This window comes from Pseudophryne corroboree, chromosome 8, assembly GCF_028390025.1.
Source record: "Pseudophryne corroboree isolate aPseCor3 chromosome 8, aPseCor3.hap2, whole genome shotgun sequence".
Classification (NCBI taxonomy): domain Eukaryota; kingdom Metazoa; phylum Chordata; class Amphibia; order Anura; family Myobatrachidae; genus Pseudophryne; species Pseudophryne corroboree.
Window position 1 is genome coordinate 89,147,977 of NC_086451.1, and position 60,948 is coordinate 89,208,924.

General features: G+C 45.4%; 1 protein-coding gene and 2 pseudogenes across 2 annotated transcripts; all 3 read right to left on the reverse strand.

Annotated features, from left to right (window-relative positions):
- Positions 1–21,907: 21,907 nt before the first annotated feature.
- Positions 21,908–37,670, reverse strand: LOC134948663 (uncharacterized). Of its 2 annotated transcripts, none has more exons than XM_063936781.1 (2): positions 37,089–37,670; positions 21,908–24,656 (listed from the first exon to the last, which is right to left on the reverse strand). In XM_063936781.1, the coding sequence occupies exon 2, from the start codon at positions 24,449–24,451 to the stop codon at positions 22,418–22,420; it is 2,034 nt and encodes a 677-aa protein (XP_063792851.1). In that variant the 5' UTR covers positions 24,452–24,656; positions 37,089–37,670; the 3' UTR covers positions 21,908–22,417. The 2 variants fall into 2 exon arrangements, with proteins under 2 accessions (XP_063792851.1, XP_063792850.1); XM_063936780.1 differs by lacking the exon at positions 37,089–37,670 and adding an exon at positions 31,665–31,853.
- Positions 32,292–37,178, reverse strand: LOC134948007 (anoctamin-5-like; annotated as a pseudogene).
- A 2,124-nt stretch (positions 37,671–39,794) lies between the features above and the next one.
- Positions 39,795–41,197, reverse strand: LOC134948008 (anoctamin-5-like; annotated as a pseudogene).
- Positions 41,198–60,948: the final 19,751 nt, after the last annotated feature.

Genomic DNA, 60,948 nt, shown 5'->3' on the forward strand with positions numbered 1-60,948 from the left:
TGTCTTGTGATCTCTGTAAAATGTAATTGTGTAAATTCTGCAATAACCTGCAAATGTCACCTACCACTGATCTAGCTAAGTAGTTTAGATTTTAAATGAAGGTAGTATAGCCCAAAGAGTGAGAATAAAAGGAACACGGTGGATGTGTTCAAGGGTGAGCTGGGTGGCACCCGGGAAAACCACTGGTTGGAGACCTGGGACTTCGACGTGGGTCATTTCTGTTCACACGCAGCAAAAACACAAGTTTCTCTAACGTCCTAGAGGATGCTGGGACTCCGTAAGGACCATGGGGAATAGACGGGTTCCGCAGGAGACATGGGCACCCTAAGAAAGAACTGAACTCTGGGTGTGCACTGGCTCCTCCCTCTATGCCCCTCCCCCAGACCTCAGTTTTTGACTGTGCCCAGGGGAAGATGGGTGCACTGCAGGGAGCTCTCATGAGTTTCCTGCTAAGAAAGCATTTTGTTAGGTTTTTTTCTTATTTTCATGGAGCTCTGCTGGCAACAGACTCCCTGCATCGAGGGACTGAGGAGAGAGGAGCAGACCTACTTAAATGATAGGCTCTGCTTCTCGGCTACTGGACACCATTAGCTCCAGAGCTAGTGGAACACAGGTTCGTCCTGGGCGTTCATACCAGAGCAGCGCCGCCGTTCTCCTCACAGTGCTGGAAGAAACGAAGAAAGAAGACTACTGAGGTGGCAGAAGCCTTCGGGTGCTTCACTGAGGTAACGCACAGCACCGCAGCTGTGCGTCATTGCTCCCATACACCTCCCATACTCCGGTCACTGTAAGGGTGCAAGGAGCAGGGGGGGCGCCCTGGGTAGCAATAGAATCTCTCTCCTATGGCAAATTACTATATACATGTACAGGTGGGCACTGTACATGTATGTAAAAGAGCCCCCACCATATTTTATTAAGTTTGAGCAGGACAGAAGCCCGCCACCGAGGGGTCGGGGATTCTCCCTCAGCACTCACCAGCGCCATTTTCTCTCCACAGCACCGCTGAGAGGAAGCTCCCCGGACTCTCCCCTGCTTGACACACGGTGAAACAGGGTTTTAAAGTAGAGGGGGGGGGGGCACATATTTAGCGATTATACATTACAGCAGCGCTACTGGGTAAACATACTGTGTTTTTTCCTGGGTCATATAGCGCTGGGGTGTGTGCTGGCATACTCTCTCACTGTCTCTCCAAAGGGCCTAGGGGGGAACCTGTCTTCAAATAAGAGATTATGTGTGTGGAGTGTGTCAGTACGCGTGTGTCGACATGTTTGACGATGAAGGCTCACCTAAGGATGAGGGGGAGCGCATGGTTGTCAGGTCGCCGTCGGCAATGCTGACACTGGACTGGGTGGATTTGTGGAATGTCTTGAATGCAAATGTAAATTTATTGCATAAGAGGTTAGACAAGGCTGAGGCTAGGGAGCAGTCAGGTAGTCAGACCATGCCTGCCCCAGTGACATCGGGACCTTCTGGGTCTCAAAAACGCACTCCCAGATTACTGACACAGATACCGACACGGACTCAGATTCTAGTGTCGACTATGAGGATGCAAAATTACAGACAAAGGTGGCAAAAGGTATTCGTTACATGATTATTGCCATTAAAGAGGTTTTGCATATCACTGAAGAACCCCCTGTCCCTGACACGAGTGTACACATGTATAAAGGGAAAAGGCCTGAGGTCGCTTTTTCGTCCTCATTTGAGCTCAGCGAATTGTGCGAAAAGGCTTGGGAATCTCCAGATAGGAGACTACAAGTTCCCAAAAGGATTCTTATGGCGTATCCCTTTCCACAAAAGGACAGGATACGATGGGAATCTTCGCCTAAAGTAGACAAGGCGCTGACATGCTTATCCAAGAAGGTAACACTGCCTTCCCAGGATACAGCTACCCTCAAGGATCCTGCTGATCGTAAGCAGGAGGTTACCATGAAGTACATTTACACACATTCCGGTACTATCGTTAGACCGGCTATGGCATCGGCCTGGGTGTGTAGTGCTGTCGCAGCATGGACAGATTCCTTATCTACGGAGATTGACACCCTAGGTAAGGATACCATTCTAATGACCCTAGAGCATATCAAAGATGCTGCTTTATATATGCGGGATGCTCAAAGAGACATTTGTTTACTAAGCTCCAGAATAAATGCTATGTCTATTTCTGCTGGGCGACTCTTGTGGACCCGACAGTGGACAGGGGATGCCGACTCAAAGCGGCATATGGAGTCGATGCCTTAAAAGGGGGAGAAGTTGTTTGGAGTAGGCCTCTCGGACCTTGTCTCTACTGCTACGGCCGGTAAATCGAATTTCTTACCTTATGTTCCCCCGCAGCAGAGCCGGCCCTAGGTATAGGCAAACTAGGCAATTGCCTAGGGCATCTGGTATGCCTAGGGGCACAAGCAGCTTCTGCTGATTAAAATTATATGTGGCATGCCTATATTCTGTGTGTAGCATTTCGTATGCAGATACAGCCACAGTCGCACACAGAATATAGGCATGCCACATATCATTTTAATCAGCAGAAGCTGCTTGTGCATCCAAGCCACATAGCAATGCAAATAAGATGTATTTTTATAAAAAATAGGCACCCGACATTAGCAGAGCTGCCAGTTGACTCATGCCAGGAACTACATGCGTCATTATGTGTATAAGGACATTAATAATGTGTAACATATATGTAAGGGGCACTATGTGTGTCATTATGTGTAGAAGGGAGCTAATAATGTGCGGCATATGTGATAGCCGGGCAGCGGCAGATCCGTCAGTCATATTAAAAAGCATTGCACACCAGGCCGTCTCATCACATAAGAAAGCAGTTTATTCACAGTTCAGACAGGGTTATCACGACAGTAACATTTAACTCCTTGTTCTCCTCTCCAGCGCAATATTCATATGGGTTACATCAAGTTACATCTCCTTTCATTTGCTTCACGGGCAATAACAGCATTTACAGTGATATGGCAGCATTACAGTGTAGTACATACCAGCGCAGTCTCTGGGAATCAGTAGTGCGGCTTCCGCAAACTGAGATTCATTTCAGTGTGTTCTCCCCCATTCGCTAGGGGCTCTATCTAAACGGGATCTCATGTACACGTTACTGGGGGCCTTCCGCCAAACGTGGTTCCTACCACTCACCCAGCTCGTCTTATCCCGCAGACTCACACCTCCCGTCCTGCTTCTTGGGTACCCCTGAAGGTCCTTCGTTCCTGGTTCCTTCCACTGTACTCTGCATACTGTGGCTCTCACACTGCACTCTCCATCTCTCGCTGAAGCCCAGATCCTTAAAGTTATCGTTTAGGGCTGTTGTTTCCCCCCATAACCCACAGGTTTGTTTTTTACTTTGGTTTTGTTTCTCCTCCACCCCCAGCAGAGGGCAGCGCACAGCTCCTGTAAATATCCACATTCTGTTTTGGAGGGAGGCAGTAGTAATGTTATATGTATTATTATATATATTATTTTTTTCTTTTATGCTGTTGCATGATAAGTATACAGAGACTGATTGTGTAATGTATATAGAGGAGAAATTACATGCCAGATCCAGAATCTGTGCAAGTGACATACCATGGGAGCAGTGTCTCACAATAGGTCAAATAAATGTTTTAAGCAGTTCTGTGCAGTCCTGCCTGGCTTCAGGAAGAAAACGGTTCATCTGTGGCGATACATGTGACCTGTGCGCTCTGCAACCAAACATTTTCCTACCTCTGCCTTAGACAGAAGTGGGTCACAATGAGGACCTCTGGGTGAGAAGTTGTTTCACTCTCTGGTCCCAGTGACGGAGCTGGGACAGTGGATTTCTACCATCAGGTTAGTCTGTGGATAGTGATGTCACACGCTTACATTGTCTCACCAGCTTGATCAGGAAAACATGATGGTTTGTTCATTGCACACAGCCCATTAGGGACATGTATTGCTTCTCCAGCAGGTCTTATTACCTGGCCGGCTCACTGCACCCTACTCCATCAGCCAGCTTTCCCTGGCAGGGATTTAATTATGGTTTTGCCAAATATGGGTTTGTTTTATATGCTGCTGCCTTATTCATTGCGTTAGGGCAGTGTCCTCAAGGTGTGGCACAGTTTGGGCTTCCGCAACTAACAGCAGCGACAGTGGTTTGGGGATAGGAGCTCTGGAGTGACTTGGCATTGGGCCGCGCAAATGATGCCATTGCTGGTGTTTAAACACAACAGCAAATCACACATGTAGCCCAGAATTTAACTGGCCCCTCCCCCCCTAAGACTTTCCAAGGAATCGATCCCTGCCTTACATGCCTAAATGACCAGGTCACCCAGTCCTGGATCCGCTACCTCATTCTCTAGCTAGAAGTTTATGCAGTTTACAACTTTCCTCATACAAGGGTATTTTGTCCTTTGACCAGGCAGCCTTATGGGAACCTTAAAGTGTTTCCAGACCAGGGCCTCCTTTTATGTAAGATCATTTGACTTCACACATTTGTGAAAAATGTGGAGAAAATAGGCTGAGAATGGCGCAACTATTTAGCAGCTGTTAAGGAGTGTGTGAAGCGCCTATATGGACAAGCAAATAAATTAACGGAAGAACGGCGCTTGGGGTTTCTGGATAGAAATATATATATCTATATATAAAATAAATCCATATATTGCCGGCACTCACTTGTAAGTCAGCATGCCCTGGTGCAGCAAAATCCAATTCGTAATTCCATGTAAGAAATGGCACTCAGAGTCGGCATTAGTAAACAAGCAAACGAATCTGTATTGAAGTTGAGTACTTTCGGGGACAGCACCCCGTCCTCAGAACTATACAGCAGATAAGACAGATAATGAAATAACAAACTTACCCGCAATTTAAACCCCCTATCACCAATCACCTCCAATACAGTCTCCCGCGGTCAAGCCGGCGTCCACAGCTGTGCACTGACGAGCGTGACGTACACCCGGCGGAAGTAGTCACGTCGCCATGGTAACCACCTGCCTGCGCTCCAACAAGAGCGGAAGCCTGCGTTCCAAGACGCGTCACACTACCCAGGGCTGTCACTGCATGGCCGGTCACGTGACTGTGATACTGAGCCGATCGCAGGGGATCCGAACACAGGGCTGGGACCTGCACCCAAATCCATGTGTACAATATAGACCACAGTGCACATTAATATACATAAAAAAGTACATACACAAAAATACAAAAAAGTGCAAAAAGGTACGTTAAAAAACATATGTTAAAAAACATATATGTTCAGGGGTAAAAGACCAGTGGCTGCTTTTAGGCGTGGGAGTAACCTTAAAGATCTGTTGGTACATACCGATATTACAGGTCGTAATATCCCACAGACCCCGAATGTATATAGGAAACCCTTTGGATGTTATTCATGTCACGACTGTACTACTTGTCGTTTTATGATTCAATGTACTAAATTTAAACATCCACATGTTGACAAAACGTATTATATGAGATTTGTCCTAACCTGCAATATGTCCTTTGTGGTATACGTGGTGGTCTGTCCGTGTGGGTTATTCTACGTGGGGCAGACCACACGTAAATTCAAGGAACGTATGAACGCACATAGGTCAGCGATACGTTTATCATTAGCGGGTAAAGATATCAACCAACCTGTTCCCCGTCATTTTAAGCTGCTTAATCATAAATTAGAGGACATCAGATATTTTTTGATCGATCATGTCCCAGAATCACCTCGGGGGGGGTGATAGAGCTAAGGTTCTTAAAGAATCTCGATGGATAGTGAAGCTTGGTACCATTAAGCCAGGCGGTCTCAATGACAAGATAAATTGGAACAGTTTAAACTAGTCCTGTCTGGGTTCCTGCCTCTTATTGTACGATTGGCCCCCTTATATATTGGTGATTTCCTGTTTATGAGCATTATGGGTATAATGGTTTATTGGTTGTTTGTGTTATCCTATGGTGGGTGTATAGATCACCCTCTCTTTTTGCTCTATAGTGGATATGTACTTTTTAGTCTTATCCTGTCTCCTTCTGTGCACATGTTCTCTCTGTATATCGAGGGAGCATACTGCTCGGTTTGAGATAGTCTCCACAACATTGTTGCTAGTATATATGTTTTTTAACATATGTTTTTTAATGTACCTTTTTGCACTTTTTGTATTTTTGTGTATGGACTTTTTTATGTATATTAATGTGCACTGTGGTCTATATTGTACACATGGATTTGGGTGCAGGTCCCAGCCCTGTGTTCGGATCCCCTGCGACCGGCTCAGTATCACAGTCACGTGACCGGCCATGCAGTGACAGCCCTGGGTAGTGTGACGCGTCTTGGAACGCAGGCTTCAGCTCTTGTTGGAGCGCAGGCAGGTGGTTACCATGGCGACGTGACTACTTCCGCCGGGTGTACGTCACGCTCGTCAGTGCACAGCTGTGGACGCCGGCTTGACCGCGGGAGACTGTATTGGAGGTGATTGGTGATAGGGGGTTTAAATTGCGGGTAAGTTTGTTATTTCATTATCTGTCTTATCTGCTGTATAGTTCTGAGGACGGGGTGCTGTCCCCGAAAGTACTCAACTTCAATACAGATTAGTTTGCTTGTTTACTAATGCCGACTCTGGGTGCCATTTCTTACATGGAATTATCTATATATAAAGATAGAGAGAGAGAGAGAGAGAGAGAGAGAGAGAGAGAGAGAGAGAGAGAGAGAGAGAGGGAGAGGGAGAGAGAGAGACAGACTGCGTTTGGAATATAAACATTTATTAAATCAAAATTGAATAAAAACAATTAAATATCAGTTATTATGATACTATTGGACTATAACAATATGTTCTGATATTTTTATATATATTGTAACACTGTAGGGGTGCAAGGCGCCTTTTCCTGGGGAATATGGCCGCACGCAGCAGCTGAGGAACAACACAAGTCCAGTTTCTGGTACAACTGACCCCGGCCAGTTTTATTGAAACAGAAAATAAAACAAACCCCAAAATAAAAATACCTTGCCTGTCCGGCACTAACTAAACATAAGATGTTCCTAACTGTCACTAAACAAAACACAGAGTTCTTCAGTACATACTGTATAGCTTACTTGCATCAGAAAGCGTGTCTCTCACACACAGATCCCTCAGCCTTCCCAGGCAGTCTGCCCATACTAATCAGGTTAGAAGCACTATATCACTCTTACACAGCTGAAACCCTGATTAGCCCTCTGTGAGGCCAAAGACCCGAACTGGGCCCAATGTCTAGAACTCGCCTTATCTCTCTCTCAGAGCCTTTACCCAGCTTTTACAGCAAACTGAAAAGGTTCAGACAAAACAAAAAGCATTTTTCCTAGAAGTTAACATTTTCTAAAACATGTAAGACAAGAACCTGGGACAAATATACCTGCCCTCAAACACTGTCCCAGTGTTCTTGTCACATATCCCCCTCCCCTGTTTCGACCTAGGGGCCGGAACACTTGTAGCCCTCAAACAGAAGATGCGAGACAATGCATCTGCGTTGGCCAATTGTGTTCCCGGTCTATGTTCGACAGTAAACTTAAAGTCCTGCAACGCTAGAAACCATCTAGTTACACGAGCATTCTTGCCTCTATTTACATACATCCATTTTAAAGGGGCATGGTCTGTCACTAGTCTGAATTGTCTACCCAAGAGGTAATATCTCAAGGTATCTAGTGCCCACTTAATGGCCAAAGCCTCCTTTTCCACAATGGCATACCTTTTTTCATGCTCATTGAGTTTCCTACTCAAATAAATGATAGGGTGTTCGTCCCCATCTCTGGTTTGGGACAGCACAGCACCTATCCCTACCTCTGAGGCATCTGTCTGTACCACAAATTCTTTTGAAAAATCTGGTGTTATCAACACCGGTTGTGAACACAAAGCCACTTTTAACGCTTGGAACGCCTTTTCTGCATCAGGGTTCCATTTCACCACATTTGACTGCTTCCCTTTGGTAAGGTCTGACAACGGCACCGCTGTGGTCGCAAAATTAGGAATAAACCGTCTATAGTACCCAGTAATTCCCAAAAAAGCCCTTACCTGTTTTTTATTCACTGGACGAGGCCAGTTTTGAATAGCATCAACTTTATTCAATTGGGGCCTAATCAGACCTCTGCCTATGGTGAAGCCCAAGTATTTGACCTCCTCCATTGCGAGGCAGCACTTCTTTGGGTTAGCAGTTAACCCTGCCTCTCTGATTGAGTCCAGTACTGCTTGTACTTTAACCAAATGTGACCCCCAGTCTGTACTGTGAATTACCACATCATCCAAATAGGCAGCTGCATATTTTCTATGGGGCCTCAAAATTTTATCCATCGCCCGTTGAAAGGTTGCTGGAGCCCCATGCAACCCAAAGGGTAACATCTTATACTGGTACAGCCCCTCCGGAACCGAAAAGGCTGTTTTTTCTTTGGCGCTATCAGATAAAGGTATTTGCCAGTAACCTTTGGTCAGGTCCAATGTGGTGAGAAACCTGGCTGTTCCCAGCCTTTCTACAAGCTCATCCACACGGGGCATGGGGTATGCGTCAAACTTGGACACCTCATTTAACTTACGAAAGTCATTACAGAAGCGTATGCTACCGTCGGGCTTCGGGATGAGCACTATGGGACTGGACCACTCACTGTTAGACTCCTCTATGACTCCAAGTTCTAACATGGTTTTAACTTCCTTAGAAATAGCTTCTCGCTGAGCTTCAGGAATCCTATATGGCTTTAAATGAACCCTGACCCCTGGTTCTGTGACAATGTCATGTTTTATTATGGTCGTTCGGCCAAGCAGCTCTGAAAATACCTCCCTATTTTGGATGAGAAATTCTTTAACTTGATTGTTCTGATCAGCTGATAATGTCTCTGACACCTTCACTGCGGGAAGCAACCGGGGTGAAGACACCGAAGGGCAAGGCTCCGCTGACAGAGACAACCTATCTTTCCAGGGTTTGATTAAGTTAACATGGTAGATCTGTTCGGGTTTTCTCTTTCCCGGCTGGTATACTTTGTAATTAACCTCATTCACTTTTTCCCTAATCTCAAATGGACCCTGCCATTTAGCTAGGAATTTGCTTTCCACAGTGGGTACCAAAACAAGAACTCTATCTCCAGGAGCAAATTCCCGTATCTTGGCACTCCGGTTATAGACCCTCTGTTGAGCACTTTGGGCCTGTTCCATGTGCTCTCTGACAACAGGTACCACGGCTGCAATCCTATCCTGCATTTGTGTTACATGCTCAATAACGCTTCTATAAGGAGTGGGCTGTCCTTCCCACGTCTCTTTGGCAACATCCAACAGCCCTCTGGGGTGTCTACCATACAACAAATCAAATGGAGAAAACCCCGTAGAGGACTGAGGAACTTCTCTGATGGCCATTAACAAGTAGGGCAACAAACAATCCCAGTTTTTCCCATCTCTCTCAACAACCTTTTTTAACATACTTTTTAATGTTTTATTAAACCTTTCCACCAACCCGTCAGTTTGGGGATGGTAGATGGACGTCCTGAGGTGAGTGACCTTAAATAACTTGCACAATTCTTTCATGATCCTTGACATAAATGGAGTACCTTGGTCAGTCAAAATTTCTTTTGGTATTCCCACTCTACTAAATACCTGCACCAGCTCCCTAGCTATCGCCTTGGTTGTGATAGTGCGTAAAGGGACAGCCTCAGGATATCGAGTGGCATAGTCCATAATTACCAGGATATACTGATGGCCCCGAGCAGACTTTAACAAGGGCCCCACGAGATCCATGGCTATTCTGTCAAACGGGACCTCTATAATAGGCATGGGAACTAGTGGGCTCCTGAAATGGGGTCTAGGGGCATGATACTGGCATTCAGGACAGGAAGAACAATATTCAGACACTTCTTTATAAACCCCTGGCCAAAAGAACCTTTGTAAAACTCTTTCAGTGGTTTTTTCTGCCCCTAAATGTCCTGCGGTAACGTGACTATGAGCTAAATCTAGTACCGTTCTCCGATAAGGCTGGGGAACTACCAGCTGTTCCACCACATCCTCACCCCTTTTGACAATGTGGTACAAGAGCTCATTACAGATGGCCATGTGGGGATACGTAACCCTGTCACCTGGTACCACAGGTTCCCCATTAACAACCTTAACATTCTCTCTAGCCTTTATTAAGGTAGGATCCTTTAACTGTTCAGACGCAAACAGATCCTTCTTTACCTCCAGGTCAGGCACGCTTTCAGTTCTAACTACTATGTCTCTGTTCCCGGCAAGAGGGTCCTCACTGGACTCCCCATCTGTCACTTCCCCAGCCAAACTAGCAAAAGGCAAAGGGCCAGAAAGTTCCGAAGACCCACGTACATCCAAAAAATCACCGGTATTATCAACTGGCTTTTTACTTCTCACATCTGTTGATAACCGTGATTCCCACAGTTTCCAAAAATGAGGAAAATCCCTCCCTATTATGGCCTCATGCACCAAGGTAGGGACCAGTCCCACTTTAACCATTGCTGACCCACAACAAGTTTCTATATTCACCTCAGCAGTGGCATAATATTGGGTATCCCCATGTATGCAAGTTACCCCAATAGGTATTTGCTGGACCTTTAAGGGGTTCACTAACCCAGCTTTCACGAGGGTAACTAAACTTCCTGAATCTAGCAAGGCCTCTACCCGGTTACCTTCTAAGAACACATCACACATTTGTTTTTCCAGCTCAGGTGAAGGTACCACAGTACAGGCTAACCTAGCAAAGAAAGACATTCTGCGACATTCAAAGGCAGCATCACATTGCATGGGTTCTTGCGTGACTGGGCAATTGGCAATAACATGACCTGGCATACCACACCTAAAACATTTAACCACACGATTACCAACCCATTTGGGCAGCATAGACCGTTCTAGCCCCATTGGCCTGTTTCCAGGGCCAGTGTTTACAGTCTCTCCAGCCTTGCGTTCTCTTAACCGCCCAGCAACGTTTTCCCACGGAACAGTCTTACCAGTCTTTACTGAAGGGCGCTGTCGAGGATCTATGGGTTGCTGGGTGGTCATCAGTAGTTCTTCTGCTGCCAAATACCTCTCTACCATGTCCACTAATTGGTCAGCAGTACCCGGGTTTCCATGGCTCACCCACTTGCGCAGGACCATGGGCAAAGATCTCAAGTAGCGGTCCATGACGACTCTTTCCACCATCTGGGGACCAGTTAATGTCTCTGGCTGCAGCCATTTTTTTGTTAGCTGAATAAGGTCGTGCATCTGGGAGCGCGGAGGCTTCTCCATGGCGTACAGCCAACGGTGCACCCGTTGCGCTCGTACTGACAGCGTGACTCCCAGGCGGGTCAGGATCTCAGTCTTTAGCTTATCATAGTCCCGAGCCTCAGCAGGGCTTAAATCAAAGTAAGCTTTTTGGGGCTCACCTGACAGGAAAGGTGCCAGCAGACTGGCCCACTGTGCTTTCGGCCAGTTCTCACGCTCGGCAGTCCTTTCAAACGTGGTCAGATAGGCCTCCACATCATCAGCCTCTGTCATTTTCTGCAGGAAGTGACTGGCCCGTATAGAACTAGAGCTGGTTGGAGCACTGACGGCCACATCTCCAACCCGAGCTGCAAGTCTCTGCACCACTTCTGCTAAGGCCTCTCTATCCTGACGCTGTAGTCTCCAATTTTCCTCCATTGCCACCTGCTGCTGTCGGTTGGCCTCCTGCTGAGCCGCTGTAGCTTGCAGCAAGGCTTTAAGCAGATCCTCCATGTCAACAGATTTTTCAGGCGGCTTTGCAGCTGCTTTCACCCAGGACATATATCAAACCCTCAGGGGTGAGTCTCAGTAACTTCACACTGGGCTGTATCTGCATAAACCACCGTTTTCTGCAGGCCTCACAAAGCTGCTGCTTTCACTTATGCGCAGAACGGCCTGCTCGCATTCTCCACCAAGTTGTAACACTGTAGGGGTGCAAGGCGCCTTTTCCTGGGGAATATGGCCGCACGCAGCAGCTGAGGAACAACACAAGTCCAGTTTCTGGTACAACTGACCCCGGCCAGTTTTATTGAAACAGAAAATAAAACAAACCCCAAAATAAAAATACCTTGCCTGTCCGGCACTAACTAAACATAAGATGTTCCTAACTGTCACTAAACAAAACACAGAGTTCTTCAGTACATACTGTATAGCTTACTTGCATCAGAAAGCGTGTCTCTCACACACAGATCCCTCAGCCTTCCCAGGCAGTCTGCCCATACTAATCAGGTTAGAAGCACTATATCACTCTTACACAGCTGAAACCCTGATTAGCCCTCTGTGAGGCCAAAGACCCGAACTGGGCCCAATGTCTAGAACTCGCCTTATCTCTCTCTCAGAGCCTTTACCCAGCTTTTACAGCAAACTGAAAAGGTTCAGACAAAACAAAAAGCATTTTTCCTAGAAGTTAACATTTTCTAAAACATGTAAGACAAGAACCTGGGACAAATATACCTGCCCTCAAACACTGTCCCAGTGTTCTTGTCACAATATATATATATATATATATATATATGCAATTTAAATTCCTCACATCAGTTGGAGGGTAAATAGATCAGTCTCTCTGTGATACAATGCCAATCTGTTTCTACATATATGTATACGAGTATTAAAAATCTCCAACTGAACTACCTTTTCATGGCTTGCTGGGTAATATACTGGAGATTTGTAATACTCGTATACATATGTGTGGAAAACATGACCTGTTGGGGGTAGCTATGTATTGGAGTGGACACCCCCTGTACTAGGCATTGAGGGGCAGGGGTATGCTACACACCCTAAATTGTAACACATATCATGAATAGAGAAACCCTTTATTGCTTCACATGTCTTCTGTTTATTATTATATCCACTTTATAATAAGAATAGCAAGCAACTGTAATTGGGCTGAACATAACATGAGCCAAGTGGTGTAGTATGCTTCGCTGGTGCTTGGGATCCTGACGGCCAGCATACTGGCGTGGGATCCCGGACGCAGGAATGCTGGGAGCGGGGCGAGTGCAAAAGAGCCCCTTGCTGGCATAGTTGTGCACTATGCATGCCACGCTATTTATTTTCCCTCCAGGGGGGTCGTGGACACCCCAAGAGGGAGAATAGTTGTCGGTATCTTGGTGGTCGGAATTCCGGCACCAGTATGGTGCGCGTCATGATCCCGACAGCCGGTATATCCAGTGCCACCCGAGCCGGGTGTACAGTGTTGTAATATAAGGAATTGCTGTATAACTTCTGAACCAGAAGGTGGCGCTACTACAACAGATTGTATAGATGCAGGATATTTGTGTCCGTTCTTTCTGTGCGGCACAATTTAAGTAATAGCTGTGTATATTAATGCCAGCCTGTCTCACTAGGATAGTGTGCCCATCTCTGCAGATAGGACAGAAAGCTATTGTATATTTACATAAATTGGAAAAAAAAGTGTGAAGACTTTTTTTTAAAAAGTATATTTTATTTCAATGTTTTCTGTCTCCATCACATGATGATGATGGTCACCACTATGTAAACATATAAACTGTAGTACACCAAGACTCCGATGACGAAACTGTAGAATATAAGGGAGCGCGCTTTACGTGAGAACTCCTTAGCTTGCAGCACGTCGCCCCTCCTCAGAGCGGTCCGGGTCTGTAGGAGACAGAGGTGCATTTGTGGTTACTCCTAGTGTTCTGCTATCACTGCTGGGGCTTCCGATAAAGCGCATGAATAAATGTAATCTCATCTATTTAATGCACAGTCTACTTCTAAAGACATGCTCATTTCCTTCTGTCTTGTGATCTCTGTAAAATGTAATTATGTAAATTCTGCAATAACCTGCAAATGTCACCTACCACTGATCTAGCTAAGTAGTTTAGATTTTAAATGAAGGTAGTATAGCCCAAAGAGTGAGAATAAAAGGAACACGGTGGATGTGTTCAAGGGTGAGCTGGGTGGCACCCGGGAAAACCACTGGTTGGGGACCTGGGACTTCGACGTGGGTCATTTCTGTTCACACGCAGCAAAAACACAAGTTTCTCTAACGTCCTAGAGGATGCTGGGACTCCGTAAGGACCATGGGGAATAGACGGGTTCCGCAGGAGACATGGGCACCCCAAGAAAGAACTGAACTCTGGGTGTGCACTGGCTCCTCCCTCTATGCCCCTCCCCCAGACCTCAGTTTTAGACTGTGCCCAGAGGAAGATGGGTGCACTGCAGGGAGCTCTCATGAGTTTCCTGCTAAGAAAGCATTTTGTTAGGTTTTTTTCTTATTTTCAGGGAGTTCTGCTGGCAACAGACTCCCTGCATCGAGGGACTGAGGAGAGAGGAGCAGACCTACTTAAATGATAGGCTCTGCTTCTCGGCTACTGGACACCATTAGCTCCAGAGGGAGTGGAACACAGGTTCGTCCTGGGCGTTCATACCAGAGCAGCGCCGCCGTTCTCCTCACAGTGCTGGAAGAAACGAAGAAAGAAGACTACTGAGGCGGCAGAAGCCTTCGGGTGCTTCACTGAGGTAACGCACAGCACCGCAGCTGTGCGTCATTGCTCCCATACACCTCCCATACTCCGGTCACTGTAAGGGTGCAGGGAGCAGGGGGGGCGCCCTGGGTAGCAATAGAATCTCTCTCCTATGGCAAATGACTATATACATGTACAGGTGGGCACTGTACATGTATATAAAAGAGCCCCCACCATATTTTATTAAGTTTGAGCAGGACAGAAGCCCGCCACCGAGGGGTCGGGGATTCTCCCTCAGCACTCACCAGCGCCATTTTCTCTCCACAGCACCGCTGAGAGGAAGCTCCCCGGACTCTCCCCTGCTTGACACACGGTGAAACAGGGTTTTAAAGTAGAGGGGGGGGGGCACATATTTGGCGATTATACATTACAGCAGCGCTACTGGGTAAACATACTGTGTTTTTTCCTGGGTCATATAGCGCTGGGGTGTGTGCTGGCATACTCTCTCACTGTCTCTCCAAAGGGCCTAGGGGGGAACCTGTCTTCAGATAAGAGATTATGTGTGTGGAGTGTGTCAGTACGCGTGTGTCGACATGTTTGACGATGAAGGCTCACCTAAGGATGAGGGGGAGCGCATGGTTGTCAGGTCGCCGTCGGCAATGCTGACACTGGACTGGGTGGATTTGTGGAATGTCTTGAATGCAAATGTAAATTTATTGCATAAGAGGTTAGACAAGGCTGAGGCTAGGGAGCAGTCAGGTAGTCAGACCATGCCTGCCCCAGTGACATCGGGACCTTCTGGGTCTCAAAAACGCACTCCCAGATTACTGACACAGATACCGACACGGACTCAGATTCTAGTGTAGACTATGAGGATGCAAAATTACAGACAAAGGTGGCAAAAGGTATTCGTTACATGATTATTGCCATTAAAGAGGTTTTGCATATCACTGAAGAACCCCCTGTCCCTGACACGAGTGTACACATGTATAAAGGGAAAAGGCCTGAGGTCGCTTTTTCGTCCTCATTTGAGCTCAGCGAATTGTGCGAAAAGGCTTGGGAATCTCCAGATAGGAGACTACAAGTTCCCAAAAGGATTCTTATGGCGTATCCCTTTCCACAAAAGGACAGGATACGATGGGAATCTTCGCCTAAAGTAGACAAGGCGCTGACATGCTTATCCAAGAAGGTAACACTGCCTTCCCAGGATACAGCTACCCTCAAGGATCCTGCTGATCGTAAGCAGGAGGTTACCATGAAGTACATTTACACACATTCCGGTACTATCGTTAGACCGGCTATGGCATCGGCCTGGGTGTGTAGTGCTGTCGCAGCATGGACAGATTCCTTATCTACGGAGATTGACACCCTAGATAAGGATACCATTCTAATGACCCTAGAGCATATCAAAGATGCTGCTTTATATATGCGGGATGCTCAAAGAGACATTTGTTTACTAAGCTCCAGAATAAATGCTATGTCTATTTCTGCTGGGCGACTCTTGTGGACCCGACAGCGGACAGGGGATGCCGACTCAAAACGGCATATGGAGTCGATGCCTTAAAAGGGGGAGAAGTTGTTTGTAGTAGGCCTCTCGGACCTTGTCTCTACTGCTACGGCCGGTAAATCGAATTTCTTACCTTATGTTCCCCCGCAGCAGAGCCGGCCCTAGGTATAGGCAAACTAGGCAATTGCCTAGGGCATCTGGTATGCCTAGGGGCACAAGCAGCTTCTGCTGATTAAAATTATATGTGGCATGCCTATATTCTGTGTGTAGCATTTCGTATGCAGATACAGCCACAGTCGCACACAGAATATAGGCATGCCACATATCATTTTAATCAGCAGAAGCTGCTTGTGCATCCAAGCCACATAGCAATGCAAATAAGATGTATTTTTATAAAAAATAGGCACCCGACATTAGCAGAGCTGCCAGTTGACTCATGCCAGGAACTACATGCGTCATTATGTGTATAAGGACATTAATAATGTGTAACATATATGTAAGGGGCACTGTGTGTGTCATTATGTGTAGAAGGGAGCTAATAATGTGCGGCATATGTGATAGCCGGGCAGCGGCAGATCCGTCAGTCATATTAAAAAGCATTGCACACCAGGCCGTCTCATCACATAAGAAAGCAGTTTATTCACAGTTCAGACAGGGTTATCACGACAGTAACATTTAACTCCTTGTTCTCCTCTCCAGCGCAATATTCATATGGGTTACATCAAGTTACATCTCCTTTCATTTGCTTCACGGGCAATAACAGCATTTACAGTGATATGGCAGCATTACAGTATAGTACATACCAGCGCAGTCTCTGGGAATCAGTAGTGCGGCTTCCGCAAACTGAGATTCATTTCAGTGTGTTCTCCCCCATTCGCTAGGGGCTCTATCTAAACGGGATCTCATGTTCACGTTACTGGGGGCCTTCCGCCAAACGTGGTTCCTACCACTCCCCAGCTCGTCTTATCCCGCAGACTCACACCTCCCGTCCTGCTTCTTGGGTACCCCTGAAGGTCCTTCGTTCCTGGTTCCTTCCACTGTACTCTGCATACTGTGGCTCTCACACTGCACTCTCCATCTCTCGCTGAAGCCCAGATCCTTAAAGTTATCGTTTAGGGCTGTTGTTTCCCCCCATAACCCACAGGTTTGTTTTTTACTTTGGTTTTGTTTCTCCTCCACCCCCAGCAGAGGGCAGCGCACAGCTCCTGTAAATATCCACATTCTGTTTCGGAGGGAGGCAGAAGTAATGTTATATGTATTATTATATATATTATTTTTTTTCTTTTATGCTGTTGCATGATAAGTATACAGAGACTGATTGTGTAATGTATATAGAGGAGAAATGACATGCCAGATCCAGAATCTGTGCAAGTGACATACCATGGGAGCAGTGTCTCACAACAGGTCAAATAAATGTTTTAAGCAGTTCTGTGCAGTCCTGCCTGGCTTCAGGAAGAAAACGGTTCATCTGTGGCGATACATGTGACCTGTGCGCTCTGCAACCAAACATTTTCCTACCTCTGCCTTAGACAGAAGTGGGTCAAAATGAGGACCTCTGGGTGAGAAGTTGTTTCACTCTCTGGTCCCAGTGACGGAGCTGGGACAGTGGATTTCTACCATCAGGTTAGTCTGTGGATAGTGATGTCACACGCTTACATTGTCTCACCAGCTTGATCAGGAAAACATGATGGTTTGTTCATTGCACACAGCCCATTAGGGACATGTATTGCTTCTCCAGCAGGTCTTATTACCTGGCCGGCTCACTGCACCCTACTCCATCAGCCAGCTTTCCCTGGCAGGGATTTAATTATGGTTTTGCCAAATATGGGTTTGTTTTATATGCTGCTGCCTTATTCATTGCGTTAGGGCAGTGTCCTCAAGGTGTGGCACAGTTTGGACTTCCGCAACTAACAGCAGCGACAGTGGTTTGGGGATAGGAGCCCTGGAGTGACTTGGCATTGGGCCGCGCAAATGATGCCATTGCTGGTGTTTAAACACAACAGCAAATCACACATGTAGCCCAGAATTTAACTGGCCCCTCCCCCCTAAGACTTTCCAAGGAATCGATCCCTGCCTTACATGCCTAAATGACCAGGTCACCCAGTCCTGGATCCGCTACCTCATTCTCTAGCTAGAAGTTTATGCAGTTTACAACTTTCCTCATACAAGGGTATTTTGTCCTTTGACCAGGCAGCCTTATGGGAACCTTAAAGTGTTTCCAGACCAGGGCCTCCTTTTATGTAAGATCATTTGACTTCACACATTTGTGAAAAATGTGGAGAAAATAGGCTGAGAATGGCGCAACTATTTAGCAGCTGTTAAGGAGTGTGTGAAGCGCCTATATGGACAAGCAAATAAATTAACGGAAGAACGGCGCTTGGGGTTTCTGGATAGAAATATATATATCTATATATAAAATAAATCCATATATTGCCGGCACTCACTTGTAAGTCAGCATGCCCTGGTGCAGCAAAATCCAATTCGTAATTCCATGTAAGAAATGGCACTCAGAGTCGGCATTAGTAAACAAGCAAACAAATCTGTATTGAAGTTGAGTACTTTCGGGGACAGCACCCCGTCCTCAGAACTATACAGCAGATAAGACAGATAATGAAATAACAAACTTACCCGCAATTTAAACCCCCTATCACCAATCACCTCCAATACAGTCTCCCGCGGTCAAGCCGGCATCCACAGCTGTGCACTGACGAGCGTGACGTACACCCGGCGGAAGTAGTCACGTCGCCATGGTAACCACCTGCCTGCGCTCCAACAAGAGCGGAAGCCTGCGTTCCAAGACGCGTCACACTACCCAGGGCTGTCACTGCATGGCCGGTCACGTGACTGTGATACTGAGCCGATCGCAGGGGATCCGAACACAGGGCTGGGACCTGCACCCAAATCCATGTGTACAATATAGACCACAGTGCACATTAATATACATAAAAAAGTCCATACACAAAAATACAAAAAAGTGCAAAAAGGTACATTAAAAAACATATGTTAAAAAACATATATGTTCAGGGGTAAAAGACCAGTGGCTGCTTTTAGGCGTGGGAGTAACCTTAAAGATCTGTTGGTACATACCGATATTACAGGTCGTAATATCCCACAGACCCCGTATGTATATAGGAAACCCTTTGGATGTTATTCATGTCACGACTGTACTACTTGTCGTTTTATGATTCAATGTACTAAATTTAAACATCCACATGTCGACAAAACGTATTATATGAGATTTGTCCTAACCTGCAATATGTCCTTTGTGGTATACGTGGTGGTCTGTCCGTGTGGGTTATTCTACGTGGGGCAGACCACACGTAAATTCAAGGAACGTATGAACGCACATAGGTCAGCGATACGTTTATCATTAGCGGGTAAAGATATCAACCAACCTGTTCCCCGTCATTTTAAGCTGCTTAATCATAAATTAGAGGACATCAGATATTTTTTGATCGATCATGTCCCAGAATCACCTCGGGGGGGGGGGTGATAGAGCTAAGGTTCTTTTATTTAAAGAATCTCGATGGATAGTGAGGCTTGGTACCATTAAGCCAGGCGGTCTCAATGACAAGATAAATTGGAACAGTTTAAACTAGTCCTGTCTGGGTTCCTGCCTCTTATTGTACGATTGGCCCCCTTATATATTGGTGATTTCCTGTTTATGAGCATTATGGATATAATGGTTTATTGGTTGTTTGTGTTATCCTATGGTGGGTGTATAGATCACCCTCTCTTTTTGCTCTATAGTGGATATGTACTTTTTAGTCTTATCCTGTCTCCTTCTGTGCACTTGTTCTCTCTGTATATCGAGGGAGCATACTGCTCGGTTTGAGATAGTCTCCACAACATTGTTGCTAGTATATATGTTTTTTAACATATGTTTTTTAATGTACCTTTTTGCACTTTTTTGTATTTTTGTGTATGGACTTTTTTATGTATATTAATGTGCACTGTGGTCTATATTGTACACATGGATTTGGGTGCAGGTCCCAGCCCTGTGTTCGGATCCCCTGCGATCGGCTCAGTATCACAGTCACGTGACCGGCCATGCAGTGACAGCCCTGGGTAGTGTGACGCGTCTTGGAACGCAGGCTTCCGCTCTTGTTGGAGCGCAGGCAGGTGGTTACCATGGCGACGTGACTACTTCCGCCGGGTGTACGTCACGCTCGTCAGTGCACAGCTGTGGACGCCGGCTTGACCGCGGGAGACTGTATTGGAGGTGATTGGTGATAGGGGGTTTAAATTGCGGGTAAGTTTGTTATTTCATTATCTGTCTTATCTGCTGTATAGTTCTGAGGACGGGGTGCTGTCCCCGAAAGTACTCAACTTCAATACAGATTCGTTTGCTTGTTTACTAATGCCGACTCTGAGTGCCATTTCTTACATGGAATTATCTATATATAAAGATAGAGAGAGAGAGAGAGAGAGAGAGAGAGAGAGAGAGAGAGGGAGAGAGACAGACTGCGTTTGGAATATAAACATTTATTAACTCAAAATTGAATAAAAACAATTAAATATCAGTTATTATGATACTATTGGACTATAACAATATGTTCTGATGTTTTTATATATATATACACATATATATATATATATATATATATATATATGCAATTTAAATTCCTCACATCAGTTGGAGGGTAAATAGATCAGTCTCTCTGTGATACAATGCCAATCTGTTTCTACATATATGTATACGAGTATTAAAAATCTCCAACTGAACTACCTTTTCATGGCTTGCTGGGTAATATACTGGAGATTTTTAATACTTGTATACATATGTGTGGAAAACATGACCTGTTGGGGGTAGCTATGTATTGGAGTGGACACCCCCTGTACTAGGCATTGAGGGGCAGGGGTATGCTACACACCCTAAATTGTAACACATATCATGAATAGAGAAACCCTTTATTGCTTCACATGTCTTCAGTTTATTATTATATCCACTTTATAATAAGAATAGCAAGCAACTGTAATTGGGCTGAACATAACATGAGCCAAGTGGTGTAGTATGCTTCGCTGGTGCTTGGGATCCTGACGGCCAGCATACTGGCGTGGGATCCCGGACGCAGGAATGCTGGGAGCGGGGCGAGTGCAAAAGAGCCCCTTGCTGGCATAGTTGTGCGCTATGCATGCCACGCTATTTATTTTCCCTCCAGGGGGGTCGTGGACACCCCAAGAGGGAGAATAGTTGTCGGTATCTTGGTGGTCGGAATTCCGGCACCAGTATGGTGCGCGTCGTGATCCTGACAGCCGGTATATCCAGTGCCACCCGAGCCGGGTGTACAGTGTTGTAATATAAGGAATTGCTGTATAACTTCTGAACCAGAAGGTAGCGCTACTACAACAGATTGTATAGATGCAGGATATTTGTGTCCGTTCTTTCTGTGCGGCACAATTTAAGTAATAGCTGTGTTTATTAATGCCAGCCTGTCTCACTAGGATAGTGTGCCCATCTCTGCAGATAGGACAGAAAGCTATTGTATATTTACATAAATTGGAAAAAAAAGTGTGAAGACTTTTTTTTTTAAAGTATTATTTATTTCAATGTTTTCTGTCTCCATCACATTATGATGATGGTCACCACTATGTAAACATATAAACTGTAGTACACCAAGACTCCGATGACGAAACTGTAGAATATAAGGGAGCGCGCTTTACGGGAGAACTCCTTAGCTTGCAGCACGTCGCCCCTCCTCAGAGCGGTCCGGGTCTGTAGGAGACAGAGGTGCATTTGTGGTTACTCCTAGTGTTCTGCTATCACTGCTGGGGCTTCCGATAAAGCGCATGAATAAATGTAATCTCATCTATTTAATGCACAGTCTACTTCTAAAGACATGCTCATTTCCTTCTGTCTTGTGATCTCTATAAAATGTAATTGTGTAAATTCTCCAATAACCTGCAAATGTCACCTACCACTGATCTAGCTAAGTAGTGTAGATTTTAAATGAAGGTAGTGATAGGGTATGTTAACCTATTCAGGTCTGGTCTATAAACTCTCTGCAGTCATCAGTCAGAATTCTGTTTCCCTTAGCAACCGGTTGGAGATCAGTGAATGAAAAGGTGACACAGGATCATTGTGTAACCTAAGCAGTTCATAGTTGATCTGTCTTAGGGGCCATATAAGGTTTATTTTATAGTAAAAGAACAAAGGATTCATGTGTGCCAATACATTTAGCCAATCAGAATACACCATGTATGTCTTGAAAACTGAAACACATCAATTGTCACACAAGATTATAATTAGCAATTAAAATATATTTATTGCTTTGCGATTATTGGTTTTCCCGGAACATCCTCTCTGGAGGTCAGGACAGGTCAAAATCCTCCTCGATGTTCAGAACTTTTGGCGATATGCTTGACTGGCCTTGGATACATCTGGCGCTATGACATTGAACAATTCATGCTTTGAATATAATTTTGAAAATATCTGTGAAGCTTTTAAGGAAACACGAACCTAATTGTGAGCAAGAGTAAATATCTTAGTTAATACGAAAAAGCTTGAATCAATATATATTTGCTATACTAAGAAAACCCCTACACCATCATTTCCCCTCTTTTTGATTCCACTTTTTCTCCCTATGTTACAGAAGAATCTCTTGGGCATTTCTGATCGCGTCCATTTTGTTCACATGTTTCCGGAATTTACAGGAAAAATAACAATTCCAAGCAACCAGCCCTATTAATATTATGACTATTGCTAGTAGTGGGTGTAGGACAGTTTTCATTAATCCTGTAACCGATGGGGATTTTCCTGTGAATATATCCCACCAGTGATGCTGTAGATTGTTTTTTAGCTGTGTGGCCATGTGTTTTAATTCCCCAGCCTCTACTATTGTTTGCATCTGTGCATGCCTTGTAGAGTAATTAACTTTCCTTAGGTGCTCTTCCAATTTTTCTGTATTGTTGATTATGTTAATGATATCCTGTATGCTTACAGTTATGTTATGGGGGGACAGAGTTAATGGCTTAAAAGCCTGATCTAGGTAGTCAGTTTGGTCCTTATAGAAAACAATGGTCTGATTTTTCCATATTAAATGAGTTACATTGAACAGGCATCCTGAAAAAGGGTTTGGTAGCTGATATAGCTGACTGATCTGTTTGTCATATGTAATCATACAAACTATTTGTGGTGCCACTTCTATGAAGATGTCATCTTTTGGATCATGCAACTCCCAATTACAAACACTGGTAGGGTTCTTAAGCTGACATGATTCTGGTATGTATGTAGTATGAGGACATGCCAGCCCATTATCAGTGCTAGTGCATAGGGATAGGTCATGAGTTTTGTTGTTTGGATCAATATACTGCCCTCTGAACTGAGGTGTCCATAAATCTGAGTTACCTGCTTTTGTGGTGAAGAGTACTGCTAAAATGAAGTATTTACACATGATCTTAGGCTTTGTTATGTTGTAGGTTTCTATTTGGCCCCAACACCACCTGTCTGTGCAATAAACCTCATGTCCATATAGCCTAACCCATAATTCAGATGCTATATTAAACATTTTTCTATAAACCTGTATGTTCCCAGTCATTAACTGGGTCTGGGCTAGATTTTTCTGTTGCTCCTGATACACAGTTCTTATGGAGCACTCTGTCCACTTGAACATACTAGAGATGTTTTTGGTCAGTTTTAACGTGTTCATAAAAGAACTGTTGACCAAGGTTAGAAAAGAATGATCCCAATTGATGACCTTTAAAATCGGATTAAAGACAGTGGGCATCCATTTTGCCTGCATGTGAACCACTCCTTCCATATCACTGCCTGCGTCACTCATTTTGTTAGTCAGTGTTTCTATATCTATAGAATTTAGTGCTCCCATGGTTGTTCCTGCCCCTCCCAACAGGATATCATACCATTCTCTTTTTATCCGGTTACACTTAGGGCCTTTGGGGAATGAAATATTAAATTGATGTAGTATCCTAAATTGCTTTATACCCACTTTCTGACAGGTTGCTGGTATTTTAATCAAAGTTTCATTTCTTATTTCTGGCTTATTCTGCAAAATATAAAATTTTGATCTATGTCCTGTAGCATTACCAGGAAAACTGGATGTGTTAGTACACACAATCACTGTGCTTGAGTAGTCCTGCGCGGACAATTCAGCATTAAAAGGTAGTTCCTTAGAGCCATTTATACATCTCGATATAGCTTGAACTACCCCCTTATTTCTTATTGGGTTAGTGAATGGCTCTTCACAGCATTTCATTTTCATTCTGGTACCACGGGACAGTGTAAATGTGGTGCGGTTACTGGGCAATAGAAAAAGATGTATTTCTGCACCAATTCTTTTTTTATACATTTTTCCCTCATTTATAATAATCTTAAGAGCTTTACATGCTCTCCACCTCTTTACAGCTTTTTCTGACATGTTTTTTGGTGTCTTGTAGTTGAGAACTCCACCTTTTTTATAAAAGTAAAAACAGACAGAGGGTTGTACAGTTAGATTATAGTAATTCCACCGCTGGTCATCAAAGTTCCAGCAGCAGGAATCTGGTTCTCCCTTATTGACAGTTCCATCATTATGGCACTCCCTTTCAGTAAACCAGTCCCCTGGACTTATAGCACAAACCATGGGGATTACCCCTAACAACAACCAAAGGATAAGCGACTTCATTCTTCTGGTTGGAGAGTCACTGTCAGCTTCTTCGAGTGCGAGGCGTGTATCCAAATGTCACGACCTTTCACCTTGATCAAAGTAGGCGTGGTTAGCAGCACTTGATATGGACCATCATATCTTGGTTCAAAGGTCTTTCTCACATGTCTCTTTAAATAGACCCAATCTCCTGGATGTAGCTTATGCGTAGCTGATCCCTCTGGGTCTGGAATGGAAGACAACACTTGGCAATGGAGGTTAGTCAACGTTTTACAGACCTCCTGTACATAACCTGTTAAATCACCATGATTATGTTGTAACTGTTGTGGATAATAACAACCTGTTCTTGGAGCTGATCCAAACAATATCTCATATGGAGTCAGCTTACTAGGTCTCATAGGTGTGGTCCTAATATTGAACAAGACTATAGGTAGGCATTCTGGCCAAGTTCTTTTGGTTTCTGTCATCATTTTCTGTAGTTTTAGTTTAAGGTCAAAGTTCAAACGTTCCACCCTCCCACTCGCCTGGGGGCGGTAAGGCACGTGGAAGGCCTGCTGTATCCCCAAATCTTTCATTATGTGCTGCATGACTTCTCCCGTGAAATGTGTACCTCTATCTGATTCTATAACCTCAGGTACCCCAAATCTACATACTACTTCAGCTATCAGTTTCTTTGCAGTGGTTTTTGCTGTGGCTTTGCTCACTGGCCAGGCTTCGGCCCAGCGACTAAACATGTCCGTTGCTACTAGTACATATTCATATGGACTGCTTCGTGGCCAGTGTATATAGTCAATTTGTAGTCTTTCAAATGGGTAAGAGGCTTTGGGTATAGTTCCTAGAGGTGTCTTCCAGGAGCCATGGCTTCCTTTGAATGATGTACTTGTCCATGAGCTACTTGTAACATAGGTGGAAATAGAGCTGCTGGTAGACAGTACTTTAATTCTCTTGACTTCCAAAGTCCATGTTCATCTTCTTCTGCCCCCAATCATCTCCATTTCTCCTTTTCTCCTTGTGATGTTTGTTGTTGAATTTTGATCAACTCCTCTCACTGGGCATTTGCTTCACATATTGAGCTACTAAGACTTGCTCAAGTTCTTTTGATTGTAAGGCAATTCTCTTGGCTTCTGCATCTGCAAATGCATTTCCTTTAGCTTCCATGGTTCGGCTCTTAGTATGTGCTTGTACCTTGATTATGCCAATCCTTTTAGGTAGTTCCAATGCTCTGAAGAGTTCCATAATCAAACTGGCATGTTTGATAGGTTTTCCATTTGCACCTTTGAAGTCCCTACTTTTCCAAATAACAGCGTAATCCTGGGACTAGATGTTAGCTGTCATGTTTTCAGCATGTATGCAGGCTCTGGTCATTGCTATGAGTTCTGCTTCTTGTGCTGTCATTCTTGGTAGCAATGGTCCAGAGTCTATGACTTAAGTTTCAGTTGTTACTGCATATCCTGTCCTTGGGGATCCATTATCATAATATCTTGATCCATCGACGAACAGGTTCATGTCTGGATTGTCCAGTGGTGTATCTTGGACATTAGGAAGAGGTAAAGTCTCTAATTCCATGAGGGCTAGGCAATCACTTCATATTTGGTAAGTCTGGCTGCAGAAAGATGCTTGCTTTTTTCTTGACTTAGTATTTCTGTTACAGCGTGCGGTACTTGTATACACAGTGGATGATCAAACACAATGATGTCTGTCACCTTTTCCTTCATTATTGCTGCTGCTGCCACTGCTCGGACACAGGATGGTGCTCCTCTGATAATCGGATCCAGCTGGGCTGAATAGTATGCCACTGGTCTTTGTTTTGGTCCGTATTTCTGGGTGAGCACCCCTAAAGAATGCCCTCTGTTTTCATGGCAGAATAGGTTAAAAGGCTTTTTGTAATCAGGCAATCCCAATGCTGGGGCTGTTATTATGGCTTGCTTTAGTTTTTTTTAGTTTTTTTTACTGCTTCTTCAATGGTGTCCCTGTTATCTGCTGACGCCTCCTTTTTTGTTAATTCATATAGAGGTTGCATCAGTAATGAAGCTGAGGGTATCCATTCTCTGCAATAACCAATAAGGCTCAGAAAAGCTCTGATTTAATTTAATGTTCTTGGGGTTTTTGCTTGAGTTATTGCTTTTGTTCTTTCATCAGTAAGATGCCTTGTTCCTTGAGATATGCAGTGTCCTAAGAAGACAACTTTTTTCTGTACTAGCTGAAGCTTGTCTTTTGACACTCTGCAATCTTCTTCTGCCAAAAAGATGAGCAGTGATGCTGTTGTCCTTTTTTTTTTACTTCTCTTCTGTCTGTGCAGCAATAAGCAGATCATCGACATATTGAACTAACTGGATGTCTGTAAAGTGCGGTCTCCATTTCTGCAGGATTAATGCCATTGCCTCTGAGAAATCTGATGGACTGGTTGCTCCCCCTTGGGGTAATCGTGTCCAACAATATTGTTTACCTTCGTGAGTGAATGTTAGAAACTCCTGGCTTTCCCATTCATCAGTAGATAATCTGTTTTTCCCTCCTTTTGAATCTTGAGATTCAACACCTTTATTGATTAATGTTGGAAAAGGGTTGCTGCGTTGAGGGTAATACATCTTCTGATGGTTACTTGTTGCACTTTGGCAGTGCTACTTCATACATGGTTAGCCTTGCCACTGACAGGTGTTTGGTTCTTGCTTGTTGAAGCTTATATGTACCTGCATGTGGACCCTGGATGATAAGTTCATGATTCAGCACTATGCCTGTGCTCTTGTCCTCTTCTAGGACTTCTGATTCATCACTGTCTCTGTGCTCTTATACTCTTCTAGGACTGTTGCTGCTATTACTGCTCTGATGCCGGTAGGTGCTCTTTGATTACCGCTGTCAAGTTTGCTTAAGTTGTAGGCCACTGGTCTTCACCTCAGTCCATGATTTTGCATAAGGACTTCTATGTATGGCCTCCTTCTTTAATAGTCAGGTAGTTCTAGGGCTTGAGATGAGGCAACTGCTGTTTCCAATTGTTCAATAGCTGAATTCATCTGTTGCTGTATGTAGGATGCGGACCCTCCTCCCTTTCAGTGTTGTCATACAATGCTTGCATGTAGACTGGTGCTAGAGGTATCCGTGTTCTGTAGTGTCCTACTAGGCCCAGGAATGATCATCTGACTTGCTTGACACTAGTTGGCATCTTAGCTTGCAGTCTGAATCTTTTCCTTCTCACTTTTGTTAGATGTCGGGTACCTTGGGTGTCCTAGGAAGATTAACTCTTGCTTGACTAGCTGCAATTTCTCCTTCTGAGGCTCTGCAGTCTTGTTCTTCCAGAAACTTCACTAAGGACACTGCCCCTTCTTGGTACTTCTTTTAGTGGTGGTGGCAATCAACAGTTCATTCACATCCTGTATTTAGCTGTGTGTTTTGTGGATAAATCACTTGGTGATATAGCCCCTCCACAAAGCTATCCTGGTCCAGTAGTATTGCTTCCTTTCTTCTACAACTGGTACTGCGGGAATGAGCCAATACTGAACTTCTGTTTTAACTTGCTTCTAAATGGCTTTTAGTTCTTTCCTTTGATAAGTTGCTGGAAAGTTAAACTTCTGCTGGTGTGTACTGTATTCTCCTTGGATAAGCTTTAGTACATTGTGCTTCAGCAAAGTCACTGGACATGTACTCCGAGGTCAAGAACTGGGCTGGTATTGGTGACTGCATTTCTCTCATCTCCTGTCCCTTTAAGAATTTCTGATATCACCAGTTCTTGTGGTATCTCCCTCTGCTGTCTTCTGCGTGTGCCGGCTCCAGCATTCAGTAGGCACAAACGTATTTATCCAGTGGGCAAGGTGACTGTAATCATACCTTCTGCTGTTTCCTCTGGAGACATTATGTTCACTGGGGAGTACCCGAAGAAGCCCGTACCTCATATTGGCAGAAGAAGCATCATTCATTTGTCTTCTGGAACTTTTTCTGTCTTGTATCTTATTATTTGCTTTAAACTCCGGAGCTTCTGTTGCTTTAAATCATGGCATTATCTCTGTAATCTTGCCAGGTAGTACTGACCACTTGTCAGATGTCTTTCTTTGTCCTTCTTAAAGCAGACTTCCTTTAGTCTCCAAACTTTCATGCAACCTTCATATTGTTTCTCAACTTTTCTTTTTCCAAGTCCACCCAGGCTGGTGTTTAACATAATGATGTTTATGCTGGGAGTTGTTGTTCCTCTTTGTCTTACTTTTCCTGTGAGAGATAGTCTTGTATAGCAGCTTGTATTTCAGGTTACATCTTTGCTTTCTTGCAGGGGTAGGGCTTAACCTCCCAATCCAGTCGTTGCAATGGCTTGATCTGTAAGTAAACGTAGAGGAATCTGGTTGTGCATAAAAACAGCTCTTGAAACCCTTGGGTCTCCTGTGGGTAAAGTCACTTTTATCGAACTGCCAGTGGTGACTGAGTACACTGTTGCCGACACAGGAGTTGCACACCTTCATATTCTATCATCTTGTGTGTCGTATAGTGACTTTATCATAGTAAGTTCTGATGGACTCAGTCTTTTCCTGTTTCAAATCTGGGGCTGCTGGTGCCCTGAGTGTCTGTGCATGACACCATCTCTTAAGTCTTGTCATGTACATCTTTCCACTTTCAAACGTTGTTCTATTTTTCTCTGTCGGAACGTCCGTTATGGCTGGGCAATCATCTACTGCATCTTCTTTTAACATGGTGCTTACTGTTTAAGCAGTTGCAGGCCCTAGTATAGCCTCACACAACTAGTGGTAGTCGACCCATGCCGGTGTCCATATGGTTTGAATTCTTTCCATACAGGCATAAAATGCTATTGGGTTTTTTCTAGGATCTGGGGACTCTGCAACTATATTTGCGAGGCCATTGCCATACCATGGTTTGTGGTGTTGGCTCTGTACGATGTATGGTTCGTTCGTCCTGGCTGCATTATCTGGGTTGCGTATTCTCTGTACTTGTGCTGGATACAGAGAAATAGGCAATGATGACCGTCTTTCAGTATTTCTAGTCGCATAGATATCTTGGCATGGTGGTTCATGGTGTGAAATCCAGTTTCCACAATTTGGGCAATGTTCATATCCTTCTGGAACGCAAAACTGACATACCGGACACAATCTTTCTGGAAAATATGTCAGTTTATTCTGTACATTATGCACCTGGGCATAAAAAGCTGTAGAGGCTGTGTCTTGACCCCTTGCTTCTCCTCTTCACCTGATTTGCACCCTTTCGCCTATAGTTCCTGATTGTGGACAATTGTTTACTGGACTCATAGCTTGATTCCAGGTGTCCACCACTCGTTTAAACATGAGGGGAACTTTAGCTGCCCAGTTTCTTTGGTTGGACTTGTTGGGGTTTCTTGTGATAAAGTATCAGGACACTGGGGCATACTCTGTACACATAGCTCAGGTAAATCATTCGGATTTTCAACCACAGATCCTTCTAAGATAGGGCTGATTATTCGTCACTCTTTTCCTGGCTCATCTTTTTTTCAATTTTACTGTTAGTGAGCTTGCAGATGATTTCATTCTGTTCATACTATGGGTACCTTGGTGTGCATGCATGTCTGGGTATAGGGGTGGGGTATAGTGTGCAGGTGCTGTTGCTGCAATTACAGGCAGTGAGTTTAACGCTGGTTGTGGTGCTATTGAGTACTCTGGTACAATGGGGAAATCATTTTCCTCATCTCTTCTTCTATTCTCTGCTCCTAATTCTTTTGCTACAGTGATCCAGATGGATGCTTGATCTCTACTATTATGCTTAATTATCCAATTCTTGTTACAGGAGGCACATTTTTCCCATTTCTCTAAGTCTAGTGTCCCTTCTGACGGAAAACCTGCTCTTTTGAAAATTTTACTTATACCTTTCAGAGATTTCCTGTTACTAACAATATCCACGGGTTTGTCGGGCCCTGACATCTTTACAGACCGCGCTCCCATGCCTGGGTGAACGTGCGCGGAACCCCTCCTGATGTGGTATTTTAGTAACTCCTTATGAGGGACTTAAAATCTCCTTTTAAAGCTTTTCTTACCCTCCCTGTTACTAACAATATCCACGGGTTTGAACCCATCCTGATGTGGTATTTTAGTAACTCCTTATGAGGGACTTAAAATCTCCTTTTAAAGCTTTTCTTACCCTCCCTGTTACTAACAATATCCACGGGTTTGAACCCATCCTGATGTGGTATTTTAGTAACTCCTTATGAGGGAATTAAAATCTCCTTGTGAGACGCTGACTCTGAAGAATCTCTTCTATCCTTGTACCTAAAAAGCTCCTTAAATCCGTCTGTGGACAAATGACTGGGGTTGTAGTGTTGCCCCTTCCTCCCTGCTTTTGTGGAAAATCTGTTAGTACTGCTCCCCAAGTGAGACCTGCATAATAGATTATTTCTTCTGGATCACTGAGATGCGTCCCTAATATTTATTGTTAAGTCACTCCAAGGGTCTATCCCTCTGCCTATATAGACTCCTGCTTGTACCTTGTGTTCTTGGTAAACTCCCCACTATTCTTGGAATACGTTCACCTTGTGTCTCTTTCAGACAGTAGCTGTTCTTTATTACTGACCCAATCCTACCCCTTTAACTGTCTTGCATAGGGACATACAATATATACAGTACAATGTGTGCAGCAGAATCTAGTTACACTGGTTTCATTATTCAGCAGACAACCCGACTCCCCCCCACCTTTTCAAAAGCATATTGACAGAGTACATATAACAGTGCAAGGATACAAAAACAAGGATGACAAATGCTATATCTGTTATCTGTGTGCACGGCAGCTGTTTGAGGCTGCACGGGCACATGGGTCTTAGACCTGGGATTATGTGGTTCCTAGGCCAATAGGTTATGATGTTAAATCAATCATTCTCAATGTAATGTTCCAACAATTCCCTTTTTAAAATGACAACCTTTTGTACAATAAAATTCATCATAATTTTCCACATAACCAAATGAGACTTCAGTGCTTGTAATTGCCACCAATCTCGGTGCTACAGACCCTTTGTATTTTCTTAACACAACAACACAGGTACAAGATTTGCATACACCTCTTTGGTTATTTATCAATTCAAACTGGTTATCAGCATTAGAACATATCTTGGCCATGCGCCACCTTTATAAAACGGCTCTATTTTCTTAATAAACATGTATTAGTACTTTCACAATTTAAAAGTTTTCTGCATATTTGATTAATTCCCCCTGTGCACTTGTGACAAATTATCTGAAATTATTTACCCACAATTCAACAATATAACATAAATGTATGGTACCTTTAAAGAATTTCTTCTGACTGACACTGGGCTCTTTAAGATATTCTCTGACCTTCCCGACTGGACTTCCCCAGATTTCAAGAAACGCTGAGTTCAAGTGAGCAGGTAGAAATCTACACAATAAATCTCACTTACCGGTTTTTTTTATCAGCGGTTCCTGAAAGATCAGAGGATTTATTGCCAGTGGAGGAGATGCTGGAAGATCTCCGGACGAGGTCCCAAAATGACCATGGCCATATAAGGTTTATTTTATAGTAAAAGAACAAAGGATTCATGTGTGCCAATACATTTAGCCAATCAGAATACACCATGTATGTCTTGAAAACTGAAACACATCAATTGTCACACAAGATTATAATTAGCAATTAGAATATATTTATTGCTATGCGATTATCAGTTTTCCCGGAACATCCTCTCTGGAGGTCAGGACAAGTCAAAATCCTCCTCGATGTTCAGAACTTTTGGTGATATGCTTGACTGGCCTTGGATACATCTGGCGCTATGACATTGAACAATTCATGCTTTGAATATAATGTTGAGCTTATGAAATATCTGTGAAGCTTTTAAGGAAACACGAACCTATATTTGTGAGCAAGAGTAAATATCTTTAGTTAATGCGAAAAAGCTTGAATCAATATATATTTGCTATACTAAGAAAGCCCCTACACCATCACTTCCTTGGGGTGTGAAAAGTGTAGCCAGAGAGAGATGAGAGACTCAGATATACAAGCATGAAGATGGTGTTTTTACCTCCATAATTATTATAAATGCCATTTTTGCAGCCAGTATATGCCAGAACTGCATGGTGTGTAAGTATCTCTTCTCGTGGTCGGGAGGATAACGATAGTCTCTGTACCTGCAAAATGTAACATTCATTATATTCTCCAGCGGCATGCTGATGTTATTGAAATCATTGATGTCAAACACGGACAGACTGCTGCTGATATAACCCGAATCGCCGCTTTCCGAGTAGGCGTAATAGTACACCAGGCGGGGGATCATGTCGGAAGTAAAGGCGACAATAAAAGCATTCGTCACCACGGACAGAATGGCCACTGCGTTCAGGATCTCCTGCCACACCCCGATGCTGTGGGCTTTGGCCGCAAACGGGCACCTGAACTGCGTGGTCAGTTTCCAGGAATCAACGCAGATTTTCAGGATGATGTTGAGCAGAGCGAGAAGCGGTGCCAGTGGGAAAGACGCCACGAACAACATGATGAACCCAAACTGAATTACCATTTCAAGGTATTCATAGAAGAGGCCCAGAGGACCAAACACCTGCAGCTCGTAGTCCTGCTCCCAGCGGCTGCATAAATTCTCTGGGCTGTGAGTGGTTTTCCGTCTCCTCCACCAGTTCATCATCCACGGAACAAGGGCCTCTTGAATATTCCCCCAGATCTGCTTTCCATCCATGACGATAGTGAGCTGAGTGGTGAGTTCTATTAGACAGCCGGCCGAATCGCACTCCTCATTGCGTCAGCGGCTGAACATATAGGTGTATTCTCCGGAGAAACCCACAAACTTGCCCTTGAAGAACGCCACGTAGAAACAAGACGAATAGTAATTGACGAACTGGAAGAGGAACATTTTCATGGTGAGGCGGTTCTCGTACTCCAGGTGCGTCCTCGGGATTTCCATGTCGGTAATCCAGATCGCCACGCGTTCATACAGGAAGTTCAGGATCATGATCATGATAAAGTTCAGACAGGACGCGGTCACTGAGGTGGCCAGCTGCGGGGTCAGCAATCCGCTGATGGGTTCCAGCGTGTCGTTGTTCTCCATGACACTGGCGAACGCAGCATAGACGGCCAGCCGATACACTATAACCGCGATCGTGCTGGCTTTGATCAGGGTGATCCAGAAGAGCACCATGGTTCCAGAGAAGCAGAACCGTGCTACCTTGCTAGTTACGGGCAGGTAAGGCTCCAGCTCCTGAGTGACTGGATTTTTTTTCTTCTGAGTACATTTGGCTTCATATTCCGGTCTTAGCTGAAGTTGTTGCTGTTCTTCTTCAAAATCCACCAAGTCCCATTCGTACTCCAGCCTGGCCTGTCTCCGCTTCCAAAACTCCAGGAACAAAGTTACCCATATTCCCATGTATATTGCAAAGAAAAGCGTTGCCACATTATCAAACAAATGAGAATACTGCGAGGGTTCACAGGTGGAGTTTAGCCTCCAGAACTCACATCTCTGATCGCATAAAGGATACATGATAATCTGACCGCCAATGTCCTTATCACAGATTTCTTTACTACTGTTGCTGTCATCCATGGTTACCAAGCCATAAAGGAAGCATAAAAATCCCACAACCGCAGCATAAAATAACATTTCCGTGTAGAAACCCAACCAGGCAAAATAGATTCTGATCTTCTCTCCGTAATATTTCCTAATGAGGTCCAGAGGCTGCTCTTTGTAAAACTTGCCAAACCTAGCCCAATGACTGTACAGGGTGTAGCGCTCATTGTCGCACTTCTCCTCCGGAGACTTCTTCCAGTACTGACAATCATGGAGTGGAAAGGTGGCGTTGTAAGTCCCGTTGCTCAGTAGCCTCTTCAGTCCAAACTTTCTCTTATCTTCTGATGTTCCGTACGGGCAGCGGGAGAGGATGTAATACACTATCCTGTTCCTGGTGGCCGGGGAGAAGAACGTGTTCTCATCATGGATGAGGAACAGCTCCTGTCGCTGCTTGCTGAATGGGGCGGTGAAATAGTCCGGCTCCGGGTTCATGACTTTGTCCGGCAGTCTGAAGAGCTTCAACACGTAATTCAAAGGGTTGCCAGCTTTGTCGTCCAGGTCATTCTCCTTAATGGGCACCTTAATGTTCAGCACCTCCGCGTAGGTGGAGAGGACCTCCCAGGGTGCGTGGATTTTAACAAAATAGATTTTTCCATTTTCAGATTCCTTCTTGTCTTCAGTCTCTAGCTCCAGCCCTAGGCAATACTAGGCAAATGATGCCCCAAACTCACCCAGTTGCTGCCAGCAGATGTAACTTACCCCCCTCACACACACAGATGCCGTCCCTGTCCCCACTGATCCCTATTACTAACACATAGCACATATATGTCTGACTTTCATCACTGTTAGTTACCTGTGTCTATAGGAACATAAGGGTCTTCTGTCCCCTGGACACCGGCATAGTCAGCGGACCCAGCCTGGAGGGACGACAGCTAGGGGAAAAGAGACATTGTCACCGTGTGCCCACTCCTTCCACGACGGGGAAAGTTGGCACACCGGGGTGGCCGCGACGTTCACCGGTTAGGTGAATGTCATCACTGGCCCGCGGGCCTCAGCCACCCAAATGTCACCTACTCGGCACTTGCGCACCTAGGTGAAAGCGAGCCCGCTAGGCCTAGCCGGGTTTCGCCAACCGACGCTCAATGCGAACCAAGACACACACACACAGAGTATACTCACACTGGAACTCTTGTCAGCTTGCCTGCTGTGAGTCGCTGTTCCTGGAAAGAGAATGACAGCAGCCTCCCTACAAACTAATAAACCGCAAACAACGGAACTGAGCCAATTTACTTTAAATTCTAAACAGTACAACCTGGTTAGCTACTTTATCTAACTCCAGCAAACAGTACAAGCAAATACAGGGTGACAGAATGACAATAGCACGAAATGTGAATTACCTCTCTAGTCCGGTTTGGTGAAGATTCAGCTGCTTCGCGCCTGGAGGATAAGTGCTGGTGCAACCCAATCCCCTATGGGGGGGTGCCGCACACTCTAGAGTCTCGGAAATGACCGTGGGAGGCCGGACAGTCTCTCCACAGTTCCTCCAGACCCCAAAGTGGTGACGATGTGCCAACCCCAGACTAGAGCTCCCTACAGTAGAGATCACAACCCAATCCTATCCTTACCGTGGCCAAATGTCAGTATTACCCCTCGGGCCTAATGCCCGCCTCCCTAGGGCCGCAGGCCTAGCGCCTGCCCTTCAGGTGAGAGGTAGCCTTGGCCTAATGCCAAGGCTACTTGTACCAGTTGTGGCCTCCTTACTCCTAACTGTGCCACAGGCCTAGTGCCTGACTGCAGCCTCAGGCCTAGTGCCTGCCTGTCAAGTGGGGTGTAGACTTGGCCTAATACCAAGTCTACTTATGCTGGTTGTGGACGCCTTCCTCCTAACTGACACAGGCCTAGCACCTGACTGTAGCCTCAGGCCTAGTGCCTGCCTGCCAAATGGAGGTGGGGTGTAGACTTGGCCTAATACCAAGTCTACTTATGCTGGTTGTGGACACCTTCCTCCTAACTGCCACAGGCATAGCACCTGACTGTAGCCTCAGGCCTAGTGCCTGCCTGCCAAATGGAGGTGGGGTGTAGACTTGGCCTAATACCAAGTCTACTTATGATGGTTGTGAACTCCCTCCTTACTGCATCACAGGCCTAGTGCCTGCCTACTGGGGGGAAATTAGTAATCCCGACCTAATGCCAGGATTACTTAATTGTGCGGGGCCCCTCTTTTCCTACCTGCTGCTCGGATCTATTGCCCGTCTGTGGCCACAGGCCTACTGCCTGACACCCTGGTGTTCTACGGGGAGTCCACGCTTGGCACGAGGCTGCTTACCCTGGCCGTAGGGAGAGGCTGCAGTGGGGAGCTTCGTCAGCTCTTTTGCTACCCACACACTGCAGCACTCTCCGCCGGACCTCCGCGCTGGATCCCGGGCTCCACCTCCTCTTCTTTCCGCCGCCGCTTCTTCTCCTTCTCCGGCCACCACTTCCTCTTCTTCCCGCCGCCGCTTTTTCCGTCATTGCCAGGCCTTCTTCCGTCTTCTTCTCTTCTGGAGCTCTTCACCACTCCGTCTCCGGCGCCCAACTGACTGCTCCCGCTCCGCAGCGTCTGTTATATGACACTGGGAGGGGCCGGAGCTATGATGCGACGAGCCCTGGTTGGCTTGTCGCAGCCCGTTCTTATTGGCTGACCGGGCGTGAGCCGCGATTGGCTCACGCCCGGTGCCAAATTCAAATGGCCACGACGCGATTGGAGGGGCTTGAATCCCAGCGGATGCAAGCCCCTCCGTGACGGAAGCGCGCCGCGATGCCACTTCCCGCCGCGTACCGCCGCTGCCTGCCCGGGGAAAACGGAGGTAAGAGACCTCCCTCGTTCCCCCAGCCTGGTGCCCGCTCACACCTACACCTGCTATAGGCACAGGTGAGTAGGCCTGTGTAAGTCACACATGTCACCCCAGTACTATTCTCACACAGTATATTTAGTATAACACTCAGTATGTAACTAGCGCTATATAGGGTGTGATATAGACAGTATAGTTGTATGTATGTCATGCTTGTAGAGGTCTGTATGTTGTGTATTATGTACTGTGCGCCCTTATAAATGCCGAGGTATACTTGGGTCTATGGCTCTATTTGGCCAAATAATATCATTTATTTGTACTTAGTAACAACTCTTACAATAAGGAAGATGGCGCTTACCTTCAGTTGCCACAATAGGTGCTCCCTGACCAGCCGTAATAATGAGAAATATCCACAAAAATGTCTGTAAGCACGAGAACATCTCTGCATGTCTTTCTCTGCCAAAAACTACCTATCAAAATGCTAACACTCTAACAGTCTGTGACATCACCCTGGCCTCAGCTGCATTGTGATGCGGCTGTGATGTCATAATGACAGGAAGGGGCTGGGGCCTTATTAGGCATTTCACAGTGCAGTGTATAGAGGCACATTATATAACACGGTAGCATAATGTATTACAGTACAGCACAGGAACACAGGGCAGCCTATGATATCACAGTATAGCACAGCAATGCAGGACTGGTTGTGTTCTACTTTCCACTATATATCCTGCTAAGTGCAAACAAGAGTTCTGATAAAAGGGACAGGTCTGCAAGTTATTGTCACTCTATTGGCTGTGCTAATATAGCATATTACTGTATATTAGTGTGTCAGTAAAATCATATTCTCATACGCTGACAGCAGAGTGCCTGTATTAACCCTTTCTATTATACTGGTAATAACTAATACTCCTGTTGTCTACTGTAGGTAAATAAACTGTAACATTGAATGTTATTCAGGTTTATTAGCAAACCAAAAAAGCCCACTAATGGGTAAAATCATGTTGCACTGTGGGTAGGGCAGATGTAACATGTCCGGAGAGAGTTAGAATTGGGTGGGTTATATTGTTTCTGTGCAGGGTAAATACTGGCTGCTTTATTTTTACACTGCAATGTAGATTTCCGTTTGAACACACCCCACCCAAATCCAACTCTCTCTGCACATGTTACACCTGCCCCACCTGCAGTGCACATGGTTTTGCCCATTAGTGGGCTTTTTCGGTTTGCTATCAACTTTGAATAGGGCCCTTTATCTGTAAATGATATCACTGAGTTACCAGATGTAAATGCAGAAGGCCAGCATTACCGCCAATGAGAAGAAACAGAAACATGTAGCGGCAATCAGGAATCCTGCAAGAAAGAAACAGGTTCTGTGAATAAGCGTCATGTCATTTACAGCCGTGTTACACGTGGATCAATTCCTTATATGAAACAATTCTGAAAACAGCTTTGTTGTCACTAGTAAGTGCAGAATATGCTGAAGCTCAGCGTATATCATTTCCTAGAAATCCTGCGTTTGCCCCTGATGGTGTGTAACCGTCACATGTATTTTGGGGAGTAACCTGCGCCCTAACCTGGGAATGCCTCACTGAGTACTCTGCACCTGCTGATATATTATATTCTGCAGCACAAAGCTGATTTATGGGCATAAGCGCAATAGAATCAGAATCAGCTTTATTGGCCAGGTGTACTCACGTACACTAGGAATTCTTTGTGGTACAATGCATCGCCAAGCAGCAACATGAAGGGGGAGTACATAGCATAAGAAGGGGGAAGAACATAGCATACATTACACACATCACACGTATGAGTTGATACTGCACATTGCAACTGTACAATAGACTCAACATATTAGACATATTATACATGTAAGACTAAACACAAAGGCTGCTTGGCAGAGCAGCACCGAGGCAGCCATCCGCGGCGCCAACTAGAACTCAAACAATGCACATAATACAGAAGATTTAAGTATTACATCAAAAGATAAACCACACAGACAATAAAGACAGAAAGCATAATGCAGGGTTGGTGTAAGCATTTCTGGTAATAACCTCCAGGGGTTGTGTATTCCACCCTCACAAGGTACCAGGTGCGGCAGCCATCTTAGGCGCACTGCGTAGGATTACCCAGGGTGGAATAGTCCACCCCTAGAAGAGAACACAAAACGGGGAGATTGCAGAGTCCTTAGGTTCAGAGTAGGGTTCCAATAAAACCATCAGGTCCATGTATTTTTCATCCCATCCACAAGTTTACCAGATAAGGCTGCCATGTTGGGCGCACTAGGAAGGTTACACAGTGGGAGATGAGCCATACAAGGGCCAAATGCATTTATGGGAAAACTGACACGTGTGTAGGAGTATGCTATACCCTGCATGGAAAGATCCAAATGAAGCACACCCTGCCCATGGAGGAACCATCCGAGGCAGCCATGTGAGGCGCACTGTGTAGGTTACTGCTGGCAGGGTGTGCAACCAATGGAGGTACACATTACAGGAATAGCACACAGTGGGGGGAAAGTACCCTGTAAGAAGAAAGAAGAGAAAGACACATTTGCAGGAAAACATTAATTTGTGAAAATGATAAATGTCCTGGTCTCAAGAGAGCAGTGCGGGTGGGTGTGAGAGTGTGGGGAGCAGTGCAAGTGGGTGTGAGAGTGTGGGGAGCACACTAATGTCCAATGGAACTGACCCAGCAAAATCTGGTCCTGATGCGCACGCCCCTCAGTTCCCTGCTCAGCTTGAGGGGTAGTCTTGGGGGCAGTCATGATGTTCTTGGACAGAGAAGTAGTAGGCATTGGTCCTGGTGTTCTCAAGGCAGAGGTGAGGAGAGGCCACATGATGGTCCTGAGTTGCAGTGTTTGGGGAAATTGTTTTATTCGAGATTTTAGCGTAGTCCAAATCCAGTTCAAACTCCGGTTCTAACTCCATTCTTAAAACACATTCTTGACAAATGCATTCTTCACAATTGCAAGCAGGCCAAGTCCTGACTGCAGGCCTTGATAATATTGCTCTTAAATGCTCCAACTATATCAGCTCGCAAAGGGGGAGTTATGCAATCAGAAGTTCAGCTAATTAACAGAGGTTATTTTGCATTGAAGAAGGGTCACAGACATTTGCAGACAAACTTCCTTGGAGTGTGAAAAGTGTAGCCAGAGAGAGATGAGAGACTCAGATATAGATGGTGTTTTTACCTCCATAATTATTATAAATGCCATTTTTGCAGCCAGTATATGCCAGAACTGCATGGTGTGTAAGTATCTCTTCTCGTGGTCGGGAGGATAATGATAGTCTCTGTACCTGCAAAATGTAACATTCATTATATTCTCCAGCGGCATGCTGATGTTATTGAAATCATTGATGTCAAACACGGACAGACTGCTGCTGATATAACCCGAATCACCGCTTTCCTAGTAGGCGTAATAGTACACCAGGCGGGGGATCATGTCGGAAGTAAAGGCGACAATAAAAGCATTCGTCACCACGGACAGAATGGCCACTGCGTTCAGGATCTCCTGCCACACCCCGATGCTGTGGGCTTTGGCCGCAAACGGGCGCCTGAACTGCGTGGTCAGTTTCCAGGAGTCAACGCTGATTTCCAGGATGTTGTTGAGCAGAGCGAGAAGCGGCGCCAGTGGGAAAGACGCCACGAACAACATGATGAACCCAAACTGAATTACTATTTCAAGTTATTCATAGAAGAGGCCCAGAGGACCAAACACCTGCAGCTCGTAGTCCTGCTCCCAGCGGCTGTATAAATTCTCTGGGCTGTGAGTGGTTTTCCGTCTCCTCCACCAGTTCATCATCCACGGAACAAGGGCCTCTTGAATATTCAACCAGATCTGCTTTCCAGCCATGACGATAGTGAGCTGAGTGGTGAGTTCTATCAGACAGCCGGCCGGATCGCACTACTCATTGCGCCAGCGGCTGAACATATAGGTGTATTCTCCGGGGAAACCCACAAACTTGCCCATGAAGAACGCCACGTAGAAACAAGACGAATAGTAATTGACGAACTGGAAGAGGAACATTTTCATGGTGAGGCGGTTCTCGTACTCCAGGTGCGTCCTCGGGATTTCCATGTCGGTAATCCAGATCGCCACGCGTTCATACAGGAAGTTCAGGATCATGATCATGATAAAGTTCAGACAGGACGCGGTCACTGAGGTGGCCAGCTGCGGGGTCAGCAATCCGCTGATGGGTTCCAGCGTGTCGTTGTTCTCCATGACGCTGGCGAACGCAGCATAGACGGCCAGCCGATACACTATAACCGCGATCATGCTGGCTATGATCAGGGTGATCCAGAAGAGCAGCATGGTTCCAGAGAAGCAGAACCGTGCTACCTTGCTAGTTACGGGCAGGTAAGGCTCCAGCTCCTGAGTGACTGGATTTTTTTTCTTCTGAGTACATTTGGCTTCATATTCCGGTCTTAGCTGAAGTTGTTGCTGTTCTTCATCAAAATCCACGTGTTCTCATCATGGATGAGGAACAGCTCCTGTCACTGCTTGCTGAATGGGGCGGTGAAATAGTCTTTCTCCGGGTTCATGACTTTGTCCGGCAGTCTGAAGAGCTTTAACACGTAATTCAAAGGGTTACCAGCTTTGTCGTCCAGGTCATTCTCCTTAATGGGCACCTTAATGTTCAGCACCTCCGCGTAGGTGGAGAGGACCTCCCAGGGTGCGTGGATTTTAACAAAATAGATTTTTCCATTTTCAGATTCCTTCTTGTCTTCAGTCTCTAGCTCCAGCCTTAGGCAATACTAGGCAAATGATGCCCCAAACTCACCCAGTTGCTGCCAGCAGATGTAACTTACTCCCCTCACACACACAGATGCCGTCCCTGTCCCCACTGATCCCTATTACTAACTGTCAAAGTCAGAAAAATATCTCTATGCACACTGCCATATTTGCACCTCATACAGGTCCGTGCTGCGCATGCGTACGCTCTCCCGTGTGTGCGCATACTCACAGTCGCGGGCACCCGCAGGCGCACGGTATGCGCATTTACGGTAGAGTTTATGTGATCGTAGCGTGCGACTCAATCGTTACATATTTTCACTATATAATGTATTTTGTAGATAATGGTCCCTTTGATAGATTCTGAAAGTTTAGTTAATATAGCATGTTCCTGGACAGAGAGATCCCTCTTTGTATTGTACGAAGGGTCCCACAGGGGTCATACAGTGGTGTTTAGTACCCATCGGAAGAGTATTTAATCAGCAATATTCCGGTGTTGGTTTGGAGCGAATTAATCGCTCATGCGAATAGTTATGGACATAAGAAGTTTATGTCCATTTACTATTATTTGTTCTTATTTAGTCATGCGGCGGGAAACCCAGTATCCCACCCACCTGAACAGTTGGAAGTAGCCACAGCCCACCTGTATGAATCAACCTATGACCTTTTGTTATAATGCAAAGCCGAATTCCTGTGTCCAATGAACAATGGGATTGTAGGGACCATTGAATTGTATTGTGTGTGGGGCATAAATAGACAAGCCGACCATATCCAGTTCACTCTCTTCAACGGTTCTCATTGCTGATAATCGGGAGCTGGATATCGAGGCGCATGCGATCGTTTCCCCTTGTGCGTAAGTGTTTCTCCGCAATCATATTGATCTTCTTGTTATTGTGAGCCATTTCTTTCTCTCTCTCTCTCTTCTCCTCTTTCTCTCTTATTTTCCCTTAAACGTAATTGTATTGTATTGTATTTTCTGTGTAGTTATCTGGTTAGGTAGTCTATGTTATATTGTAGTGTATGACTTGTATTGTGTTAAATTCTTTTGCAAGTATATCATTCATAATATATATATTAGGCGTTGGACCCTGAGCACGGTATCTGTGTATTTCTTATAGTGTTAAGTATTCTCAGAGCGTCGGTGACGCTCGAACAGCTTTAAAGGTAATAAGGTTATACTGTGTTGCATTTACACTCTATCGTTACAATAAGGTTTTACTGCACAATACACTGTTTATGGTTTAGATACAAAGGTTTAACATTGTGAGCGTCTGCGCCGCTGGTGATCTCCTCGTGGTCCCTAGCGTCCGCTACGCTATAGCGAATCATTACGTTAGTCGTCAGCCAATAGCGTGCCTGCCTGTGATCTCTTGGCCGTGAGCGAACGTGACGCTTGAGCGTCTCGACTACGGCTAAGCGATTGTTACGCAACTAGCGTACCCTTACGGTACTCCATACGTAAATAGCGTACATTGTTCTTAGACCTCATAAAGGGTTTTATATAAGATAAATATTTAGCTTTATCAATTGGCGGCTCGTCCGTCCTTCACATATCTGCACTAGGTAGATACAGCAGACATTATCCATCAGCAAAGGGCGGGAGGTTATATTCCTCGTAGTGCTGTCTGGATAAGCGTCTGCTTCGCTTAAGTAAAGAGTGCTGAAGGAATCCGGGAACCGGAGGTAAGAACAAAAACACGTGTCTTTTAAAACTGTTTATTCTTCTGTCTTGTGTACGCACACACGCATATCTGCATTTCTTTTCATTTGTGTATTTTCGTATATCACTCTCCTGTTTGCCAGTTTTATAGTTGATAAACGTGCTAAAAGAGATTTGCCGCTATTTCAGAGTTTAAGAGTAAAGGTAATATAGTTAAAGTATAGACAAACGCACAGCTTTGCCTGGGAGACAAGGCGAAGTCAGTGTGGAGCGCGGTAGATGATAAAGGATCATCTGCATTGATAAACGTATAAATTGTGTTACGTTGGACATTTGCTTTGCGTCCACGTGTCTCTAACAAAGGGAGACTCGCGTACGCAACCCAAAGGCCGACGCACGCAGCGTATATTATGCAACGGAGCGTCCGTGTACGCCCACGTAACTCAAATCACACAAGTGTTGTTTTTACAGGCGATAAGTAGCGCAACGCGATAAATAACGCAACAGGCGATAAATAGCGAAAAAAAAAAAAATTCAAAATTTAAATTAATAGATCCTTCTCCTAACTTGTAACACATCTGGTCTAAAGAGAAATTTCTGCGCAGAAATAGAAATAGAAACAAAAGTGTACATGTGGTGAGTGAGTGTTTTCATACTTTTATACAATTTTGAGGTTGAACCAAAAGAAATCATCGAGTTCTCGTGAGGTACATACGTGTAAGTGACATGCACGGTGGCTAGGGAGGCATCCTTGGTTAAACATAATATATGAGCATTAGAGTATAGCGGACCAGGAGGTCATACGGTAACAGACCAGGAGGTCATACTGCAACAGACCAGGAGGTCATAACAGACCAGGGGGTCATAGCAGACCAGCAGGTTCAGGTACAGTAGACAAGGAAGTCCGCTATACAGTCCACAGGCACAACACCGAAAAGGGTTGGTGCAACACCCATATAGGCCATACAAGCTCTTGCTGAAGGAATTCGCAGCCGCAATTTTCGATTCCATTGGTCGCTCCGTACATAAGATTAGTTGCTTATGTACTGAACGATTGTACCGCACGTAATTGTGTGCATTAGTAAACCTGACCAGTACCATTTACGTACCCAAGGTCATAAACGCTATTTGTACATTCTGACGTGATTTGTGTAATTTTTTATTTTTACAAAGGGAAGTTCGCTGGTCACTCAGGAATTATCCAACAACCTCACCTTTACTGGAAAGAGTAAGTGTTCTGCGGATATCCCTCGCATGTTCCAGTAAACAAAGGTTAATAGGTGCCCTGGGTCGAGTACGCCAGCACCATATCGGTGTGATCAGGTCGTATTGGTCGGCGTGGGCAGAGTGAGTAAGGTGCTCGGTAAACCTTACCGTCAACCTATCGTGAATTTCTTGTTTTTTTGTAAGGGTCCGTAACACCTGCAAATTATGGGGGCCAGTTGTTCAGGAAGGGGGCGATCAACCTCGGTTCGGGTTGATTCCATAAACCGACCAGTCGGGTCGGCAAGATACGTAATGTGTGAAAAGTACGGGAGTCACACAGAAGCTTTATGTGATGAATGGGAGAGAATGACAGTACATGACGGGGAGAAATTCCCAAGAGTAGGTAGCTTCAGCTCAGAAGTGTTAGCGAATTTAAGGAGAAGGATATGTCTCATTAAATCAGCAAAGAGACGAATCAAGCATTATGATCATTTGCAGTTGTGGCAACAGGAAGGTGACATACAGAGAGGATTGGCTCAGGCGGCGGGATCTGGCTCTATCAGGAAACTGATCGCCACGGCCCCACCGCCACCATATATATCGGGAGAAAAATTGGTTGCGGAGAATGACGCACTAAGGTGTAACAAACAAACACTTAGCAACTGTGTAAATGTTAAAGATAATGTTAACCAATTAACCAATGCAAGTATTAACCCGTGCAAGTTGTATCCTGTTTTGAACTTTCCCCAAGAGTGTGATCAAGAAGACGAATCGACAACAATATCAGCTCTCTCTCTCGCAGCCACCATAGCAGAGACAACAGTAGGAACAGCTCAACCCCCGAGATTAGTAACAAAGGCCCCTAGCGGAGGGATAGGTGAGGTCGTATCAACGGGTAAGTACGGCACCATACACTATGCTGAAACTATTTCACCACAGGCTGTAGAATCTACACCAAATGATGTTGTTAGAATTACTCCTGTTAGGGTAATAGCAGTGCCAAATGGGAAAACGGACATCTCAGGAGCCACTCCCATTAGGAACATAGCCATGTACAGCCCATTTTCCCGAATGGAATTAAGGACCATAGTGTCTGAATTCCCTGACCCTAGAAAAGACTTAGTTGCCAGCCAAAAATACATCAGAGACCTAGGTAACACTGTAGAGCCCAACAATAAAGACTGGCAGATATTGCTGAGAGCATGTTTACCCTCCAATGTCGATGCAGCTCAATTTTTAGCTGACTGTGGATTAGATCAGGATGTACCTCTTACAGATGTGTACAACAAAGATAATGTAAAAAGAATAAGCTTACAGTTAAAGGAATATTTCCCAGCGGTAGTTAAATGGAACAAGATATTCTCCATTAAACAAAAGGAGTCAGAAACAGCTACAGAGTATTTTCACAGAGCATTATTAAGAGATGGCAAAATACACAGGCATAGAGGACATTAAAACAAACATAAACCATCGAGAAGTAGCAGTATCGGTACTGATGGATGGTTTAAAAGAGTCATTGAAGACTAGGGTACAGACCACACAACCATGTTGGCGAGGTCTGTCTGTGGCTACTTTGAGAGAGGCTGCTATTGATCACGACCGGAACATCACCAAACACAGGGAATCGCAAGGTGATAAGTTAATGGCAGTAAGTATACAGGCCCTGACCACAAAACAGCCTGTGTTTATATCACCGAACCCTGTGGGTAAGTCAAATGTGGTAACATGTTATTCTTGTCACAAACAGGGACACTTTGCACGAGACTGTAGATCGAGAAATATACACAAATCTTATCAACCCCCTAGACAACGACACGACACACGACATTGGGACCAGGGTCCACAGAAACGGAGTTATGAGCCACATACAGGGGAAACAAAAAGATACCCCCCGAACAGAGACTGGCACGCCTCTGATAGTTCCCAGCTAACTCCCGCACAAGTAGTTGCTGCCAGCGGGATTCAGGGAGGTCACCATACCCGATAGGGGTGTGGCCACACCTGTAATCTGCAGCCAGTAAAATTGATTGCAAGCCTTGGAAATGAACCCGAAATTGCAATTAATGTAGCTGGTAAATCATTAAACTTTCTTGTAGATACGGGGGCGGCCAAATCAGTGATAAATTCGACAGTGGGCATGAGAACCACTGGTAGGACAATTCCAGCCATGGGAGTAACAGGAGTAGTCCAGCATTACCCTGTTAGCAAACCAGCCGAGATTACAATAGGGCCTTTACATACCAAGCATTCCTTTTTGCTGGCTGCATCGGCACCGACCAATCTTCTGGGTAGAGACTTACTGTGTAAAATGGGGTGCGTCATTTATTGTACTCCTGAAGGTGTATTCTTGGACATACCTGAGAATCACGCTCAGGAAGTGCGAGACATGTTAGACTCCCCATCAAAATTAATGTCACATACCATTATGACAAATAGAACTCCATCCCAAGTAGAAGAAATGACATCTCAGATACCAGAGTCACTTTGGACTAAAGACGGACAGGACACTGGATTAATGGCAAACGTAGCTCCGGTAGTTGTACAAGTAAAAGATGGTAGGATAGCTCCAAAAATCCCACAGTACCCTCTGAAGCCAGAGGTGGAGTTAGGAGTTTACCCAGTAATAGAGCGCTTGCTACAACAGGGCATTCTGGTAAGAACGTCCAGCACTGCTAATAGTCCCATCTTCCCTGTGAAAAAGAGTGGGGGGAGGGGTTACAGGCTAGTGCAGGATCTAAGGGGGATTAACAAAATAGTTGAGAGTCAGTTCCCCGTAGTGCCAAATCCAGCTGTCATCCTTATGCAAATCCCTCCCACTGCGAAATTTTTCACTGTTATTGACCTCTGCTCCGCTTTCTTTTCGGTACCTCTGCACCCTGACAGCCAATATTTGTTCGCATTTACATACAGAGGAGTCCAATACACATGGACTCGATTACCACAAGGTTTCATAGACAGTCCAAGTATATTTTCCCAGGCTTTGCATGATTGTTTACAGTCTTTCCAACCAGAGAGTGGATCAGTATTGATACAGTATGTGGATGATTTACTGCTGTGTTCAGATTCATTGGAAGCATCCCTGAAGGATACGAAACAGCTCCTGTTTCATCTTTCAGACACAGGACACAAGGTTTCCAAAGACAAGTTGCAATTATGCCAAACTAAGGTAAAATATTTGGGACACTGTCTAACACAAGGACTGAGACACCTGACCGCTGATAGAATTCAGGCAATTAGAGACATGACTCTGCCACAAACCCAGCAACAGATCAGAACATTTTTAGGAATGTGTGGGTATTGCCGTAATTGGATTCCAGGATTTTCCATTCTAGCGTTACCTTTGCAGGAGATGGTCTCCTCAAACAAACCTGATCGGATTTCGCATACAGACGAGTCTGAGACAGCATTTGAGAGACTTAAACAGTGCCTAACGCAGGCACCAGCATTAGGTATGCCAGACTATGGGAAACCCTTTGAGCTATACGGAACAGAAAGTGCTGGTTGCGCGGCAGGCGTACTAACCCAAAAGCACGGTGATGCCAGCAGGCCAGTAGCATACTACAGCGCTCAGCTAGACACGGTAGCGCGATCCCTCCCCACATGCTTGCGAAGCGTTGCAGCGATAGCATTGCTAGTAACGAAATGCGAAGATGTAGTGCTAGGTCACAACCTCACAATTCATACGCCACATGCAGTGTCAGCCTTGTTAAATTCTGCCCAAACCAGGCACGTCTCATCAGCGCGGTTTACAATATGGGAATTGGCACTAATGGCCCCCGTAAACATCACCATAAGGAGATGCAGTGCATTAAATCCTGCAACATATCTCCCAGGTGTGCCTGGACAGGCACAAAGGGTGGAGGATGAGAGTGGTGGGGAAGGAGGATTTAATACAAAGGAGGACACTCATGATTGTATGGAATATTTGACCCAAAATTTTACCGCAAGGCCTGACATCAGTGACAACCCACTGGAAGATGTAGAACTTACGTTCTACACGGACGGTAGTTGTCACAGACAGTCAGACTCGGGAGACTTGTGTACTGGATACGCAGTCGTAGATGACCAAGGCACCATAGAAGCGGAACCGCTAGGCCCACCTCACTCAGCCCAGGTTGCTGAACTGGTCGCCCTAACCAGAGCATGTGAATTGGCTAAGGGTAAGTCAGCCAATATCTACACCGATTCTAGATACGCATTCGGGGTAGTCCATGATTTCGGAGCCCTATGGCGCCTCAGAAATTTCATGACGGCAGCTGGTACACCGGTAGCGCATGCAGCTCACATAAAAAGACTTCTAACAGCGATACAGGAACCCGACAGAGTGGCTGTTATCAAGTGTAAAGCACACACATATAGCCAAGACCCAGTATCACTTGGTAACAGCCGAGCAGACGAAGCTGCTAAGTTAGCAGCTGCTACCCCCAGACATACAGACACCACACAACTGATGGTATTTAATACCATCAACACACAGAAGTTGTGTGAAATGCAAAATTTGTGTTCCACACAGGAAAAGGCAGTCTGGAAGGCAAAGGGATATGGCCAGGAGTCCTCAGGACTCTGGACGGATGGACATGGTAAACCAGTGGCCCCCAGAGCATACCTTCCATGTTTAGCTGAGGCAGCTCACGGGCTGACTCATCTGGGCAAGGAAGGGATGTGCAAGTTGGTAAGAGCATATTGGTGCGCCCCAGGATTTTCATCTCATGCGAGTAAAAGAGCAATGTCATGCCTTACCTGTTTGAGAAAGAACATCGGAAAGGCAATACCAACAGAACCATCTCATATCCCACCTGCAGGTGGTCCTTTCCAGGTAATACAGATTGACTTCATACAATTACCCCCTTGTCGGAATTTGAAATATGTACTTGTTTGTATAGATGTTTTCTCAAATTGGGTCGAAGCATTTCCTGCGGCCACAAATACCGCTATGTTTACTGCTAAGAAAATTGTGCAGGAATTTGTATGTAGATATGGTATCCCTAGAATAATCGAAAGTGATAGGGGTACCCATTTTACAGGTGATGTCTTTCAAGGAATGTGTAACTTGATGGGAATTGATAGCAAGCTGCACACTCCGTACCGTCCACAGGCGAGTGCGAAAGTGGAAAGAGTGAACAGCACTATTAAAAATAAACTGAGCAAAGTTATGGCAGAGACAGGATTGACATGGCCAGAAGCTTTACCCATTGTACTGTACAGCATCAGAACCACTCCCAGGTCCCCTCTTAATCTGTCTCCTTTTGAAATCTTGTTTGGTCGACAACCGCATGTTATGATTAACCCTCAGGAAGATTTGAAGTGTAACAATGAAGTGACTGTAAAATACTTGATTAACATGAGTAAACAGTTAAGGAATCAAAATGATAATCTGAAGTTGGTGATTCCTGATTTACCAGATAGTAATTGTCATGACATTGAACCTGGGGATTATGTAATGATACGGAATTTTCTACGCTCAGGTTGCCTTATTGACAGATGGGAAGGACCATACCAGGTCTTATTGACTAGCACTACAGCATTGAAGGTTGCTGAGAGAGAGACTTGGGTTCATTCGTCCCACTGTAAGAAGGTCGCTGATCCAGAGAGGTCCCGTGATAAGGAACAGACGGTAGCGGTTGTATCACTGGAGTGTCTGTTCCAGGAGGACTAAGGCGGCACCTGAGCATTGAAGATTACAAGACCGAAAGCAGTTGTCGATCCCCTGTTCCCTTTTATTGTTTTTCTCCAACTTCCCATCCCATCTCCCTCAATTATTTTTTCCCCCTTCTCATTCTTCTTCGTTTCCTCCTATAAGATGGACTTGCCCCAAGAGACTGTGATCCGGATTTTCCTGTTGACCATGATGTTGACCAGAGCAGTCTGTTCCGGCGAGAGTACCATGGAGGTCGAGAGAGGTTCTGGAATGGGTTCTGATGATAAAGATGGAGGCGTAGTTTTCCAAGAACAACTTAACCAACAAGTAAAGGCGAGTATCAGAAAACGATCCGATAGCATTGACCATAGAAGGAATTGTGAAGGATTGTTAGCTGAAGAAAACTGTATCTGTAGGCTCTGTAACAACGTAATTGAGGATGGGTGCATTAAGAAATGCCAATCCAGTTTTAATATCCATATGGACCGGCATCCATTGAGTGACTATCACTCCTTAGTGGGTAGTGTGTTAAATAAAACAGATTGTTGGGTATGCTCTCAAGTACCTCAAGGTCATAGCAAATCAGGGCTAGTACCATTTCCTTTAACGTTAGGGGAGGTACTTGAGCTAAGTGGTGGGAGACCGGTGGACAGGAGGTTTAATATCTCCAGCCCTCCTAGTTTGAAGCTCCACCAATACCATGTGGATAGGTCCCTATTATGTTTTAACATCTCCAATCCCCGAAAGCCGGGAAATTGGGAAGTGTCATGGAGTAACCAAACCATGACCTTTTCGCATAGAGCAGATAGAATGCCTACAGATACAGAGCTTATACGCCACATAGCCAGTAGAGGAAAATCTTTTCGGTATAGGTATACCTTAGGAAATAGGATTACGAGAGTTGGAGAGGTATCACCAGGATACTGTGCACATATCGTACAACCTGATACGTGTACTAAGCAGATGGAAGAATTAGGGTTAGGAGATTTCACATGGAAGGTGTGTAATATGGTTATGTCCTACTCCGTCCCATATGTTCTCCCCGATGATGCATATTTCATATGCGGGAGAAAGGCGTATAAGTGGCTTGCCCCAAACTCTGAAGGATTGTGTTATATTGGAAAAGTACTGCCTGAAGTAATGACTGTATCACATGACAAAATGAAAGACATACACCGTGGTGCCCAAGCTCCTTATACTCACACCCATTACGAGCACGTTGTTAAAAGGCAACTGACAGAGAGAACAGAGCATTTGGCCTCTGACATGATCCATGAATCCACCGGGATTCAGGTTCTACTCGCGTTAGACTTCACTCGCACCGCTCGAGGAGTGATGAACTATAGATACATTTCTGCGCTTGCAAATTTGTTAGATAATATCACTGAAATGTATGATGACACGTTTAGGTATACTGGAAGAGAATTTCAAGCTTATAAAACAGAACTGGTACAGCATAGAATGGTTCTCAATTACCTCACAGCAGTGACAGGCGGATATTGTGTCACACTGGCAACACAATACGGCGTGAAATGTTGCACATATATTACGAATAGCACCGAGGACCCGGTCGAGGTCATAGATCAAAAGATGGACGATATTCTCCAACTGAAGTGGGAATTTCGCAGGAGACACAATCTCACTCTTGCTGCTGTAGGTAATGAGCTGACTGGTTGGGTGTCATGGTTGAACCTGCGAAATTGGTTTTCTGGTTTAGGAGAATGGGCTCAAGGAGTCATAATGGATGTTGGGAAGTTCCTCCTATGTATCTTAGGTGTTGTCATATCAATTGGTTTGATATTTAGATGCGGTCAGGCATTAATGAAGTGCAAACGTCGTACCAGGGTAATGATTTTGAGGAGTGAGGAAACTGTAATCCCAATGGACTTGATTTATGACCCAACGGTAGAAACAATGATGTAATGAAAATGCGATTATACGGTCCGTTTCTTTCACCTGTTTTTCCGTTTTCCTCCAAGGTAAAAAGACCCACTTGGACGAGGAATTTGATGAGCCGATATGCAGACAACAGATAGATTAAAGAAGAAGTTTTGACAACCTTATACACAGATTTTTGATGAACAATGCCATGGGTCCCCAGTTTCCCTAGAAATTTTAAAATTACGCTAGCCCAACACTTTTGTAAATCTATGGACATTGACAAAGCTTTTTGCTCGCACCTAATGGGCAAAAGCGCAAAGAAGACTACAACCAACAGACACCGAACAAGACTTCAACCAACAAATGTACATTAACCTGACATAGAATACCACTGCATTTACCATAAGTGTTCTTTATCTTCATTTCTACAACCCTCAGGTAATGACACACATAGTCGATAGGGAATACAGGCACAGATATCAGCAATCACATATCTCCCCCATTCATGTATCATCAACTAAAATGTGCTCCCCCATTTTGTTGCAACCACAGCCGAAAAGAGCTCGGTAGAGTTTGACAGCCCATCCACAGACCCTTAATACGGGATAAGAAGGAATTCAAATGTATACTTCGCAATACCTCGAAGCTTGATGTACAACACGTACAGCACGATGATACATGACCCCCCCAAACATGGATTCATACACACATGCTTCTGCTATCTCACTAGGTCATACCCTCTTCACACCTACTCCTCTCTCCTCCCTTACCCAACCATGGAAATGTATTAACCCCTGACATATATTTTTCTCTTTTTGAAATGTTTTAGAAGGTGGCAGTTATTATTGACTGCCAAAGGGTGGACTGTCAAAGTCAGAAAAATATCTCTATGCACACTGCCATATTTGCACCTCATACAGGTCCGTGCTGCGCATGCGTACGCTCTCCCGTATGTGCGCATACTCACAGTCGCGGGCACCCGCAGGCGCACGGTGTGCGCATTTACGGTAGAGTTTATGTGATCGTAGCGTGCGACTCAATCGTTACATATTTTCACTATATAATGTATTTTGTAGATAATGGTCCCTTTGATAGATTCTGAAAGTTTAGTTAATATAGCATGTTCCTGGACAGAGAGATCCCTCTTTGTATTGTACGAAGGGTCCCACAGGGGTCATACAGTGGTGTTTAGTACCCATCGGAAGAGTATTTAATCAGCAATATTCCGGTGTTGGTTTGGAGCGAATTAATCGCTCATGCGAATAGTTATGGACATAAGAAGTTTATGTCCATTTACTATTATTTGTTCTTATTTAGTCATGCGGCGGGAAACCCAGTATCCCACCCACCTGAACAGTTGGAAGTAGCCACAGCCCACCTGTATGAATCAACCTATGACCTTTTGTTATAATGCGAAGCCGAATTCCTGTGTCCAATGAACAATGGGATTGTAGGGACCATTGAATTGTATTGTGTGTGGGGCATAAATAGACAAGCCGACCATATCCAGTTCACTCTCTTCAACGGTTCTCATTGCTGATAATCGGGAGCTGGATATCGAGGCGCATGCGATCGTTTCCCCTTGTGCGTAAGTGTTTCTCCGCAATCATATTGATCTTCTTGTTATTGTGAGCCATTTCTTTCTCTCTCTCTCTTCTCCTCTTTCTCTCTTATTTTCCCTTAAACGTAATTGTATTGTATTGTATTTTCTGTGTAGTTATCTGGTTAGGTAGTCTATGTTATATTGTAGTGTATGACTTGTATTGTGTTAAATTCTTTTGCAAGTATATCATTCATAATATATATATTAGGCGTTGGACCCTGAGCACGGTATCTGTGTATTTCTTATAGTGTTAAGTATTCTCAGAGCGTCGGTGACGCTCGAACAGCTTTAAAGGTAATAAGGTTATACTGTGTTGCATTTACACTCTATCGTTACAATAAGGTTTTACTGCACTATACACTGTTTATGGTTTAGATACAAAGGTTTAACATTGTGAGCATCTGCGCCGCTGGTGATCTCCTCGTGGTCCCTAGCGTCCGCTACGCTATAGCGAATCATTATGTTAGTCAGCAGCCAATAGCGTGCCTGCCTGTGATCTCTTGGCCGTGAGCGAACGTGACGCTTGAGCGTCTCGACTACGGCTAAGCGATTGTTACGCAACTAGCGTACCCTTACGGTACTCCATACGTAAATAGCGTACATTGTTCTTAGACCTCATAAAGGGTTTTATATAAGATAAATATTTAGCTTTATCACTAACACATAGCACATATATGTCTGACTTTCATCACTGTTAGTTATCTGTGTCTATAGGAACATAAGGGTCGTCTGTCCCCTGGACACCGGCATAGTCAGCGGACCCAGCCTGGAGGGACGACAGCTAGGGGAAAAGAGACATTGTCACCGTGTGCCCACTCCTTCCACGACGGGGGAAAGTTGGCACACCGGGGTGGCCGCGACGTTCACCGGTTAGGTGAATGTCATCATTGGCCCGCGGGCCTCAGCCACCCAAACGTCACCTACTCGGCACTTGCGCACCTAGGTGAAAGCGAGCCCGCTAGGCCTAGCCGGGTTTCGCCAACCGACGCTCAATGCGAACCAAGACACACACACACAGAGTATACTCACACTGGAACTCTTGTCAGCTTGCCTGCCGTGAGTCGCTGTTCCTTGAAAGAGAATGACAGCAGCCTCCCTACAAACGAATAAACGGCAAACAACGGAACTGAGCCAATTTACTTTAAATTCTAAACAGTACAACCTGGTTAGCTACTTTATCTAACTCCAGCAAACAGTACAAGCAAATACAGGGTGACAGAATGACAATAGCACGAAATGTGAATTACCTCTCTAGTCCGGTCTGGTGAAGATTCAGCTGCTTCGCGCCTGGAGGATAAGTGCTGGTGCAACCCAATCCCCTCTCTGGGGGGGCGCCGCACACTCTAGAGTCACGGAAATGATCGTGGGAGGCCGGACAGTCTCTCCATAGTTCCTCCAGACCCCAAAGTGGTGACGATGTGCCAACCCCGGACTAGAGCTCCCTACAGTAGAGATCACAACCCAATCCTATCCTTACCGTGGCCAAATGTCAATATTACCCCTCGGGCCTAATACCCGCCTCCCTAGGGCCGCAGGCCTAGCGCCTGCCCTTCAGGTGAGAGGTAGCCTTGGCCTAATGCCAAGGCTACTTGTACCAGTTGTGGCCTCCTTACTCCTAACTGTGCCACAGGCCTAGTGCCTGACTGCAGCCTCAGGCCTAGTGCCTGCCTGTCAAGTGGGGTGTAGACTTGGCCTAATACCAAGTCTACTTATGCTGGTTGTGGACGCCTTCCTCCTAACTGCCACAGGCCTAGCACCTGACTGTAGCCTCAGGCCTAGTGCCTGCCTGCCAAATGGAGGTGGGGTGTAGACTTGGCCTAATACCAAGTCTACTTATGTTGGTTGTGAACTCCCTCCTTACTGCGTCACAGGCCTAGTGCCTGCCTACTGGGGGGGAATTAGTAATCCCGGCCTAATGCCAGGATTACTTAATTATGCGGGGTCCCTCTTTTCCTACCTGCTGCTCGGATCTATTGCCCGTCTGTGGCCACAGGCCTACTGCCTGACACCCTGGTGGTCTACGGGGAGTCCACGCTTGGCACGAGGCTGCTTACCCTGGCCGTAGGGAGAGGCTGCAGTGGGTAGCTTCGTCAGCTCTTTTGCTACCCACACACTGCAGCACTCTCCGCCGGACCTCCGCGCTGGATCCCGGGCTCCACCTCCTCTTCTTTCCGCCGCCGCTTCTTCTCCTTCTCCGGCCACCACTTCCTCTTCTTCCCGCCGCCACTTCTTCCGTCATTGCCAGGCCTTCTTCCGCCGTCTTCTTCTCTTCTGGAGCTCTTCACCACTCCGTCTCCGGTGCCCAACTGACTGCTCCCGCTCCGCAGCGTCTGTTAGATGACGCTGGGAGGGGGCGGAGCTATGATGCGACGAGCCCTGATTGGCTTGTCGCGGCCCGTTCTTATTGGCTGACCGGGCGCGAGCCGCGATTGGCTCACGCCCGGTGCCAAATTCAAATGGCCGCGACGCGATTGGAGGGGCTTGAATCCCAGCGGATGCAAGCCCCTCCGTGACGGAAGCGCGCCGCGATGCCACTTCCCGACGCGTACCGCCGCTGCCTGCCTGGGGAAAACGGAGGTAAGAGACCTCCCTCGTCCCCCCAGCCTGGTGCCCGCTCACACCTACACCTGCTATAGGCACAGGTGAGTAGGCTTGTGTAAGTCACACATGTCACCCCAGTACTATTCTCACACAGTATATTTAGTATAACACTCAGTATGTAACTAGCGCTATATAGGGTGTGATATAGACAGTATAGTTGTATGTATGTCATGCTTGTAGAGGTCTGTATGTTGTGTATTATGTACAGGTTGAGTATCCCTTATCCAAAATGCTTGGGACCAGAAGCATTTTGGATATCGGATTTTTCCGTATTTTGGAATAATTGCGTATCATAATGAGAAATCATGGTGATGGGACCTAAGTCTAAGCACAGAATGCATTTATGTTTCATATACACCTTATACACACAGCCTGAAGGTAATTTTAGCAAATATTTGTATTAAATTTGTGCATTAAGCAAAGTCTGTGTACATTCACACAATTCATTTATGTTTCATGTACACCTTATACACACAGCTTGAAGGTCATTTAATACAATATTTTTAATAACTTTGTGTATTAAACAAAGTTTGTGTACATTGAGCCATCAAAAAACAAAGGTTTCACTATCTCAGTCTCACCCAAAAATGTCCGTATTTCGGAATATTCCGTATTTCGGAATATTTGGATATGGGATACTCAACCTGTACTGTGCGCCCTTATAAATGCTGAGGTATACTTGTGTCTATGGCTCTATTTGGCCAAATAATGGGGGTCATTCCGAGTTGTTCGCTCGGTAAATTTTTTTGCATCGCAGCGATTTTCCGCTTAGTGCGCATGCGCAATGTCCGCACTGCGACTGCGCCAAGTAAATTTGCTATGTAGTTAGGAATTTTACTCACGGTTTTTTCTTCGTTCTGGTGATCGTAATGTGATTGACAGGAAGTGGGTGTTTCTGGGCGGAAACAGGCCGTTTTATGGGTGTGTGCGGAAAAACGCTACCGTTTCTGGAAAAAACGCGGGAGTGTGCTGGAGAAACGGAGGAGTGTCTGGGCGAACGCTGGGTGTGTTTGTGACGTCAAACAAACTTGTATTATTAATGATTACATTTTTTTAACATGTATGCACATATATATGTATTGTTTTTATCACAGATATGATGGTTTTATCCACACACTCCAGCTCCAGGCGAGCAATCTTTGAGATGTGTGTGTTTTTTTACACTTTGTTAGTCCTTTTCATTAATAATACAAGTGTGTTGTGCTTTGTTTACATTGCAGCGCTCCCAGGGCGTTGACATGGTGACCGGCGAAGCCTGTATGACTCACTTCCGGTCAGGCGGTGACATCGAAGCCGGAAGTGCGGGCCGGGGGACGCCGAGACACGCCGTGGTCCACGCAGCTGGGAGTCGTGATCATGGGGGTAAGTGGGGTCATTTTATGGTATTTATTCACTGTTATTGCATTGTCTCACTGTCTGAGGAAGGGGATACGTCCCCGAAACGTCACTGTTTTTTCATTAAACATCTTCACTGTGTGAAGTTTGATTCCACAAGCTACAAGTCTGTGAGTGCCACCTAATTCCCTCTGCTATACATAGGTGGGCCGGCAAGGTCCACAAGGAAGGGCACCACAGCAAGCTGTTTTGGATGAGTGCCGGGGCAGTTGTTTGGGAGTATTTGGTTCCATGCTCCGCTGCGGTGGATAAGTTCGTTGAACCAGCCCAGGGCACCCTCCCACAGGACCTCCTCCCTCGATTTTTAAACTTTTTTAGTTCACTGGGAGCACTTTATATGCACGCATTTGGCACTTTAATTACACCGACAACGCAACCCGGTCTGTTAAGGCATCCGGACGGAGGCATAGGATGGCCACCTCAGAAGGTGAGGGTGATTTCACATCGTTTCTATTAGAGTGTGACAATTATGAGACTCTCAGTTTCTCAGACATTGATGCTGAGAAAATTCTTCATAAGGACAGGCCACTGTCTGAAGATTACGTGGAATTCTGTGCTGATGTGTATCGTGAATTGTTCAAATTAAAGAAAAGAGAAATGGACTTCCTCTATCACAGTCGCACGTTATCTGATTACTACCGGGCTAAACAAATACCCCGGGGGTTCAGGGTCCATAACACACCAACTATTGGCAGATACAATACGACCTTTTGCAAACGCTGGATATCAATACTTAACAAATGCTCCATGGACCTTATCTTATTGGTCATTGAGGAGTCCACGAGGGAGCTAAGATCAACAACAGAGAAGATCACTGCGTTTGAAAAGGAACATCTGACCACCATGGCAGCTGATAAATCTACAGATTGGACATCCAAATTACAGATCCAATTGGATGAATACAAAAACAACCTAGTGAAATATAAGAAAGAAAAACACAGAAAGGTTGTGACAGATTACGCCCAACATCGGGTTTACACTTGGCTTGGACAAGGAAATCAGGCCTGTGGACGTGGCCGGGGAGCCAATAACCCAAGGAGACCACAACGGGTTCGCTTCTCGAGCACCTCAGCAAGTGATAACGACGAAACTGGAGCGACAGATACGGAAGCTAGACACACTGTGACCCCTTTAGTGGCAAACACCCGGGCGGTGGCCTCTACCCGGGGAAGACCAAAACAAGACGGGGAGGCCAAACGAGGAGGCAGAACAGTGGGAAGGCCACCGAAGCACAGAGCCACCTAATCTTTAATTTATCTTCACACACTCTGCAGGAGTCCGAACTGAGACTGCTGAGCAAAGGACTAACTTTCATTCCCACCAATTTTGTGGATCCGTTTAAATGGAAGGTGGAGGCGTTCAAACTGGCACGCTCACTTAAGATCAAAGAATACTTTTCTAAACATCCCACGGTCAACACTGAACCAGCATTACCCAGCCGCATCTCCAGATTGGGGAACCGGTCCAGATTCGACCCACAGTCAAACAACGCCACTCTTAAAACCTTTCACAGATTAATGGAGGGGGCCACTGGAACTAGAGCACCAGCGGTGAAACACAACTTATCCAGTGATGAACGACAAGCACTTAAGAGTCTACAACAGAGGACTGACATCATTATTAGGGCCGCCGATAAAGGCGGCTCTGTTGTCATTCAGGACACTTCCTCATACGTCGCAGAATGCGACAGATTACTCAGTGATAGTAAAACCTATTGCCGGCTTGATCATGACCCTTGTTATGCACACCAGTGCCTGCAGGAATGTACTGGTATTTGAACTGTTATGCACACCAGTGCCTGCAGGAATGTACTGGTGTCTGAACAGAGAGGGATGCAAAACAAATGAATTCACAGACAGACTGGGAAATATGACATTACGTACACAGAAGGTGATAGGGTAACAAAACCAACAGAAAGTGAACAGAGAAGCCCAGAGGCTAAGAAACTGGGTGTCTCCCTAGTATTAGAAATGCTCAGATGGAAAAAGCAAGATGTTGTGTTTTAATATGTAGAGAACCCGAAATGCTGTTGCTAAGGGCAACAGCAAAACCCTAAAGGGTTACCAACGGGTGTGGCAGTAAACTCCTTGGTCAGAGATGGAATAGTAGACACAAGGAGAGTCTCCACAATCCTAATTCTCACTTGCAGGGCACAGGTTCAGCTTACTGCCACTAAACTGACACATGGACGCCCTGCACAGTGAGAGAGGATTAAGCATGCAGGTCTGAAAGTACAGCCACAAACCTGCTGGGTTCACAGAATAGCAAAAGAACCCCAGCAGGCTAAACGACTGACTCCAGTCTTACTGCTAGGTCTGGATTGGCAGAGTGTAGTACCAAATCCCCAGGCCTATTTGCAGTAAGCAACAACAAATGCAAAGCTACACAGTACTGGCTAACTTTCAGGAACTGACTAACCAACAAAGATTCAGCAGCATCTGCTTAATCTGAGAAGAGGCCTTATAAAGCAGGTGCTGTCCACGCCCCACTCAGACCTCACAGACTGTGAGCAAAAAAACCAGCACCGGATCCCCTGCCTGTAACCACTGCACAGCAAAAGACCCGAACCGGAGTATCAGCTGCGCTCAGGTTACTCCGCTAGCACTTGTCTCCCGGTTGCCATGACGACGTGGCAGCACAGGGCAGGAGACCCTAACAGTACCCCCCCTCTGACGAGGGGTCAAAGAACCCCTACCACCGGGTTTATCGGGGAACTGCGAGAAGAAAGAGCGTATCAGTCTGGGGGCATGAAGATCACAACTGCGCACCCACGACCGCTCCTCCGGGCCATACCCCTTCCAGTGCACCAAAAATGACAGCCGACCCCGAACCATCTTGGAGTCAAGAATCCTTTCAACAACAAACTCCCTCTGGCCACGTATCAGAAGAGGGGAAGGTCTTCCTCTGGAAGAAGGATTACTAATCGCCCGTTTTAAAAGGGAACAATGAAATGTTTTATTGATACCCAAAGAACGGGGCAGATCTAACTGAAATGCCACCGGATTGATAACCCTGGTTATCTTATAAGGGCCGATGAACCGGGGGCCTAACTTATGAGATGGCTGTCTCAACTTCAAATTCTTGGTAGACAACCAGACGAAGTCTCCTAATTTGAAGCTGCAGGGTCTTTTCCGCTTATCAAAAACCCTTTTGGTCACTAATGACACAGACACAAGGGCTTTCTTCACTTTCCTCCAAATACCTCTAAGGACCGAAACGACAGAGGAACCACCAGGCGTGGAGTCCAGGGGGTCAAAAGAATTGGCCTTAGGATGATGCCCATACACACAAAGGAAGGGAGATATCCCTGTAGCAGAGTGAGCCGCGTTGTTATAGGCAAACTCCGCCATGGACAGATGAGCAACCCAGTCAGTCTGACACTTGGAGACATAACACCTGAGGAACTGCTCCAAGGACTGGTTCACCCTTTCAGTCTGCCCATTAGACTGCGGATGGTAGCCTGACGACAAGCTGACAGAAATCTGGAGATCGGAACAAAATGCCC

Coding starts and splice junctions, on each gene's coding strand:
- LOC134948663 (XM_063936781.1), bottom strand. CDS start 24,451: ATGAAGTCGCTTATCCTTTGGTTGTTGTTAGGGGTAATCCCCATGGTT.